The 60948-nt window shown below is 53.3% G+C and overlaps 4 protein-coding genes across 11 annotated transcripts; 3 read left to right on the top strand and 1 right to left on the bottom strand.

Annotated features, from left to right (window-relative positions):
• Positions 1-314: 314 nt before the first annotated feature.
• CLIP3 (CAP-Gly domain containing linker protein 3) lies at positions 315-18312 on the top strand. The gene is made up of 14 exons (XM_019015615.4): positions 315-503; positions 812-1035; positions 5937-6076; positions 6163-6256; positions 6461-6622; positions 6944-7062; positions 8473-8709; positions 13673-13808; positions 13953-14081; positions 14980-15123; positions 15193-15316; positions 15521-15585; positions 15992-16064; positions 16759-18312. The coding sequence occupies exons 2-14, from the start codon at positions 870-872 to the stop codon at positions 16811-16813; spliced, it is 1644 nt and encodes a 547-aa protein (XP_018871160.1). The 5' UTR covers positions 315-503; positions 812-869; the 3' UTR covers positions 16814-18312.
• Positions 18313-18716: 404 nt separating this feature from the next.
• On the top strand, positions 18717-24378 carry ALKBH6 (alkB homolog 6). 8 transcript variants are annotated; one of them, XM_004060558.5, is made up of 8 exons: positions 18733-18797; positions 19385-19459; positions 19551-19629; positions 19884-19952; positions 21506-21566; positions 21925-22076; positions 22287-22403; positions 23408-23843. In XM_004060558.5, exons 3-8 carry the CDS (start codon positions 19576-19578, stop codon positions 23669-23671), a joined length of 717 nt encoding a protein of 238 aa, XP_004060606.1. In that variant the 5' UTR covers positions 18733-18797; positions 19385-19459; positions 19551-19575; the 3' UTR covers positions 23672-23843. The 8 variants fall into 8 exon arrangements, with proteins under 8 accessions (XP_004060605.1, XP_004060606.1, XP_018872094.1 ...); XM_004060557.4 differs by lacking the exon at positions 19385-19459 and having other exon boundaries at positions 18717-18797; XM_019016549.3 differs by lacking the exons at positions 19385-19459; positions 23408-23843 and adding an exon at positions 24266-24378 and having other exon boundaries at positions 18739-18797; positions 22325-22403.
• SYNE4 (spectrin repeat containing nuclear envelope family member 4) lies at positions 23872-29616 on the top strand. The gene is made up of 9 exons (XM_004060560.5): positions 23872-23919; positions 24266-24403; positions 24590-24740; positions 25683-25826; positions 26007-26201; positions 26280-26528; positions 27514-27594; positions 29255-29313; positions 29406-29616. Exons 1-9 carry the CDS (start codon positions 23915-23917, stop codon positions 29584-29586), a joined length of 1203 nt encoding a protein of 400 aa, XP_004060608.4. The 5' UTR covers positions 23872-23914; the 3' UTR covers positions 29587-29616.
• Positions 29617-36636: 7020 nt separating this feature from the next.
• On the bottom strand, positions 36637-37805 carry SDHAF1 (succinate dehydrogenase complex assembly factor 1). The gene has a single exon (XM_004060559.5). The coding sequence runs from the start codon at positions 37676-37678 to the stop codon at positions 37331-37333; it is 348 nt and encodes a 115-aa protein (XP_004060607.1). The 5' UTR covers positions 37679-37805; the 3' UTR covers positions 36637-37330.
• Between the last annotated feature and the right edge of the window lie 23143 nt (positions 37806-60948).

The raw sequence follows: 60948 nt of genomic DNA, 5'->3' as shown, positions 1-60948 counted from the left end.
TATGAATGGTGAGCTTGGAGAAGGGGTCCGGTCTAGGGTCCTAGAGAGAGAGAACACCCATCGTCACCACGCCCCAAGACCACTGCCCTCGCCGGCCTGGTTTGCAGGCGTGGGGGAAGGGGATGGAGAAGATCTGTGCCCGCTCTCTCAGCCCTCTCTTTTGCCGTTGTATCTGTGCATCTCGCTCCTTTCCGTAGCCATCTCTTCCTCTCCCTGTGCTCGGAGGCTCTCCCCTTTCAGTCGCCGCCTCTGGCCCCTCCATCAATGCGAGCGCCTCCCGGTCCCTCCTCCTGGTCCCTCCTCCCCCGCCGCCGGTAGGGGGGCAGCAGGCGCATGCGCAGTCGCGCCCCTCCCTCTCCGCCCCCACCCCCTGTCGGCGTCTGGGCCTCGTCCCCTTCTCTCTGTCTCCCTCGCCTCCCCCATCACGTCCCCTGACACCGACACCCCATTGCTCCCACAGTCTCCCCAGTCTCCACTTTGGTCCCCAGCGCCGTCTGCCCGAGGTAAGATGGGGAGGGGGCGGCCCGCGGAGAAGGGGAGGGGCGAAGCATCCTGAATCCCGAGATAAACAAACCCGGGGAGGGGGCAGCCGCGACTGAGGGGCCTGACGCGGGAGGAGAAGAATGGGGGGCTGGGCCTGGGGGAGGTGGCAGGCGCTGGGCGCACACACCGGGGCCCTCTATGGGTAACGGGGGTCCCTATGGTTGCCCAAGATCCAGTTGCGCGGAGGCCACCCGGGACCCTGGAAGCTCCTAGGGGCTTGGACCCTGGAGCCTGCCAGGCACCCTCTCCAGCTGACCTCTGCCTCCAGGATTTGCCTGAAGGCTGCCCCCAACTCTGCACCCGCCCCCCGAGGGCCACCGAGGACCATGACTAAGACAGATCCTGCCCCGATGGCCCCGCCACCCCGAGGAGAGGAGGAAGAAGAGGAGGAGGAGGATGAACCCGTCCCCGAGGCCCCCAGCCCCACCCAGGAGCGCCGGCAGAAGCCTGTTGTGCACCCCTCGGCACCTGCCCCCCTCCCTAAGGACTACGGTAACCACTGTCCCCACCCTGGAATCTGGCCTGGAGCGTTGGGTGGCCGGGGAGGGTGGGCTGTGCTCTGCTGGTGGTGATGGTGGGAGAATTCTGGGGAAATTGAAGGTGGTCCAGAGGAATCTTGGCTGCAGAGCACCCCTTGTTAATTCATTCATTCACCCATTGGAGAATGGAATTGTAATACTCCTAGTCTTTGATTCATGACACATCATTCCATCATTTAGTCATTCAACAATCATTTTTTGAAAGCGGCTGTGGACCTGGCTTTATGCTAGGGGCTGGGCCACAGCAGGGGGCAAGAGAGACCCAGTCTTTGCCCTGAGACAACTCACAGGCCTCAGTAAAAGCCACACAAATAGGTATTAAACCATAATGTAATTTAGCTCACATTTAGGTTTATATGCAAGAAAGAAAAATATAATGTAATATAAATATGTAATTACAAGACATTATGAAAATTGTATTTACCATAAACAAGCTGCTGCAAGAGTTTTTTAAGACATTGTTTCCCTGAGGAGGTTACAGTTGAGAAGACTGGAGGGTGAGTTGGGGTTAACTAAGAGAAGGGTCAGAGGAAAGGGCTCCCAGGAGAGGCAACTGCTGGGTAAATGATCTGAGGTAGGAGGGTATGGAGCTGAGAGGGCGGCCTCTTGGAGAAACTGAAAGTGTCTAATCATTGACCGAGCGATATTTATCGAGTGCTGCTACTCTGTGACAAGCCTTATGCTGGGTGCTGGAGATTCAATCCTAAGTGATCCAGGCATGATCCTCCCTTGCAGGAGAGAAGGAGAGACTAAACAAGTGAACAGATAAATAAATCAGAAATCAGATAAATTCAGATTGGAGTGAGTGCTATGAAAGAAAGAAAAGGTGGGCCGGGCATGGTGTCTCATGCCTGTTATCCCAGCACTTTGGGAGGCTGAGGCCAGCGGATCACCTGAGGTCAGGAGTTTGAGACCAGCCATGGCCAACATGGTGAAACCCCATCTCTACTAAAAATACAAAAATTGGCTGGGTATAGTGGCATATGTCTGTAATCCCAGCCACTTGGGAGGCTGAGGCAGTAGAATCGCTTGAACCTGGGAGGCAGAGGTTGCCCAAGATCAAGCCACTACACTCCAGCCTGGGTGACAGTGTAAGACTGTCTCAAAAAAAAAAAAAAAAAAAAAAAGAAAAGAAAAGAAAAAAAGAAAAAGAAATTAAAGGTGGAGATACGATAATGACTAGAGGGCAGCTACCTGCAGGGGTAGTCAGGGCTGGTCTTTCTGAGTAGGTGACATTTAGTTTGGGACCCAGAGCATGGGGAGGAATCAGCCATAAGAGAGCTGGAAAAAGAGTGTTCCAGGCAGACAGCAGCAAGTGCAAAGGCCCTGAGGCAGAATTGAACTTGGAACAGAAAGATCCTGGAGCTGCATTCAGGGAATGATCAAGGTTGAGGTGAGAGGTTGGCATAGGCCAGATCTGGAAGGGCCTTCAAGGCTACAGTGAGGACTTTGGTTATATTCTAAGTGGGACAGGGGAGAAGAGTGGCAAGGGGAGGGTGTTTAAAAGCAGAGAAGTGGCAGGTCTGATTTGTAGTTTGAAAGCTCCCTCTGGGTACTGGGTAGAAGGGGATGGAGTGCAGCCAGAGTTGGATGTAGGAGGGGAATTTGGAAGACATGCAGGCTGGGAATCCCCGGCAGCTGTGAGGTTCAGAAACCAGGTTCAGAGAGTCAGCGTTGCCAGGATAGAGCAAGACAGATGGCATCCATGGACATGTCACCCACTAGAGGTGGATCAGGGAGACTACAAGTTGACTTCAGTCTAATAGAAAATAAGAAAGTTGGCTAGGCACAGTGGTTCTGGCTTATAATCCTAGCACTCTAGGAGGCCGAGGCGGGAGGATTGCTTGAGGCCAGGAGTTCGAGATCAGCCTGGGCAATGGAGCAAGACCCCATCTGTACAGAAAATTTAGAAATGAGCCAGGCATGGTGGGTACCTGTAGTCCCAGCTACTCCAGAGGCTGAGGTGGGAGGATCACTTGAGCCTGAGAATTCGATGCTGCAGTAAGCTAGGATTGCACCACTGCACTCCAGCTTGGGTGACACAGTGAGACCCTGTCTCAAAAAAAGAAAAAAGAAAAAGGAAGTTATCTGGGGCCTGAGGTGTGGGGGGGCTGTACCTCAGAAAACTGGAAAATCTCCTTTGGAAATGCAGCTGGAGGTGGCTGGGGCCTGTGACTCAGTGGGAGGTCGGAGGGTATAGGCTGAGCCCTCCAAGCAGTCTTGCTTGTAGAGCGGGAGAGGTTTTGTCCCAGAATGTGAAGAAATCTGGAAATGTGGTTGAGGACAGGGAGAAGGCTAAGGTGGACTCCAAGAGGAAATCATGTATCTGTTAAATTTGTACATTAATTCAACAGAGATTGACTGAGCACCTACTGTGTGCCATGTGCTGTGCCTGGCCTTGGGGATAAAGGAGTGAATGAGGCAGAATGGAATCATAGCATTTAGATCCTAGTGAGGGAAGAAGAGAGGAAATGAAGGAGGGAGAAAGAGGAGTAAACATGTCAAGTAGTGATATGAGCTATGATAAAAATAAATAAATAAATAAATAAAGGGCTGGGCATGGTGGCTCACACCTGTAATTTCAGTGCTTTGGGAAGCCAAAGTGGGAGGATCACTTGAGCCCAGGAGTTCGAGACCAGCCTGGGCAACATAGCAAAACCTTGTCACTACAAAAAAAAAAAAAAAAATTGCTGGGCATGGTGATGTATACTGTAGTCCTAGCTACCAGGGAGGCTGAGGCAGGAGGATCACTTGAACCCAGGAGTTCAAGGCTGTAGCGAACTATGATCATACTATTGCATTCCAACAGACCCTATTTTTTTTTTTTTTTTTTTTGAGACGGACTCCAGGCTGGAGTGCAATGGTGCAATCTTGGCCCACTGCAACCTCTGCCTTCCGAGTTCAAGCGATTCTCCTGCCTCAGCCTCCTGAGTAGCTGGGATTACGGGCACCCACCACCACGCCCAGTTAATTTTTGTATTTTTAGTAAAGATGGAGTTTCACCATGTTGGTCAGGCTGGTCTCGAACTGCTGACCTTGTGATCTGCCAGCCTTGGCCTCCCAAAGTGCTGGGATTCCAGGCGTGAGCTACCATGCCCAGCCAAGACCCTATCTCTAAAAAAAAAAAAAAAAAGAGTAGGAGATGGAGAAGGGCGGGTGCCGATTTAGACAGTGTGGTTTGGGAAGGCCTCTCTGAGGAGATGACATTTGAGCAAAGATTTATAAAGCTTTGTGAAGATGTGTGGGAAGTCTATCCTGAGTGAGAAAAACAGCAAGTGCCAAGACCCTGAGACAAGAATTTGCTTGGCACGTGGGAGGGACAGAGGGAGCCCAGTGTGGGAAATGAGGGAAGGGGAATAAGTGAGGGGAGAGGGCTGAGAACTGAGGGGCTGGATGTGCAGAGCCCTGAGGGCCGTGGGGAAGACTTTGGTCTGTACTCTGGATGGGATGGGAGCTGGAGGAGGGTTCTAAGCCAAGAAGGGCTATGATGTGACTGCAGTTCTAAAAGGAGCATGCCGGCTGATTCCTGGAGACACCTTCTATGTGGCACTTCCCTGGGCCGTGTATAATCTGATCATTCATGTAGTCGTTCATTCACCACGCACTGAGTTCCTGCCACGTGCCAGGGCCCTGTGCTGGGTGCTGACGTCACAGAGAGCAGTACTCCTTAGAGTTGAGTGGGAAGAGACAGAAGCGCCTCTAGGCACCACCCTGGCTGGGCACAGGTTGATTCCTGCTCATGGATACATTTTGTTTTATTTTCATTTTTATTTCTTTATTTACTTTTCTTGAGACGGAGTCTCACTCTCTGTCACCCAGGCTGGAGTGCAGCGGTGCCATCTCAGCTCACTGCAGCCTTTGCCTCCCGAGTTCAAGTGATTCTCCTGCCTCAGCCTCCTGAGTAGCTGGGATTACAGGCGCCCACCACCACGCCTGGCTAATTTTTGTATTTTTAGTAGAGTCAGGGTTTCACCACTTTGGACCAGGCTGGTCTCAAACTCCTGACCTGAGGTGATCTGCGCGCCCCGGCCTCCAAAAGTGCTGGGATTACAGGCGTGAGCCACCACGCACAGCCTCTATTTTTATTTTTTACATTTCCAGAGTCAGGGTCTTGCTCTGTTGCCCAGGCTGGCGTGTTGTGGCACAATCATGGCTCACTGCAGCCTTGAACTCCTGGGCTCAAGCAATCCTCCTGTCTCAATCTCCTTGAGTAGCTCCAATGCGCACCACCACACCTGGCTAATTTTAAAACTTTTTGTAAAGACAGGGGTCTTGCTATGTTGCCCAGGCTGGTCTTGAACTTATGGGCTCAAGCAATCCTCCTGCCTCAGCCTCCCAACGCATTGGGATTACAGATGTGAACCACTGTGCCCAGTCATGGATACATTTGATGTGGACTGCATGGTATTTGAAACAATTGAGAGAGTTTTATTAAAAACCAGGACTTCTGGCTTTATTTTTGCTCTGGAGATTCAGCCAAACTTCACTCATACTCTCACAGGGCAACAGTGGGTGAGGTCAGTAGCAGTCCCCCTGGACATGCAGACTCCAAGGTACTGCACTCTCTGTCAGGCTTTTGTTTCAGGGGGTGGAGTTTGCTGCTATATGGGAATTGCCTGATCTTCCAACTTTTCAAGACACACTGGGCATCGAGATTTTTATGTGAACCCACCTGAGTTTGAAACCTCATGCTGGCAACACAGAAAATGCCTGTGGGTTGACTGTGGCCCATGTGCCACCAGCTTGAGACCCTGCATTAGAGGCTCTAAAAGGCAAAGACCTACAGCTCCCCTACTGAGGCTGGAAGGAGGGGGTCAGTTGCGTGGGGTGACCTTGGACCTCTTGCCACCCCAGCTTTCACCTTCTTCGATCCCAATGACCCGGCGTGCCAGGAGATCCTGTTTGACCCTCAGACCACCATCCCTGAGCTGTTTGCCATTGTGCGCCAGTGGGTGCCCCAAGTCCAGCACAAGATAGACGTCATCGGCAATGAGGTGAGAACACTGGGGAAACCAGGGGGAGAGGGGATGTGGTTCCCCACATGTGTGGGTGACCCTCCCTGCTCCCCTGGTACTCACAGATTCTGCGCCGAGGCTGCCATGTGAACGATCGTGACGGGCTGACCGACATGACACTGCTCCACTATGCGTGCAAAGCTGGGGCCCACGGAGTCGGTGAGGGCCCCCCACCCCCAAGTCATAAGCCCCAAAGCCTAGGCCCCCAGACCCAACACGCTGAAAACCACCCAGAACTCAGGCCCCATCTGGAGCCCGAAGCTTCGGATCCCAAAGTATAGTCCCTGAAGCCCAGGGTCCTCCCCGTGCACTGGGCCCATGCTCCGGAATGGGGGTTCCAAGCTGACCCGGCCTATCGCGCAGGGGACCCCGCGGCAGCCGTGCGCCTCTCGCAGCAGCTGCTGGCGCTGGGCGCAGATGTGACGCTGCGCAGCCGCTGGACCAACATGAACGCGCTTCACTACGCGGCCTATTTTGATGTGCCCGACCTCGTGCGTGTGCTGCTGAAGGGCGCGAGGCCGCGAGGTGAGGAGGAGAGCCCTGGCTGGGAGGGGGCAAGGACCTGGGTGAGGGACGCGGAGACCCAGGTGAGGCCAGGCTGCGAGGGGAAGGAGGACGGTGATCTGAGGAGATAGCGGGAGGTTGGAGGCGTGGGAGAGGGGGCTCAGGGGACTACCACTCTAGGGAGGGTCGGGGCTGCCAAGGGAGAGGGGGGCTCCGAGGTGGGGGCGGGGCTCTGCGTCGGAGGCTCTGGGACCTGCAAGTTAAGAGATGAGCCCCGAGGTGGGAGGAGGGCTGGGGTCCCACTGGCGCTCACCCGGAACCCCTCCTCTTGCCCACTTCCAGTGGTGAACTCCACGTGCAGTGACTTCAACCACGGCTCAGCCCTGCACATCGCTGCTTCCAGCCTGTGCCTGGGCGCCGCCAAATGTTTGCTGGAGCATGGCGCCAACCCTGCGCTGAGGGTACTGCCACCCTTGCCCAGAACCCGTTACCCTCCTGCTCCCTTCCTCTCCCACTTCCCTCCAGCAGGTCTCTGCGTTTCCCGTGACTCCCCAAATACTACAAATGCCGTCTGTACATTCAGCAAATGCAATAACAGCTGAAATATGCCTAGTGTTCATTACATGTCAGGTGAAGTCTATTATAAGCCTTGTTTTACAATGGGGAAACTGAGGCAGAGATTAAGGGATCTGCCCAGGGTCATCCAGCCTACCCCGTGGCAGTGCATAACAGCATTTCAAGGTCATGAGGAAAGTTGGGCTAGGCCCTCTGTGAATGAGAGGGTTGGTCCTCTCCTAAGCCCTCAATATGATCTTTGACCTCTGACCTATGCATTACCAGGCTCCATCCACAATACTCTATACCACAGGAGCCCACTCTCACTCTCTCTAATTTTTTTTTTTTTTTTTTTTTTTTGAGACAGAGACTGGCTCTGTCATCCAGGCTGGAGTGCAGTGGTGCAATCTCGGCTCACTGCAACCTCTGCCTACCAGGTTCAAACGATTCTCCTGCCTCAGCCTCCCGAGTAGGTAGAATTATAGGCATGCGCCACCACACCCGGCTAATTTTTGTATTTTTAGTAGAGATGGAGTTTCACCATGTTGGCCAGGCTGGTCTCGAGCTCCTGACCTCAGGTGATCTGCCCACCTCGGCCTCGCAAATTGCTAGGATTATAGGCATAAGCCACTGCGACCAGCCCACAGGAGCCCATTCTCAATGTTCATCTCCCACATGTCCTCATTACAGGCTTGGGGTCTCCAGAGATTGCCTCCCTGAGGGCGTGATCTACAGCACTGAAGTGTGGCCCTCATCCCTACTGCCTACACCCCCAGGCCCACCCTCAATTACTTGACACACCCCCAGCCCTGGGTCTCAGGGGTGGGTTTCCCTGGGGATGTGGTCTGCACCTTTCTGCCCTGCCCCTTCTTTTTTTTTTTTTGAGACGGAGTCTCGCTCTGTCACCCAGGCTGGAGTGCAGTAGCATGATCTTGGCTCACTGCAACCTCTGCTTCCCGGATTCAAGCGATTCTCCTGCCTCAGCCTCCCGAGTAGCTGGGATTACAGGCACATGCCACCACACCCGGCTAATTTTTGTATTTTTAGTACAGACGAGGTTTCACCATGTTGGCCAGGCTGGTCTTGAACTCCTGACCTCAAGCATCTGCCTGCCTCGGCCTCACAACGTACTGGGATTACAGGCGTCAGCCACCTTACCCCACCTTGCCCTGACCCTTCTTATTCCCAGGTTGGCCCAGGATATGACCTAGTCCTACCCCTGCATCACCCAGACTGGTGGTCTCTAGGGGCAGGGGCTCCATGGGGGTGTGACCTGTGCCACTGAGTCCCCGCCTTCTCTTCCCATTGGCCCCCAGAATCGAAAAGGACAGGTGCCGGCGGAGGTGGTCCCAGATCCTATGGACATGTCCCTGGACAAGGCAGAGGCGGCACTGGTGGCCAAGGAGCTGCGGACGCTTCTGGAAGAGGCAGTGCCACTATCTTGCGCCCTCCCCAAGGTCACGCTACCCAACTATGACAACGTCCCAGGCAATCTCATGCTTAGCGCACTGGGCTTGCGCCTGGGAGACCGCGTGCTGCTGGATGGCCAGAAGGTCAGGGGCTGGGATGTGTGTTTGCATGGTGGGTGGGGGTGGGACTCAGCCCCTTAATCCCTTGGAGCTGCGTCCTCGGGCAGAGTGCAGTCCCTGCCCTTTGTCTACTTGCCGCCCTAACTATCCACCCAGTACTTGATTTTATCTCAGTTGTTCCGTGGGTGTCTCCTTTGAGCCTCACCCTGTGCTGAGCTCTCCATCCAGGGGGGGAACAACCCGTCATCTGACAGTGACGGCCGAGAGTGGTCATGGCTGCCATGGGGAGGGGTGAGCAGAGTGATCTGCACAGCTCTGTGCACCTGTGGCTCCCCCCGGGTCTTGTGGTCCTCGATCAGGCCCCTCTGCTCTCAGAGACAAGTCTGGCTAGGCAAGTCCAGGCCAGAGTGATTGGGGTGTGATGGGGAATGCACCCAAATTGCAGATGTGGAGGAGCAAGCCAGGGAAGGAAAGGGAGAAAGGAGTCTCAGCTTGGGGGAGCAGGTATCACAGCTGAGAGGGCAGAGAGAATCTTCATTTATCCAGGGACTCCAACTTCACTCATTTCCCGGTGTCCCTTGGGCTCTATACGGGACCCAGTCTGTCCTTAGGGAGGAAGGGCTGTGTCTGCCCCTGCCCTGCTGTCATGGGGCTCCACTTGTAATGAAGGGGAGACAGTCAAGAAAGTAAACCTATGGTTGAGATGATCTCTGAGCTGGGCATGGTAGTTCACACCTCTAATCCTGGCATTTTGGGAGGCCGAGGTGGGAGGATCACTTGAGGTCAGGAGTTGTTAGAGACCAGCCTGGGCAACATAGTGAGATCCTGCCTCTATTGAAAAAAAAAAAAAAGGTAATTTCTGGTAGCAACAACGGCTGTGAACACCATTACATGTTTGGATTTAGTAAATTGTCCCTGGCTGAATGCTGGAGTGGTTTTAGCTGGGGTGTTCTGAGAAGGCTTCTCTGAGGAGGTGATGTCCAAACTGAGATAGGAAAGAACTTCCTTTGCAAAGATAAGGAAGCAGAGGATGCAGTAGGTATGCAGACCCAGAGGCAGGAAGGGGCAGTGTTGACGAGGGGAGTTATGGGAAGGGTGGTGAGGTGGAGAGGTCAGCAAGGCTGGGTCACAGCAGACCTGTAGGCTACTGGAAGGAGTTTGAATTTTGTTTTTGTGTTTTTGAGACAGGGTCTTGCTGTCACCCAGGCCAGAGTGCAGTGGCACGATCTTGGCTCACAGCAACCTCCACCTCCCAGATTCAAGCTATTCTCATGTCTTCGCCTCCCGCGTAGCTGGGATTACAAGTGTGTGCCAACAAGCCTGGGTTTATTTTTATTATTATGATTATGATTATTATTATTATTTTGAGATGGAGTCTTGCTCTGTCGCCTAGGCTGGAGTGCGGTGGCGCGATCTCAGCTCACTGCAAGCTCCGCCTCCCGGGTTCATGCCATTCTCCTGCCTCAGCCTCCCGAGTAGCTGGGACTACAGGCGCCCGCCACCATGCCTGGCTAATTTTTTGTATTTTTAGTAGAGAGAGGGTTTCACCGTGTTAGCCAGGATGGTCTTGATCTCCTGACCTCGTGATCCGCCCGCCTCGGCCTCCCAAAGTGCTGGGATTACAGGCGTGAGCCACCGCGCCTGGCCTTTTATTTTTATTTTTAGTAGCAACGGGTTTCACCATATTGGCCAGGCTGGTCTCAAATTCCTGCCCTCAAGCGATTCGCCCGCCTTGGCTCCCAAAGTGCTGGGATTACAGGCATAAGCCACTGCGCTCGGCCCCATCCAGAAAGCATTCTGCTGTGCACGATCTAATCATATCCATTGCACAATTCTGAAGGAAGGTTGGGTTGACTCTTTCCATTTTACAAGCCAGTCTATAAGAGGCTCCAACAGGTGAAAACCTTTATCTGAAGACAGAATACTAATCACTGCCCCTTAGAGAAGCAGCATAGCACAGCGTCATGAGCTCAGGCTCAGGGACTTGCCCAGGTAAATCTCAGCTTTGCAACTTCCCACCTGTGGGACCTGGAGCCAGTGATTCTGCCTCTTTGGGTGTCAGTGTCTTCATCCGTAAATGGAGATAATAATAGTAACCACCTTAGGGGGCTGGTTGAGGTTTAAATTAATTAAAATTCGTAAGGCCATTAGAACAGAGTCCGGTGCATACTAAATGCTCTTTGTGTGTGCCAGGCACTGTTCTAGTCCCTCCACCAACACTCTTAAGATCAGCACTAATTGTCGGGGCGCGGTGGCTCACGCCTGTAATCCCAGCACTTTGGGAGGCAGAGGTGGGCGGATCACGAGGTCAGGAGATCGAGACCATCCTGGCTAACCCGGTGAAACCTCGTCTCTACAAAAAAATATATAAAAAATTAGCCGGGCATGGTGGCAGGTGCCTGTAGTCCCAGCTACTCAGGAGGCTGAGGCAGGAGAATGGCATGAACCCAGGAGGCGGAGCTTGCAGTGAGCCAAGATCGCGCCACTGCACTCCAGCCTGGGCCAAAGTGTGAGACTCTGTCTCCAAAAAAAAAATAAAAAATAAAAAATAAAAAAAGATCAGCACTAATTAATTAGCCTATTATATGGACCAGGAACTGAGGCATGGAGAGGTGAATGAGCCTCCCATAATGATAATAACCACACTCACTAAAGTCTCACTGCAGCTAAGCAAGTTTACATGTATTAAAAATGTTTCCGCCAAATGTGGTGGCTCATGCCTGTAATCCCAGCACTTTGGGAGGCTGAGGCAGAAGGATCACTTGAGCCCAGGAATTCGAGACCAGCCTGGGCAACATAGTGAGACCTCATCTCTACTAAAAATGAAAAAATTAACCAGGCATGGTGGCACACACCTATAGTCCTAGCTACTTGGGAGGCTGAAGTGAGAGGATCACTTGTGCCCAGGAGTTTGAGGCTGCACTGTGCCAGGGTCGTGCCACTGCACCCCTGGCCTGGGCAACAAAGTGAGACCCTGTCTAAAAAAAAAAAAAAAGTTTCCGCCAGATGATCACTCCATGAGGTGGCTATTTCTATTTTACAGATGAAACTGAGGCTCAATAAGTCCCCTGACCAAAGTTACAGCATGATAATAGCTAACAGGCTGAGCACAGTGGCTTCACACCTGTAATCGCAGCACTTTGGGAGGCCAAAATGGGGAGGATCGCTTGAGGCCAGGAGTTTGAAACTAACCTGGGCAACATAGGGATACTCCATTTCTATTTTTAAAAAAAGTTTGTTGTTGTTGTTGTTGTTTTAATTAGCCAGGCTTTGGTGGCGTTCACCTGTAGTCCCAGCTACTCAGGAGACTGAGGAGGGAAGATTGCTTGAACCCAGAGTTCAAGGTTACACTGAGCTATGATTGCACCACTGCACTCCAGCCTGGGCCACAGAGTGAGGCCCTGTCTCTAAAATAGAAAAAAAAAAAAATTCAATAACGAATACTTGCTGATCCTTTACTTAATACCAAGCCCTGTTCTGAGGGCTTTAATTTCTCTATGACAGCCCTGTCCAACAGAGCTTTCTGTAATGGTGGAAATATTCTGTCTGTGCTGTCCAGTAAAGTAGCTACAAGCCACATGTGACAACTGAGCACTTGAAATATGGCTAGTGTGACTGGGGAAGTGCATTTTTAATTTAGTTTAAATGTACTGATTTGTATTTTTATTTATTTATATTTTTTCTTGAGACAGAGTCTTGCTCTGTTGCTCAGGCTGGAGTGCAGTGGTGCTATCTGGGCTCACTGCAACCCTCCTGGGTTCAAGCAATTCTCCTGCCTCAGCCTCCCGAGTAGCTGGGATTACAGGTGTGCGCCATCATGTGTGGTTAATTTTTGTATTTTTAGTAGAGATGGGGGTTTCACCATGTTGGCCAGGCTGGTCTTGAACTCCTGACCTCAGGTGATCCTCCCACCTCGGCCTCCCAGAGTGCTAGGATTATAGGTGTGAGCCACCGTGCCTGGACTAAATTTATTTATTTTTAAATTTAAAAATCATCTGAGTCTTCTTTCTAAGGTATATATTTATTTATTTTTGAGACAGGGTCTTGCTCTGTTGCCCAGGCTGGAGTGCAGTGGCACCATCATAGCTCACTGCACCCTTGAACTCCTGGGCTCAAGTGATCCTCCCACCTCAGCCTCCCAAGTAACTGGGACAACAGGCTTGAGCTACTGCACCTGGTTACCTTTTTTCTTTCTTTTATAGAGAATAGGGTCTTGCTGTCTTTGTTTTTTGGAACAGATTAAAATTAGAGGGTCTCGCCATTTTCACCCAGGCTGGTCTGAAACTCTTGGCCTCAAGTGATCCTCCAGCCTTGGCATCCCAAAGTGTTGGGATTATAGGCATAAGCCACCACACCCGGCCTTAGTTTAAATTTAAATTGTTGGCCAGGCATGGTGGCTCATGCCTGTAATCCCAGCACTTTGGGAGGCTGAGGTGGGTGGATCACCTGAGGTCAGGAATTCGAGACCAGCCTGGCCAACATGGTGAAACCCCGTCTCTACTAAAAATACAAAAATTAGCCAGGCGTGGTGGCGTGCACCTGTAGTCCCAGCTACTTGGGAGGCTGAGATGGGAGAATTGCTTGAACCCAGGAAGTGGAGTTCGCAGTGAGCCGAGATCGTGCCACTGCACTCCAGCCTGGCAACAGAGTGAGATGCTGTCTCAAAAAAAAAAAAATAATAATAATAATAATAAATAAATAAATAAATAAATTTACATTGTCCTATGTGGCTAGTCACTATTCACTATATGAGACAGGGCAACTCTTTAACAATCCTATAAGGTGAGTGTAATTTCTGTTCCCATTTCACAGCAAAGGAAGTTGAGGCACACAGAGGTTAAGTCATGTAGCCAGCAAATGGTGATGTGTGACCTGGGGTTTGGGCCCAGGGCGGCCTCATGCAACCCACCTTGCTGCCCGTGTGTGGGCACTCCACGTTGGCCTCCCAGCATTCCTTCCTTAGCCATCGCCTCCCTTCTCTCCCCAGACGGGCACACTGCGGTTCTGTGGGACCACGGAGTTTGCCAGCGGCCAGTGGGTGGGCGTGGAGCTGGACGAACCTGAGGGCAAGAACGATGGCAGCGTTGGGGGTGTTCGGTACTTCATCTGCCCCCCCAAGCAGGGTTAGTCCGACCTCGGGCCCAAGAGGGGTGCGGCTGGGTGTCCACTCAGCAGTTCTGATGCTGCCGACTGGGAAATAGGGGATGGAGGATGGGGGCCGAGGGCAGAGGCTTGGACAACACCAGGCTCGGATTCTGTACCCCTAGGTCTCTTTGCCTCCGTGTCCAAGATCTCCAAGGCAGTGGACGCACCCCCGTCCTCTGTCACCTCCACACCCCGGACCCCCCGGATGGACTTCTCCCGTGTCACCGGCAAAGGCCGCAGGGAACACAAAGGTCAGAGAGGGGATCCCTGTGGTGGGAAGAGCCAGTTTGGGGATGTTGTGTGGGTAGCTCAGCTTCTGTGACTCAGTTTCTCCTCAGGCCCAAACTCCAGTTTTGGAAGACAAGCTCTGAGTTCCTGACTTCTGTGACTCAGTTTCCCCTTTGGTTCAGTACTGGCCCCCCCTAGTTCTTAGAAGGACCTGTGGGTTCCCTGCCCTCTGTGACTTAGTTTCCTCTCAGGCCCAAAGGTCTCCCCCAGTTTTAGGGAAGAATCCTTGGAGATCCTGTCTTTTGTCATTTGATTTACTTTTTTTTTTTTGAGTCAAGAGTCTCGCCTTGTTGCCCAGGCTGGAGCGTGGTGGCACGATCTTGGCTCACCGCAACCTTCGCCTCCCGGGTTCAAGCGATTCTCGTGCCTCAGCCTCCCGAGTAGCTGGGATTACAGGTGCCCACCACCACATCTGGCTAATGTTTGTATTTTTTTTTGTAGAGACAGGGTTTTGCCATGTTGGCCAGGCTGGTCTCAAACTCCTGACCTCAAGTGATCTGCCCGCCTCGGCCTCTCAAAATGTTGGGATTACAGGCCTGCGCCACTGCACATGGCCTGATTTACTCTCGGACCCAATTCTCCCTTCATTTTAAAAGGACAGTTTCTGGGTTCCTGACTTCTGACTCAGCTTTTCCTTATCCAACATATCCTCAGCTTTGAGAAAGGATTTTGGGGTTCTTCAGGTTCTCTGACTCAGTTTCCCTTCAGGCCTAAAGCCCCTTCCTAATTCTCTGGCATCTGGGATTCAGTTTCACTTCAAACGAAGAACAGGGTTTTCTACCTTGGGGTTTTCCAGGTGGCACGAGGTTCCCAAAGCTGGCCTCACCCCCCCTACCCACCTCCTACACCTTCTACCCTTAGGCAAGAAGAAGACCCCATCATCCCCATCTCTGGGCAGCTTGCAGCAGCGTGACGGGGCCAAGGCTGAGGTTGGAGACCAGGTCCTTGTCGCGGGCCAGAAGCAGGGGATCGTGCGCTTCTACGGGAAGACAGACTTTGCCCCAGGTGAGGATGGGGACTCTGGGCCGGGAGGCAGGCAGGGCCTTGAGAAATCCTGACACCCTCGTGCTGCAGGTTACTGGTATGGCATTGAGCTGGACCAGCCCACAGGCAAGCATGATGGCTCTGTCTTCGGTGTCCGGTACTTCACTTGCCCCCCGAGGCATGGGGTCTTCGCACCAGCATCCCGTATTCAGAGGTGAGCCCAAACTTCCAGCCCAAACCCAGGGCACCACCTGGAGCCGTGATCCCCCCTCAGATGGCCTCCTCCTCCCAGACCAGCAGGACAGTGTGGACACCCCCGAGCCCCCAGCCCTTTCCTCATAGATCCCTGGGGCCCAGCTCTCAGTCAGACCCTGGCCTCTTGTGGCTCTGACCTCTCCCCCTCCCTGTGTCTCCTCAGGATTGGCGGATCCACTGATTCCCCCGGGGACAGCGTTGGAGCCAAAAAAGTGCATCAAGTGACAAGTGAGTTGGGGGATGATATGTTGGGAGGAGTGTACGTTTGGGGATGGGAGGAAGGGTCATGGGTTCTCAGGTATATACTGGTGACAGTCTCTGGTATTTAACTGGGGACACAGGGTCCAGGAAAATGATGAGACAAGGTCCATAAAAAGATAGGTGCTACAGGATATGAGGAAATTAGCAACAAGGCTCTTCGGGGACATGAGGTTGAGCAGATACTGGGGACAGGGATAGTCACTGGGGGACATGGTGGGAATTATGGACAAGGGGCCCAGATGGGTATTGGGAATGTAGGATCCAGGTGGGGACTGGAGACATGGGGAGGTATTAATGAGAAGGGGTCTGGATGGGTATTGAGGACACAGGTGGTCTGTCATCCCCTCACTTGACATCCTGCCCTCCTCTTCAGTGACGCAGCCCAAACGCACCTTCACCACAGTCCGGACCCCAAAGGACATTGCATCAGAGAACTCCATTTCCAGGTGTGTGGCCAACCCCTGTCCCCTCTCCTATGTGACATTCAGGGAGAGGGATCCACAAGGCAGTTGGACCCAGAGGTCTGGAGCTCTGGTCAGGGCTGGAAAGAGAGGTTAGGAAAACTTGTGACTTGTAAGCATACCCAGAAACAGTCTTTAGGGTGTAGGGCCCCGCACTGAATTCTAGTGACTTCCACTTTCAGGTGGGCCGGTAAAGGAAGCAGAACACCCTTCACTCCATACGAGCCTCAGAACAACAGCTAGAGACTGGGCAGGGTGGCTCATGCCTGTAATCCCAGCACTTTGGGAGGCCAAGGCAGGCGGATCACCTGAGGTCAGGAGTTCAAGACCAGCCTGGCCAACATGGTGAAACCCCGTCTCTACCAAAAACACAAAAGTTAGCCGGACACGATGGCATACACCTGTAGTCCCAGCTACTCGGGAGGCTGAGACAGGAGAATTGCTTGAACCTGGGAGGCAGAGGTTGCAGTGAGCCGAGATCGTGCCATGGCACTCCAGCCTGGGTGACAGAGTGAGACTCCATCTCAGAAAACAAACAAACAAACAAACCACAGCCAGAGAGGTAGAGGCAGAATCCAGAAAGGCCTGATAGCAAACACTGTGGGAAAGGCTGGGGGTGATGGGTGCAGATGTCCCCGCTGCCTGCCTAAGGGTGTGACCCTGTCATCCTCCTTTCCAGGTTGCTCTTCTGCTGCTGGTTCCCCTGGATGCTGAGGGCGGAGATGCAGTCTTAGAGGCCCTGGACACCTGACAAAGAGACAGAGTCCCCACTAGCATCTCCTGACACCCGAGGAGCCCTGAGTCACCCTGAGATAGAGATTCCCAGTAACATATCCAGAGTAGAGACCCCTGTTAGCCAGCCCTCGATCATTGAGGCCCCATTATTAACAGATACTCCCATAATAACCCCCAAATACAGACCCCATGTCACCCAGAAAGAGATTCCCTGAGTAGCACCTTCAGGCTAGTCCCTATCCCCAACCCCTCAGAGCAGATTCCCAGATTAACAGATTTCCATATCACCCCAAATGATGGTGACCCTCTCCACATGATGCATTACAACAGAACATTCTTGAATCACCCAACCCTGGATCAGAAACCTCCCCATTAACAAACACTGCCCCTGAAGTCCTCTTGAAATAAACATAGGTCACACCCCCAAAGCAAAAGAGTAACAGACATTCATGTCATTGTTCCCCATTTAACATCAGTCCCCTCAAGATGTCGTGACCCCATGGTCACCCTGAAGCCCTTAGATTCCAACCCCTCAATCAGAGACTTCCTTCATTAACAAAGACCCTTGTTCTTATCCCTCAAGAAGAAACCCACCATAACCAGCCCACTGTCACCCCTAATTTACAGACACCAAAACAGTCCTGGAAGTGCTAATTACAGGACCCCCCAAGTCTTCCTACCCTCTGCACCCTCAAGAAACCCCCAGTGCCTTGTATGAAGCCCACCCCACATGGCCCACAGCTCCTGTGCTGGCCAGGCTCCCAGAAAATTCTCTATTTTTTAAGTAACGACTTCCCCCTTTGGGGGACCCCAAAATTTGGAGGCCCCATTCTAGGACTCTGGGGATCCCAAACCCTAGAGTACACACGTCCCAAACTCCCCTGTGCCCTCAAGTCCTACAGCCCCTAGAAGACCCCAATGCCGTAACTCCTAGGACCCCCAAATCATGGAATCCCAAATCCCCAGGGAATCCCAAATTTGAAAAATCCAATCCCAAGCCCCCAGGAAACCCAATCATGAGGTCCTTGTGCCTGGTATGGAGGAGACTGCAGTCAGGATATGCATTCCAGGCTCCCAGACATCTCAAGCCCTATTCACAGGCACCAGGAAACCCCACACAGGAATTCCCATCCCTGGAAACTGGAGAATTTCAATGCCCCGAGTCCATGGATTTCAAGACACCAAATTCCAAGAGCCCCAGCCCTAAGGGAACCCCAAATCCTAAAGCCTCCATCTCTAATAAATGGAAGGCCCCAAGGCCCTGAGGGGATCCCAAATCCTGGAATCCCGATTTCAATCTACGTTCTAGTCACTGGCCTCAAAGGACCCCACAGCACCTGGGCCAGACCAACAGCTCGAGGGAGAACCTGAAGGCCCAGGGGGTCCAGGGCGGACCTGGGGCCCCGACCACCAAGGACAGCTCACGACTGCCCCTTCACTGCATGTCCCCAAACTCAGCATGACTCCTGTCCTCTTCAATAAAGACGTTTCTATGGCCTCTCTGTGTCGGGTCATTGGGGGTTTCCCTTGCTGGGAGAAGACGGGAAAGTAAGTGCTTCCTTCAGTCTCACCTCCCTGCGGCGTGGGCATGTGATGGCGCTGGCCGCGGGAAGTCCTTCTAGCAGCTTCTCGTGTCTTCCCGCGGCTGTCACGGCTGCCGCCCCCGTCCCACCCATCGGGGTCCACTCCGCCAATGGCCAGGTTCAGTTCCTAAGTTCTGAGTGGCCAGTGCGAGACGACGATGCCCCGCCCACCCCCTCCTGCCAATGGCTCAGAGGCCAGGAGGCGCGGCCTATCCTTAGGCGAGCATGAAGGGGGCGGGCGAATACTGAGTGAGAGCGCCGATTGGGTGGAAGGCGGGCCCTTGAAGCCTCTGGGAGCTCCCATTGGCCTGCGGACTCTGCGTCTGTAATGTGGGGCGGAAATGGCTGGGAGGGGGATGGGGATGTTGAATTTGGAAATTGGAGGGGACGCTGGTGGACGGTCAGTTTTGGGGGAGTGCTGGGGGTAGAGATGGATGTCAAGAGGGCTGAAAGTGGGGATCCGGGGGAGCCCAGAGTAGGAGTCCGAGGAGGCTCAGAGCTTGGAGTCCTAAAAGGCTCGGAGTCGGGGATCTGAATGGTTCAGGGAGGGAAGAAGATTTGGGAGTCAGCCTCAGAGCTAAAGATCCCAGGGTGCTGGAGTGAAGGGGCGCTCAGGAGGGGAAATCCGAGGGGCGTCCAAATGGGGGGATCCGGGGAGGCTGAGGGTGGACATGTCTGAGGAGGCTCAGATTGGGATCACAGGAGTGCACAGAATGGGATTCGGTGGGGGGCGGGGGTCGCTGAGTGTTGATAGCCGGGCTCACAGTTGCAGGTCTGAAGCGGGGTCTCAAGGTGTTTAAAGGGGCTCTGGAGTGCAGCCCTGGGGGCTATGTGTAGAGCTTTTGAGAAAGGCTCCCTGTGTGTGGGGCCAGAGAATGTTCTCTGTGGGAGGATTGAGAAGGCATATGTGTAGTTGGATGGGCCCTTAGTGGACAGAGTAATGGGGGATTATTCTTGGGGCTCATTGTGTCCGGGCATGGAACGTAGGGGCTCTCTGTGTGGCTTGTAAGATGCTGAAGACTCAGCTTTTAGAGACCAAGTGCGTTTCAGAAGAGGGCTGAGGTGAGGCCTGGCCTGTGATGGGGTGGAAGGCTGCATCATGGTGTTAGGGTGGGAGGCCTAGTGACTTCAGTATGTCCTCCCCTCCCTACAGGACTGGGTGCAAGGAGTTGGTGTTGATGGAGGAGCAGGACGCCAGAGTCCCAGCCCTGGAACCATTCAGAGTGGAGCAGGTTGTCAGAACTCAGGGTGCAGAGGGTGAAGGAGGCAGGCTGATTCCTGAGTTCTTGGGTTGGGACTGCCCCCTTCCACCAAATTCATTCTTACTGTCAGAGTCCATTCTGGAATGGCACTGGTCCCTTGACTTCAGACCCTGACCTGTCTGAGGACATCCTGAGCCTGTCTCCAGGCATAGGGGTTGCTCTGTGATGATATGTCCTCTGTGTGGGTTGAAGGGCCACACCTTCAGGGGGTCTTTCTATCCTAGGCACCACCTGTAATCTACTATGTCCCTGACTTCATCTCCAAAGAAGAGGAGGAGTATTTGCTTCGACAGGTGACCTCAGTGCCCTTCTGGTCTCTTTTCCCACTCTTCCCATATTCCTCCCCAATGCCCATCCTCTGTGTGAGAGCCCCCAAGGCTGCAGTGAAGACCCCGACAGAAGGAACGAGGAAGTTACAGAGCTCATACTCCCTCTACTGAGATAGCCCAATCCTGCTAGCTTAGAGAATAGGGGGTTATAAACAGGCTGAGATAGCCCAGTTCAGATCATTGAGACTGGGGAGTAAAGAATTTTGTATTCAGATTTCTGTGCTGAGATAGCCCAGTAAACTCTTTCCTGTGCTAAAATAGCTCAGCATAGGCCCAGAGCACAATAAGGTTACCAAATACAGACCATCTATGCTGAGATGGCCCAGTCTGCATTCTGTTCTTAAGGTTTGGGGAAAGAAGAATTTTCAAAGCTCAGAGTTCCTGCCCTTTGCAGCCCCAGTGCCTAAGTTACAGAGCAGAGATCTTCCCTGTGTTGGAGTAACCCACTGATCTTGAGTCCAGGAAAAAATTAGCTACAGAACACAGACTTTTTTGCTGAGATAGCCCATTCCAGACCTTTGCGTTCTTGGCATTGAAAAATCTACATATTATAGAATTCCTGGGCTGAAATAGCCCAGTACAGCTCCATAACCATGAAGGGAATGAGTAGATTATCAACTAGAGCATAGACTTGTTGGACTGAGATAGCCCATTCTAGATCATTAGGATCTTGGCAGTGGAAGATTTTCAAAGTACTTTCTTTGCTGTGCTGAGATAACCCAGCTTTGCATACTCCCTCCCCCAGGCAATAGGAACAAGTCGGTTGCAGAACTCAAACTGTCCTGAGAGCCCAGGAATCAGGAATTTTTGTTTGTTTGTTTTTTGAGACAATCTTGCTCTGTCGCCCAGGCTGGACTGCAGTGGCGTGATCTCAGTTCACTGTAGCCTCCGCCTCCTGGGTTCAACTGATTCTTGTGTCTCAGTCTCCTGAGTAGCTTGGATTGCAGGCGTGTGACACCACACCGCCTCCCAGGTTCAAGTGATTCTCCTGTCTCATCCTCCCAAGTAGCTGGGATTACAGGTGCATGCCACCATGCCCAGCTAAGTTTTGTATTTTTAGTAGAGACGGGGTTTCCCCATGTTGGCCAGGCTGGTCTCGAACTGCTGACCTCAAGTGATCTGCCCGCCTCGGCCTCCCAAAGTGCTGGGATTACAGGCATGAGCAACCAGGTTTGGCACGGAATCAGGAAATTAGAATGCAGACTATTTGCTGGGCTGAAAGAGCCCTGTCCAGCCCCAGAACTCTGAGTAGATTGTGAGACCCACAACTCTCAGACCACGGTTGTGCAGCCCTGATTCCTAAATCCTGGTAGATACAGGTGGGCTTTGGGGCCAAAGGTGTTCCCAGGAAAAAAGGCAAACCACAAAATCCTAGGAACCCACCGCCCCAGGGAATGGTCCCACAGACACAGATGACCCATTTCCATCCCGGAGGTAAAGGCCCCTATGTTGGCCTAGGTGGGAGGATCATAGAGGGGTGATCCTGAGAAAGGAGTGACCCCCTTCCCACCTCTTAGGTTTTTAATGCCCCAAAGCCAAAGTGGACCCAGCTCTCTGGGAGAAAGTTACAGAACTGGGGTAAGTATCCCTGGCTGGGGGCAGGAGTGATTCTGGGATGTAGGCTGGGGCAGGGGACTCAGGTCCAATAGACTTAAGACATCAGAGGGTCCCTGACAGCTCAAGGGGCCCCAAGAGCCAGGAGGATTCTGAAGGGGTCAGTGGAGGTCCTGAGGGATTCGGGATTTCCTGATGAGTTGGGGGTATCTGAAAGGGGCCCGTGGTCTGGAGAAGTGAGGAAACCTCTGAAGGACCCAGTGGCTATCTCCAAAGGGTCAGGGGTCCCTGAGGGGATCAGGGTGCTTCCAGCCACTGTGGAATCCCTAATGGGGGATCTATTGCTATAGGGGAGCCCTCAGGACCCCATTGCCTTCCCCAGGTGGGCTTCCTCATCCCCGAGGGATGGTTCCTGAGCGGCTGCCCCCATGGCTCCAGCGCTACGTGGACAAAGTGTCAAACCTCAGCCTCTTTGGAGGCCTCCCAGCTAACCATGTCCTCGTGAACCAGTATCTGCCTGGGGAGGGCATCATGGTAACCACACACCCTCGGCCCGTGTCCCCCTACTCAGACTTCTGAGCTGTGCTGGGGCAGGGGACCCTGTACCCACCCTCACTCATTAGGCAGCCACATCTCCCAAACAGGCATTCACCTCCCTGTCCCTGGCTTGGGAAGCGCCCCTTTGACCCAGAGGGTGGGGGTTGTGGACTCCTGCCCTGCCCAGCCCTGGTGCCCACTCCCCAGCCCCACGAGGACGGACCACTGTACTACCCGACTGTCAGCACCATCAGCCTGGGCTCCCACACCGTGCTGGACTTCTATGAGCCGCGGCGGCCAGAGGACGATGACCCTACAGAACAGGTGGGCCCCCAGACACTGCCCCAACTGCTTGTAGGCACTTCAACCTCGCACATCCTCCAGGATGACCTGGTCCCACGTGCCTTCGGGGTACTCCTGGCACTCTCCCAGATACCTTCCCTTGTCCCCTCATGGGGTGTACCCACTTCCTCCCAGACACCCAACCCATCTGCTTACAGGGTGCCCCACATGCCATGATTTTCACAGGCTCCCCGATGCCCCAACCTGCTGAATGGATGCCCCTAACTCCCCAGCAGACACTGATATCCTTAGATACCTCACCGCCATTAACTCAGGGGGGCCTCACCTCCTCCCAGATGCTCTATCTGCCCCTGCTCAGGGTGCCCCAGACGTCCTGCTACTCCAGGAATGTGATTTGGGGTGCAGGACACACCCAGATTCTCCTTGACCCCTTGACACGATCTCTCTGAGTGATGCATTTCTAGCACCCCAGTGTTCACAGAAATGCCCCTGAACACGCCGACCCACTCCCTGAGGCTTGCCCTCGAGCCCTGCATGCTCCTGGATGCTCTGACACTCCCTCAGCTGTGCGGTTGTCCTCTAATGTCCTGATGTCCTTGGGAACCCTTACTGCCTCTAACCTCTGCCTCACTCTCTCCTCACCTGGTCCTGGCTTCAGCCATGCTCTCTGAGCCCAGCTCTGCCTGTATTTCCTGGGGACTGCCTATTCCTGGGTCCCAGCCCCAGCCTCAGCCCCTTGGAGATCCCAGCTGCAGCTCCCACCGGCCGCTGACCCTTTGACGCCCCCATCTGCCACCTAGATCCTGCCCCCTCCCGAGGGACTGCAGAGCCCTCGCCCTCCCTTTCCAGCAGCCCCAGCCCAGGCCCCAGCAATTTTCACGCCTGAACCACCAAAGCCTCCATCATTGTGAGCACACTTGCTCTTCAGCTTTTGCCCCTGGGGACTAGCTGATCCCCGGAGCCTACCGACCTCTCGCCCACCCCCCGACTTCTTGAGCCCTGCTGATCCTCAACCCGCCCTGCAGCCTCGGCCTCCGCCCCGGCCCACCACCTCGCTACTGCTGGAACCGCGCAGCCTGCTGGTGCTCCGCGGCCCCGCCTACACGCGCCTCCTCCACGGCATCGCCGCCGCCCGCGCGGACGCGCTGGACGCCGCTTCCCCGCCGCCCAATGCGGCAGCCTGCCCGTCGGCGCGGCCGGGAGCCTGCCTGGTGCGCGGCACCCGGGTCTCGCTGACCATCCGCCGCGTGCCCCGCGTGCTGCGTGCCGGCCTCCTGCTGGGCAAGTGACCGCCAGGGCCGGGACCCCTCGGATTCCCAGGTTCCTGCCCCCTTGGGGCTGCTGTGACTGCGACCTAGGAACCGTGGGCAGAGGGGCTCCCCTGGGTTATTTATTTTCCCAGTAATTTTGTGTGAGCTACAGAAAACCCCATACCAAATAAACAAAAAATCTTTCCTTGGTTTTATATTTTTATTTTTTAGGGGCCAGATGCTTGGTTTCCTGAGGGGAGCGGCATCTAGGGTCTTAAATGAATGGGGTAGGCCCTGGAGGTCCGATTTCTGGGTTCCCAGTGGGGCAGAATCCAGGGCTCTTGAGGAGGTGGCGCAGGGGTTCTATCTGGAACCCTCTTGGATGGCGTGGAGTGATGCTGGGAGATTTAGCTACTGGCCTGCTAGGGAGGAAGGAGTTAAGTGGCTCTTCTGTCACCTGAGCTGGGCATCAAATGGCCGGGTCCAGGTTCCTCTTGGAAGGGGCGGAGCCAGACCTGTCCTGGGCCTCTCCTGCAGCCTCAGGCCCGGGTGACTCCAGCGGAGGAGCTCTGGGACACCCTTGTCTAGGGAAGAGGTCTTACTGGCTGCCCTCACCTGACTTTGTGTCCCCAGGCCCCCAGCCATGGCCCTGTCCCTGCCTCTGGGCCCTAGACTTGGCTCAGAGCCCCTCAACCACCCACCGGGAGCACCTAGGGAGCCGGACATTGTTGGATGCACCGTCTGCCCCGCGTCCGGAGAGGAGAGCACGAGGTGGGGGCCGGGGCTTTGGAAGCTTGTTCCCAAAAGGGTAGGCGTGGTGGCAGGGGCCATGTGAGGGTAGGAGGTGCCATGGCTGTGATCGCCTGGGGACATAGGAGAGGCCGCCAGGGTTGGGGTGAGGGTAGGCTGAAAAGTGAGGTGTCGAGACTCACCCAGTCACCGCCCCCTGCCTCCTAGCCCAGAGCAGGCCCAGACCCTGGGACAGGACTCCTTGGGCCCTCCTGAGCACTTCCAGGGTGGGCCAAGGGGCAATGAGCCTGCCGCTCACCCCCCAAGATGGTCAACACCCTCTTCCTACGAGGACCCAGCTGGGGGCAAGCACTGTGAGGTGAGCTGAGGTGACCCAGACCCCTTGTGCCAGCCCCACCTCCTCTCTGTCCCCTGGAGTCTGGCCTCCATACTGAGGACCGGGTGATGATTCTGGAAAGGTGTTGGGTGTCTGTAGGGGGAGGGACCTTCTGGAAAAGTGTTTCAATATCTGACCAACTGGGGAGACGTATTTCTTTCTTTCTTTTTTTTTTTGAGATGGAGTCTGTCGCCTAGGCTGGAATGCAGTGGTGAGATCTCTGCTCACTGCAACCTCTGCCTCCCAGGTCCCAGTGATTCTCCTGCCTCAGCCACCCGAGTAGCTGGGATTACAGGCACATGCCACCATACCTGGCTAATTTTTTGTATTTTTAGTAGAGATGGGTTTTCGACTTGTTGGCCAGGCTAGTCTTGAACTCCCGACCTCAGGTGATCCACCCACCTCAGCCTCCCGGAGTGCTGGGATTACAGGCATGCGTCACCGTGTCCAGCCATATTTCTTTTTTATTAAAAAAAAAAAGTAGAGATGATGTCTCACCATGTTGCCCAGGCTGGTCTTGAACTCCTGGGCTCAAGTGATCCTCGGGCCTCGGCCTCCCAAAGTGCTGGGATTACAGATGTGAACCACTGCGCCCGGCTGAGAAGCATTTCATCATTGCTCCTGGTGTAGCCCCATTCTTCTTGGGGGGTACCCAGCCCCGCTCCCTGTACAGACCCCCCGGGCCTCACACATCCAAGTTTCCAGGAGCTTTGAAAACCTGGAGACCTTGAACTAGATATCTGTCCTCAGGCCTGGCTCCACTGGGAAGGCCCCCCAGTGGGAGCGACCCTGGTGCAGACAGACCCGGAGATGGACTGTGCCGCAGAGAAGTTTCCAGAAGCTTACAGAAGAGGGGTGGGGATGGGAGCAGGGGTGATATCTTGATTGGCCCACTGGCCCTGACCTGGCTCCTGTGTTCCCCAGCACCCCATCTCTGGCCTGGAGGTACTAGAGGCTGAGCAGAACAGCCTGCACCTGTGCCTGCTGGGGCTGGGCCGCCGGCTGCAGGACCTGGAGCAAGGCCCGGGGCACTGGGCATTGGCCCAGAGTGGGATGGTGCAGCTGCAGGTAGGCAGGAGAGGCCAGGATGTGGGGGTGGGCAGGGCCCCAGCAGTGGGTGCCAGCTTTCCGGGATGGGAAATGGGTTGAGTGCATGTTCCAGGCTTTTGGATAGGAAATGGGGGAGGGGGGTAACTCCAGGTTTTGGGTCCCTGGTGTGTGCGTGGGGTGATGTCCATATGTCCCCAGGCCCTCCAGGCGGACCTACGAGGGGCAGCTGAGCGTGTGGAGGCACTGCTAGCGTTTGGTGAGGGGCTGGCACAGCGGAGTGAGCCCAGGGCCTGGGCAGCCCTGGAGCAGATCCTGCGGGCCCTGGGAGCTTACCGAGACTCCATCTTCCGGCGGCTCTGGCAGCTGCAGGCCCAGCTGGTCAGCTACAGCCTGGTAGGGCCCATCTTGATACCCCCCACCCAACCCAGGCCCCAACCTCATAGCCTCCATGACCTCTGTCCTTTGACCCAGGTGTTCGAGGAGGCCAACACGCTGGACCAGGACTTGGAGGTCGAGGGAGACTCGGACTGGCCAGGACCTGGTGGGGTCTGGGGGACCTGGGCACCCAGTAGCCTCCCCACTTCCACAGAGTTGGAGTGGGATCCGGCGGGGGACATTGGGGGCCTTGGGCCCTTGGGACAAAAGACAGCCCGGACACTAGGAGTGCCCTGTGAGCTGTGTGGCCACAGGGGGCCCCAGGGCAGGGGACAAGGCCTTGAGGTGAGAGCAGACCCCCTCGAGGGACCTTCTCCAGGCACCCTGGGGACATCTCTGCACACCTTCTAGCAAGATCCTGCCCTTCCAAGGAGGTGTCAGTGGCTCTGTCTCCCCCTCTATCTCTGTCTCTCGGTGTCTCCTTCTATCTCACTGTTTCTCTCTCTCGTCTGTCTCTGTCTACATCCTCAAGCCCCATCTCAAATTCACTCCTATCCTGAGGCCCCCAGATGATGCCCCACTCACCTCCTGACTGTCCCAGTCTCTCCTGAAGTGCCACCTCTTCAGGGAGGCCTGTCGTGACCTCCAAACATGAGCACTCCTATCTTCTTACTTTATTTCCTAACAGCACTCACCACAGCTTGACTTTGTACATTTACTTATTTTTAAAAATTTTTATTTATTTTTTGAGATGGAGTCTCACTCTGTCGCCCAGGCTGGAGTGTAGTGGTGCAATCTTGGCTCACTGCAAACTCTGCCTCCCAGGTTCAAGAGATTCTCCTACCTCGGCCTCCTGAGTAGCTGGGATTACAGGTGTGCACCACCATTCCTGGCTAATTTTTGTATTTTTAGTAGAGATGGGGTTTCATCATGTTGGCCAGGCTAGTCTCGAACTCCTGACCTCAGGTGATCCACCTGCCTCGGCCTCCCAAAGTGCTGGGATTACAGGCATGAGCCACTGTACCAGGCCTCATTGACTTATTAATTTATGGTCTCTCTCCTGTCAAATATAAGCTCCACGGAGGCCAGGAATTTGCCTATTTCCATCCCCACTGTGTCCTCAGCTCCTAGAACAGTTCCTGGCTTGTAACAGAAACTCATTACACATTTATTGAATGAATGAATAAATAATGTCTCTCCTCTCTTGGTTTCTTTGGCTCTGCCCTTGTCTGTCCTGTGAGATCTCTCTGTTCCCCCAGAATCTCATCTCTATGACATCCCTATCCTGGCCCTCCCCCAACCACGTTTCTCTTTGTTGCTGGTTCTCCAGGAAGCAAACATGGAGTCTGGCCTCGGCCACCAGAAACGCTTAGCAGGTCACCAAAGACGCTCCCTGCTCCGGAAGCCTCAGGTGAGCCAGTTCTCAACCAGGTGTAGCACTCAGGAATCTTGATGGCAAGTGACAGAAACTCAAGAAATCAAAAGGCACAAGAAAGGGAATGCTATTAAAAAAAAAAAAAAAGTAACGGAAAGGTCCAGGCACTGTTGAATTAAGAACCTGAAATAACACCAGGGCCAGGCCAGGCGCGGTGGCTCACGCCTGTAATCCCAGCACTTTGGGAGGCTGAGGTGGGTGGATCACCTGAGGTCAGGAGTATGAGACCAGCCTGGCCAACATGGTGAAACCCCGTCTCTACTAAAACTACAAAAATTAGCCAGGTGTGGTGGCGCATGCCTGTAATCCCAGCTACTCAGGAGGAGAATCGCTTGAGCCCGGGAGGCGGAGGTTGCGGTGAGCCGAGATCCCACCACTGCACTCCAGTCTGAGCAACATAGTGAGACCCCATCACAAAAAAAAAAAAAAAAAAAAAAAAAAGAAAGAAAGAAATAACATCAGGGCTCAGTCCCTCCCTTTCTTGGGCTCTAAGTCCCCAAGGTGGCTTCCTTCTTAGCAAAATGGGTGCTCCAGTGGCTACACTGTCACTCCCACTGGTTTACCCACCCCAGGGGAGGGAGCGTGCCTCTGACCCTACTGACAGCTGCCAAAGTCCCAGGGCTGACTCCCACTTACCGGATGGGGTCATGGGCTGCACCTTGAATAAACCAGAGTGCTCAGATTGGCCAGGTCTGGGTCACACCAATCATGGAAGTTGGGGAGGTGGGTGTCAGCTTCACTTGAACCTGAAGGTCTGGGAGTGGAAGGCATGACAGCCGCCCACCTCCAATTAAGGCACTGTTATCAGAAAAAGGGGGATTGTATTGGATAAAGGACAGACACAACCAGACATCCACTACACTTGGAGATATTCCAAGTCTGTCTGGGGTCCTGAGGATAAGGAGGTGCCAGGAAAGGAGAAGAAATAAGACCAGCTTTGTAGGTCTACAGTAGTAGGGTAAAGGTGACACAAAGTGTCACTTGTGGCTGGGCACCATGGTTCACGCCTGTGATCTCAACACTTTGGGAGGTCAAGGCAGGAGGATTGCTTAAGGCCAGGAGTTCAAGACCAGCCTGAGCAACATAGTGAGACCTGCCCCCTCCCCCCATCTCTACAAATCATTAAACAAAAGTAAATGGTTGCAGTGGCATGTGCCTGTGGTCCCAGCTATTAGGGAGGCTGAGGTAAGAGGATCACCTGAGCCCAGGAGGCTGGGGCTGCCATGAGTCGTGATTGTGAAACTGCACTCCAGCCTGGGTGACTGAGACCCTGTCTCAAAACATAATGTGTCGGCCAGGCGTGGTGGCTCATGCCTGTAATCCCAGCAGTTTGGGAGGCTGAGGTGGGCGGATCACTTGAGGTCAGGAGTTTGGGACCAGCCTGGCCAACATGGTGAAACTCCATCTCTACTAAAAATACAAAAATGAGCTGGGCATGGTGGCACCTGTAGTCCCAGCTACTCGGGAGGCTGAGGCAGGAGAATTGCTTGAACCCGGGAGGCTGAGGTTGCAGTGAGCTGAGATTGAGCCATTGCAGTCCAGCGTGGGTGACAAGAGTGAGACTCCGTCTCAAAATAAACAAACAAATAAAGCATCATTTCTTTCCATTCTGCTGCTGGCTGCTCTCCCTCCTTAGGACAAGAAGAGGCAAGCATCTCCTCATCTCCAGGATGTGAGGCTGGAGGGGAATCCAGGGTGAGGTGCCTGAGAGATGGGACTAGGGTGTGGGGGACAGAGCTCCTAGCAGCAGCCCACCTGTATGTTTAACACTGCATTTCCCTTCACAGGGCCTCCGATCTTGCATCCAGGCAGCCTCTGACCTTCCTCCTTATCCTCTTCCTCTTCCTCCTCCTGGTGGGTGCCATGTTTCTCCTGCCCCTGTCAGGAGGCCCCTGCTGCTCTAACGCCCGAATACCGAGGACACCCTACCTGGTGCTCAGCTATGTCAATGGTCTTCCCCCAGTGTGATGTGTGTAATAAATGGTCACTGTCAAAGGATGTGTGAAGATACTAGGTGCCTTCATACCCGGAATCTAGGATGTGGCCTGGATATGTCTGGATGGACCCTTTTGCCTTGAGAACAGAATACAGAACTGCATCAGCCCATCTTGGGTGGGGCTGCCCCAGACCCTGACACAAAGAGTCAAGCACCAGTTCTTTATTTAGGCGTGGCAGGGGAGCCAGGACGCGAGCTCAGGAAGGGAGAAAGCCAATACTGGGTGAGTTACTGGTTGCTGCACTGGGCACCTGGGGTGTCATCCCATTGCTGGTTGTACCCTAGGGACAAAGTTGTGGCTTTTTTTTTTTTGAGATAGAGTCTCACTCTTGCCTAGGCTGGAGTGCAATGGCACAATCTCAGCTCACTGCAAACTCTGCCTCCAGGACTCAAGCGATTCTCCTGCCTTAGACTCCCGAGTAGCTGGGATTATAGGCGTGTGCCACCATGCCAGGCTAGTTTTTTTTTTTTTTTTTTTGAGACAGGGTCTCGCTCTGTTGCCCAGGCTTGAGTGCAGTGGCGCGATCTCAGCTCACTGCAACCTCTGCCTCCTGGGTTCAAGTGATTCTCTGGCCTCAGCCTCCCAAGTAGCTAGTACTACAGGCATGTGCCACCACACCTGGCTAATGTTTGTATTTTTACAAATCTTTTGAACCTGGGAGGTGGAGGGTACAGTGAGCCGAGATCGTGTCACTGCACTCCAGCCTGGGGGAGAGCAAGACTCCGTCTCAAAAAAAAAAAAAAAAGCAAGCAACTTCATTTGGAGAGACAGCAAACCAAGAAGATGGCAGACTAGTGTCCTAAAGAACCATCTCGGCCGGGCGCGGTGACTCACTCCTGTAATCCCAGCACTTTAGGAGGCCGAGGTGGGCGGATCATGAGGTCAGGAGATTGAGACCATCCTGGCTAACACGGTGAAACCCCGTCTCTATGAAAAATACAAAAAATTAGCCAGCGTGGTGGCGGGCAGCTGTAGTCCCAGCTACTTGGGAGGCTGAGGCAGGAGAATGGCATGAGCCCGGGAGGCGGAGCTTGCAGTGAGCCGAGATTGCGCCACTGCACTCCAGCCTGGGTGACAGAGTGAGACTCTGTCTCAAAAAAAAAAAAAAGAACCATCTCAACTTAGTATAAATTTTAGGTTTCTTTTTATGCTAAGGGAAGGCGGTTGAGGTTAGGTGACCAATGACTGCAGACATCTGGTCGCCAGCAAGAGTCCAGAAGAAAACTTCTTTGATGATGTAGGTCAGGTCACAATATTCTTGTAAATCTCTAGTATAACATTGTTACTTGTGTGTACAGTTAGTTTCCTGATCTCTTGGTGGGGTGGTTAGTTTTGGGAAAGGGACTGCTATTTTTTCTGAAATTGAGCTATAAACTAAATTCCTCCTGTAATTAGCTGATCTACACACAAAACTAAGCAGAAGCTTTTAACCTAAAGGATGTTACTGCAGGGTGTCAGGGGCAAAATGGAGTCAGTCATGCTAAGCCTCCCTCCACTGTGACACACACCCCACCAATTTAGCAGCCAATAGTAGAGTCACTGTTCCTTTGTAGTTCCAACCAAAGTCCCAAGGTTGGCTCCTCTGGCTTCCGTCACATGCTCCACCTTTGCTGGGGGCTGCGGTCAGCCCCACCTAAACCATGTGGACTGAAAATGGCAGAAGCGTGGGTCTCCAAAGAGTATCAAGTTGTTGCTACTAGAAGAGGGGAATAGACACTGATGGGGTGGGGGAAGCTGCAGATTCTGGGAGAGACTCCAGGTTCGGGGAAAAGTCAGGATGCAAACTGGATTTGTCCTGTTTCAAAGGCCAGGCTGAGACTCTGGCATCAACCAAAGAGGCATGGGCCCCCTGAGATCACCAGCAAATAGGGGGTGCAGTCTTGGCAATATTGACCCAACAGGCCCGGTAATGGAGCATATCTGTGTCATTCGTTCATTTAACAAATATTGACTGTCTGCTATGTGTCAGGTCCTGGTCAAGGAGCAGAGACAGGACAGTGAACAAGACGATGCCTCTGGAGCTGACATTCTACTTGGGGAAATTGACAATAACTAAAAGAAATAAGTGAAATATGTAGTGGGTCACAGGGTGGTAAGTGCTGAGGAGAAAAATAAAGTGAGCAAGAGGAAGGGGGCACAACTCAAACAATGTGGTTGAAGAAGGCATCAGGGAGTCAGTAGAATGGAGCCACTATGTTAAAATTTTGCCATGAGAGCAGATTGTAGTGAGGAAACAGGCCATGGGAACTCCTAGAATAGTGCTGTCCAGTGGAAATCGAATGTGAGGCTGGGGTGGTGGATCACGCCTGTAATCCCAGCACTTTGGGAGGCCAAGGCAGGCGGATCACTTGAGGACAGACAGGGGTTCAAGACCAGCCTGGTCAACATGATGAAACTCCGTCTCTACTAAAGATACAAAAATTAGCCGGGCATGGTGGCAGGTGCCTGTTAATCTCAGCTACTCGGGAGGCTAAGGCAGGAAGATCACTTGAACCCAGGAGGCAGAGGTTGCAGTGAGCCAAGATCACGCCACTGCACTCCAGCCTGGGTGACAGAATGAGACTGTCTCAAAAAAAAAAAAAAAGAAAAAAGAAAAAAAAGAATAGAATGTGAGCCACAGATGTAGTTACAAATTTTCTAGCAGTCACATTAAAACAGTAAAAATGGATTAATTTTAATAATTTAACTTATATTCTATTTAACCTGGCATGTCTAAAATACTATCACTTCAATATGTAGTCAATATAAAAATAATGAGATCTTTTACAATCTGTTTTTCTTACTAAGTCTTTGAAATCTAGTGTGTATTTCACACTTACAGCACATCTTAATTCAGATGCCAAATTTTTAACAGGTAAAATGCAATACAGTCCTACTAAAACAATGAAGTTGTGTAACAAAAAATATTTTACATTCAAAATACTTTCACATTACATTTACATTTAAAATACTTCAATTTTAAAATTTAGGCTGAGCATGGCAGCTCAAGCCCTATGTTGCCCAGGCTGGTCTCAAACTCCTGGGCTTAAGTGATCGGCCCACCTCAACCTCCCCAAGTGTTGGGAAACCTTTTAAAACTAGAACAAACTCCCATATGCCCTTACCCAGATTCAAAGTGGTTAACACTTTGCTCCTTGTGATTTACCATCCATACCCTTGCTAATATATTTATATCAGTGCATATGTTTTGGAACCATTTGAGAATAAGTTGCAGACACGAGGCCTTTTTACTCCTACCTTCTTCAGTGTGTATGTCTTAAGAACAAGGCCATTCTCTCACACAATTCTAGTAGTTATCAAAATCAGAAAATTTAACAACCCAGTTCTATTTTTAACTCACTCTGTAGTCTAAATTACTCTAATCCCTGTATGTTTTTTATAGCCATTTTCTTAGATCAGGGGATTTCTTGTTTAACAGATGGGTCAAGGGATTGAGAAACATTGACCCTGTGCCTTAGCAGAGTAAAAAACAGAACAGCAGCCCAGGCGCGGTGCTTCACACATATAATCCCAGCACTCTGGGAGGCCGGGGTGGGCAGATCACTTCAAGAGTTTGAGACCAGCCTGGCCAACATGGTGAAACCCCATGTCTACTAAAAATACAAAACAAAACAAAACAAAACAAAACAAAATAGCCGGGTATGGTGGCGGGTACCTATAATCCCAGCTACTCGTGGCGGGCGGGGTTGGGGGGAGCGGCTGAGGCAGGAGGAGTGCTTGAACCTGGGAGGCGGAGGTTGCAGTGAGCCAAGATTGTGCCACTGCACTCCAGCCTGGGCAACAGAGTGAGACTCTGTCTCAAAAAACAAACAAAAAACAGAGCAGCAGATGCACACAGAGGATCAGCAGAGAACTGGGCACTGTTCCATGCTTGACACATAAGCATCCTTGGAGCCAAGGACTTGGGTGATGATTTATCTGGGATGTGATCCCAGGAAGCGGGAGTGGGGAAGAGTGAGACAGGGCAGGGGAAAAGCCAAAAAAGGTGCTCACAGAGTGGACACCACTGTGGGCAACTGGGGCTCCATCCCATGGGTGCCCCTGAGGAACCCTGCAGAACACATGTTGTCCCACCAGATGAGAGGTGGGCCAGGGCGCGCATCCAGTGACTGCTGCCCCCTACAGGCTGAGGGTTGCCTCTGAGCACATTAACCCACCTTCCAGGACTCCCAGGAAGCCCTCAGGCAGAGCAACAGAGATGCAGGGGCTCAGGGGAGGAGGCTGCAGCCTCCTGAGAACCTGCTTCTACAGCTGCAAGTGAACCCAGGAGGGCAGGAGGGCCATGGGTGGGGGTCAGGCCTCATCATCTGCTGTCACAACAGGGTTTGTTTGTTTTTTTGAGATGGAGTCTCACTCTCGTTGCCCAGACTGGAGTACAATGGCACGATCTTGGCTCACCGCAACCTCTGCCTCCCGGGTTCAAGCAATTCTCCTGCCTCAGCCTCCTGAGTAGCTGGGCTTACAGGCATGTACCACTATGCCTGGCTAATTTTGTATTTTTTAGTAGAGACAGGGTTTCTCCATGCTGGTCAGGCTGGTCTCAAACTCCTGACCTCAGGTGATCTGCCCACCTCAGCCTCCCAAAGTGCTGGGATTACAGGCGTGAGCCACTGCGCCTGGCCTCACAACAGGTATTTAATTCACTGTACCATCATAATGGCCACATCAGGGAGGCTCTTATTAAGCCCATTTCACTGATAAGTGCATTCAGGCAAAAAGGTTAAATCAGGCTGGGCATGGTGGCTCATGACTGTGATCTCAGCACTTTGGGAGGCTGAGGTGGGAGGACCGCTTCAGCTCAAGAGTTTGAGACCAGCCTGGGCAACGTAGTGAGACCCTGTCTCTGAAAAATAAAGAATAGGCCAGGTGCGCTAGCTCACACCTGTAAATCCCAGCACTCTGGGAAGCCGAGGTGAACAGATCACCTGAGGTCAGGACTTCAAGAACAGCCTGGTCAACATGGTGAAACCCCATCTTAACTAAAAATACAAAAATTAGCCAGGCATAGTGGCATATGCCTGTAATCCCAGGTAATCGGGAGGCTGAGGCAGGAGAATGGCTTGAACCTGGGAAGCGGAGGTTGTGGTGAGCTGAGCGCGCCACTGCACTCCAGCCTGGGCAACAAGAGCAAAACTCTGTCTCAAAAATAAATAAATAAAATAAAATAAACAATAAAAATATTATCTGGGTGTGGTGGTGCACGCCTGTAGTCCCAGCTACTCAGAAGGCTGAAGTGGGAGGATCACTTGAGCCCGGGAAGTCGAGGCTGCAGTGAGCTGTGCCACTGTACTCCAGCCTGGGTGACAGAGACCCTGTCTCAAAAAAAAAAAAAAAAAAAAAAAAAGTTAAATCACTCGCCTGTGATCACATAATCAGTAAGTATGGGAGCTGGGATTCAAACCCTGCCTTCCCATTGCCGGGTCTGTGCTCTTAGCCACTATTCATCTGCACAGCTAGCTCCTCCCTCAAATCAGGCATTCCTCCATCCTCTCTACCGGGAAAATCTCACTCATCTGTTAACACCCAGGTTAATGTGACTTCTCTCCTGACCCAGGATGCCAGACCTCATTGGAAACTCGATCCCTGCCTGCAGCCCTGCCAGGAGCTCCAATCCTGGGGCTTGTCAGGGCTCAAGATCATGGAGCCAGGAGTGAGGGGGTGGCAGGAGATGCAGCTGAAGATGTAATGGGGGGACTGGATGGGTAGGATGGGGTCCTTGGTCTTTGGCTTTTGAGATGGAGCCAGGAAATGACTAACATGATCACCCTGATGGAAGAAATTGAGGCTGAGAGAGATGAATGAGGTGGCTGAAGTCCCACGGTGAGGACAAACCCGAGACAAAGCTGAAGTAGAAGCCACAATCAAGTAAACCCACAGCCTTGTGCCTGGGGCACTCCGGTCCCCAGCTGAGACCCTGCATTTCTTCCCTTTGCCCCCTCCAGGCCTTTCCCCACACTGGTCTTTTTTTTTTTTTTTTTTTGGAGACGTAGTCTCGCTTTGTCGCCCAGGCTGGAGTGCAGTGGCATGATCTTGGCTCATTGCAACCTCTGCCTCCAGGGTACAAGCGATTCTCCTGCCTTAGCCTCCTGAGTAGCTGGGATTACAGGTGCCCACCACCACGCCTGGCTAATTTTTGTATTTTTAGTAGAGACGGGGTTTCACCATATTGGCCAGGCTGGTCTGGAACTCCTGACCTCGTGATCCACCCATCTTGGCCTCCAAAAGTGCTGGGATTACAGGAGTGAGCCACTGCGCCCAGCCTTGGTCTTCTTGCCTAGAAGCCTATCCTGGCAATTAATTCTTCAAACAGCAATTCCACTTTATAACCATTTGGGCATGTGGCTCCCCCACCGGGATTAGGGCAGTGACTGTTTCTCTTCCGTCCGTCGTCCCTTTGGTCTGAGGTCTATGCTCCTTACCTGTGGTCCTCCTACCCACAGCTACATCCACAAGAACTCATTTCCACTTATTTAACTGACATGGGTGCAAATACAGCTCAGCGATGCAAAATGCATCCCTCCACAGAATGTCTAGGGCAGGCCCATATGGGGACACAGGAGGGAGTATATCTGTGATCTATGGGGTTCATCTCCCCTCTCCTGCCCCAGGGCCTTGTCGTTCATTGTAGCTGAGGCTGGACCCTTCAGCCAGGTTTGAGAAATTTCCAGGTCTGAGACCCTCACTACTGCCTCAGGGGCTCCGAGCCAGTTCTCAGCTCCACCATTTCCTCTTCCACACCAAGATGTTAAATCACTTGCCCTCCATTAGGGAGCCAACTGGGGTATCTTTGGGGGTTAAGCCAGGATGAGCCCCCTCCACAGATCTGCCCAGGGGAGAAAACTATGCCGCTTCAATCAATGTGCCAGTCTACAGGGCTCCGGAAGGAGTCAGATCCCCACACCTATCACCTCCCAGATGGTCCCTTCCAGGTGTCTGTGTGCGTGTGTGTGTGTGGTGGCAGGGGGGCTGGGGGTGTTTCAAAAATCCTGAAATATATAAAAGCTTTAAGACCACCAACAGGTAAGTAGACATATCCCCAATTTTATTCCCTTTGTCCAACATTCCGAGAGGGAAGGGGCAAATGAATCAATGTTGCCCCTCAAAACCATCAAGTAGGGGCCTTTAGGGGTCTTCAGTTGATCAACCAGGGTGATAGACCCCTACCCCTTCCTCATGGTCCTGGCTTGTCACAATTAATGGGGGAAAGTTTTCCAGAAGGGGATTCCGGGCTTCTCACTGCTCATCAGCGCACCTTCCCAAAACGTTCTTAGCAAAAAGTCTGCACTTCTCAGAGGTAAATACAGGAGAGGGGAGACTCCTTGAGGAGCCAGAAGTGGGTATGTTCTCAGGGGTCAAGAGAAGGGCGTCTCAGGCTCTCCCTGTCCACCGGGGGGCGTCCTGGCTCCCCGTACCTTCGGGCAAGTAGCTCTCGGCTTGACACTGTCCAGCCCGCCAGCGTCCCAGGCCGCCCCAAGCCCTCATGGGGGAGGAGCACCGACCTGTCTCCAAGCATCGGAAAAGGTGGGCCTCTCTTGCCGTCCATCACGGGGCTCTCTAGGCCCCCTGCGTCGCCAAGGGGGAGTCTCTGACATCCCCAATTCGTCAAGCTAGTCTCTTAAGACCTCTCACCTTAGGCGGGTTCCCCAGTCCCCCCATGCAGTCAGGCGAGCCTCCTGGCTCCACCACGCCATCGAGCGAGTTCGGCTCTTCGCCTGTCACCGTCCGTCGGGCCGGGTCTCCGGTGCCCCCGTGCTGTCGTGGGGGTTCCTTGGACTGTCGCCGTCGTCAGGCTGGGAACCCACGCAGCCAGGCTCCCCGGTCGGGGCCCGCGGGCGTACGAAGGCGCCCATGGCGGTGGCGTGGCCCGAGCGTAGCAGCTGCAGCTGGCGCCGCCCGCGGCGGTACAGGTACTCGATGCGCAGCACGTCGGACCGCGGCAGGCCCGCATGCTGCCGGAACTCTGCCCGCACTCGCGCCTCGGCGCCCGGCTTCCCACGCCCGGCGCGCAGCAGATCGCGGTACAGGCTCAGAACCTGCCTCTGCAGCCGGCTGTGCCGGCTCATGACCGCGGCTAAGCAGAGACGCTCAGCGAACGACCTGCGAACCGCGGAGCCGCCACACAGCCAGCAAAGGCCAAAGGGCAAAGCCACAGCCACTTCCGCCCAGCGCTTCCCTTGGCCTCCAACTCCCGCCTCCCGCCATCCGGCGCTGCCGCGTCTGACTGGCTGTCGTTGCAGTTACGTAACAGCCGGCTGGGAGAAGTGGGCGGAGTCGCTGGTCGCGGCCTCCCCCGTAAGGAACGTGTGTTCTTGAGGGGACAGCAGTTCTGGGGATCCTGGCACCTGCCAGGAGGGCGTTATGTGTTCGGACTCCTAGGTCTTGGGTTGGAGGGAACAGAGGGTCCTCACCTAACTCCTGCATTCTGGGAGAAGAGAAAGCTAGGGTTTTTTTTGTGTGTGTGTGACGGGGTCTCGCTGTCGCCCAGGCTGGAGTGCAGTGGCGCGATCTTGGCTCACTGCAGCCTCGAACTCCTGGGCCCAAGCGATCCTCCCACCTCAACTCCCCTAGTAGCTGGAACCACAGACGCGCGCAACCGCGCCCGCTATTTATTTATTTATTATTATTATTATTTGCAGAGATGGGTCTCCCTATGTTGCCCAGAATGGCTCGAACTCCTGGGCTCAAACGATTCTCAGCCTCCCAAAGTGTTGGGATTACAGGCGTGAGCCACCGCGCCCGGCTACGGGTTCGGACTTTGGGTCCCAAGGGCACGGGGCACTGGGAGAGACGCCGGGCACAAGCGTGCTTTTGCCGTCAGTTACTGATTCAAACCATCTTGGGAAGCTCCGTGCGTTCCCTCGTCCGGGGCAGGTCTGTGTCTGGGGTCCCAGCCCTGGGCACGTGCAGAGGGACGAGACCCCGTAGGGAAATGGCTCTCGGCCGGTTGGACAGGCTTCTCGGGCCAGGGGAAGACAAGCAGAGAGAGTGTGGGCGCCAAGCCCCCAGAGGCAGCGTGTGGCTCTAGGAGCTGGGTTGGTCGCGCCCTCTGCGGGTGGGAGTCGGGGCACTGGGCAGCGGTGTTTGGGTCCTTACCGACTGTTAAAGCCCGGAGTCCGGGACACCCTGAACAGTCGACTAGACTGGAACCCCGTTGTCCTCCCAGGAGCTTTAGGTGGTAGGCCGCAATGCCGTTGTTGTCCCCGCGGGCCGCCTGGAGGTGTCCTCGTAGCGCTAGGGAGGCCCGCAAGGACACAGCATCCTCGGGCCCCACCAGCACCGGAGCTTGGGGGACCGCTCGGTTACAACCCCGGACCCCTCCACCCAGCGCGCAACCGCGGCTCTGCACACTTGGGCCGGCAACCAGCTGGGGGGTCCATTCCCCTTCAGAGAGGAGAAGCTGGTCAGGGGCGGGGATTAGGCTTGGAGTCTCGGAGTCAGGGGAGAATCACAAACCACTGTGAATCCTGCCTGGCAGGTGTATGTATCTATCAAAAATACATGTCCTAGAACGGTGGCTCACACCTGTAATTCCAGCACTTTTGGAGGCCGAGGCGGGCGGACCACCTGAGGTCGGGAGTTCGACACCAGCCTGATCGACATGGTGAAACTTCTGCCTCTAGGTTCAAGTGATTCTCCCTACCTCAGCCTCCCCAGTAGCTGGAATTACAGGTATGTGCCGGCACACTGGGCTAATTTTTGTATTTTTAGTAGAGACGGGGTTTCACCATATTGGTGAAACTACAGCCTTGATCTCCTGGGATCAAGCAATCCTCTCGCCTCAACATGTCCAGTGGTTAGGATTACGTGAACATCCCACCACACCTGGCTAATTCTTCTTTTATTGTTTTTTGTAGAGACAGAGTCTCGCTATGTTGCCCAGGCTTCCCTCTGGAATTTTAAATATTTATTTTTTGTTTTGTTTTTAGAGACAGGGTCTTGCTATGTGGCCCAGATTGGTCTTGAACTCCGGCCTCATCCTCCCAAGTAGCTGGGATAATAGGGATGAGCCACCATGCTGGCTTGTACTCTGTTAAACATCTATCTTTTTCCTGTCAAGTGACCCTTAATCTCCAAGACAACTATGTCAATCAGCCTAGGGGGACTTTCTTTACTTTCCAGTGAACTCAAGGAGCTGCAAAACCTCAAAGGGAATACTATTGCCTCCTGCCCAGGGCCTGTCAATGGTTTTCTGGTTACAGTCTCTCAGTTTGTCTTTGGGGAACTGGCCCACTCTTATTCTAGGGGATTTCCTGGGTAATATCCCTGCCCTCTGGCTCTGGCTCCAGCTCTGTTACCCGCCCAGGCCTGGCTACTTAGAGACAAATCAGAATATCCCATCCCCTGACCCCTGTAATTGTTTAGGGATGGGCAAATGACCTCCACTGGGACAATGAGAATCAGACCCGGGACTTCTGTTGAAACTGTGAAGAAAGAAGTGCTGTCTCCCCACTGGGACTGCTAGACTGTACATCATCAACCTGGAGCAGTGGGAGATCACTCTGCCCGCAGGCAGAGGGGTAGTTTGAAAATGAGGCTGTGGCAGTCTCAGATACCCATTCTCCATTTCTTTCCTAGAATTAGCATTTTTTTTTGATATGGAATCTCGCTCTGTCACCCAGGCTGGAGTGCAGTGGCGCGATCTCCATTCACTGCAACCTCTGCCTCCCGGGTTCAAGCGATTCTCCTGCCTCGGCCTTCTGAGTAGCTGGGACTACAGGGATGCGCCACCACATCTGGCTAATTTTTGTATTTTTAGTAGAGACGGGGTTTCACCATGTTGGCCAGGCTGGTCTCGTACTCCTGACCTCAAGTGATCCGCCTGCTTCGGCCTCCCAAAGTGCTGGGATTACAGGTGTGAGCCACCATGCCTGGCCTTTTTTCTTTGTTTTTTCCTTTTTTTTTTTTTTTTTTTTGAGATAGGGTCTTGCTCTGTTGCCCAGGCTGGAGTGCAGGGGCATGCTTGTGACTCACTGAAGCCTCAAATTCCCAGGATCAAGTGATCTTCCCACCTCAGTGGCCTAGAACTATAGGCGCTCACCACCATGCCTGGCTAATTTTTGTATTTCTTATAAAAACAAGGTTTCACCATGTTGCCCAGGTTGTTCTCAAATTCCTAGGCTCAAGTGATCCTCCCACCTCGGCTTCCCAGAGTGCTGGAATTACAGGCATGAGCCACCGCACTTGGCCAAATTAGAATCTTTAGCTGCACACATTGCCACTTAGCTAAAGATACATCTTGCAGCCCCCTTTGCAGCCAGATGGGGCCCTTCCATAAAGTTTGGCCACTGGGAAGTGAATGGATGTGATGTGTGCGATTTCTGGGTTTTGTCCTTAAAGGGAGGAGGCCTGGCCTCTTTGTGCCTTCTTTTCTCCTTCCAACTTGCAGGAATGTAGCTGTGGTGAGGAAGAGATGAGCGCAATACCACAGGGGAGGCAGAGCCACATGACAGATGGAGCCTGTGTTGGAGGAAGCAAACTGGTTATACTTGGACTGCCTGTGAGAGATAATTAAGCTTCTATCAAGTTTAAGCCACTGTAGGTTGAGCGTATTGGCTCACGCCTGTAATCCTAGCACATTGGGAGGCTGAGGTGGGAGGATTGCTTGCACCCAGGAGTTCAGGACCAGCCGGGACAACACAACAAGACCTTGTCTCTACAAAAAAAAAAAAAAAAAAAAAAAAATTGGCCAGGCATGGTGGCACGTAACTGTAGTCCTAGCTACTTGGGAGGCTGAGGTGTCGGGATTGCTTGAGTCCAGGAGGTCAAGGCTGTAGTGAGCTATGATCATGCCACTGCATTCCAGCCTGGGTGACAGAGTGAGACCCTCTCTCTAAAAACAAACAAAAAGCTTAAGCCACTGTAATTTTGAGCTTTTGTTCTACCATATGGACCTGTAGCCTAATTACTATAGAAGCTAACGCAGAAAAAGGAAAAGGCAAGGATGAAAGATGGAAAGAAACTAAGTTCTTAGCAACATCATTTGAGTCCTTGAACCAGCCAGACCTGAAGGCCTCATCTTTACAGATAAGTAAAAGCAGACAAATTCTCATCTGTATTTAAGACAGCTGGCATCATTTTCTGTCATTTACAACTGAAAATGCTGACTGATATACTGGTGATTCAGGGAACATCTTATGATGAGGTTTGGGAGACTTGTCCTCACCTTCCAGGCCTGGAGATCCCTCTCACCAGAAGGTAGCATTCATTGTGGAAGCAGCCACAGTGGTCCTGGGACACACAGTCTGTGCCATCAATGGTGAAGCCACGTTCATAGCTCTCATAGCATCGGGAAGAACAGTGAGCAGGGTTGGCAGGCAGGACACACCCCAAATCATAGGTCTGTGCACAGATGCTGTAATGGCCTTGGGGTGGGCAGGTCTGTGCTGCAGGCAGTTGGCAAAGATAAATGCCTAGGGCTCAAATTTCTTTTCTTCTTCTTCCTTCTTCTTCCTCCTTCTTCCTCCTTCCTCTTTCCTTCTCCTTCTCCTTCTCCTCCTCCTCCTCCTCTGTCTTCTTCTTCTTCCTTCTTCTTCCTTCTTTTTCCTTCTTCCTTCTTCTTCCTTCTTTTTCCTTCTTCCTTCTTCTTCCTTCTTCCTTCTTCTTCCTTCTTCCTTTCTTCTTCTTCTTTTTTTTTTTTTTTCAGATGGAGTCTCCCTCTGTCTCCCAGGCTCGAGTGCAGTGGTGTGATCTCCATTCACTGCAACCTCCGCCTCCAGGTTCAAGCAATTCTCCACCCTCAGCCTCTCAAGTAGCTGGGACTACAGGTGTGTGCCACCACACCCGGCTAAGTTTTGTATTTTTAGTAGAGACACTCTTTCACTATGTTGGCCAGGCTGGTTTTGAACTCCTGACCTCAGGTGATCCACCCACCTCAGCCTCCCAAAGTGCTGGGATTACAGGCAGGAACCATCGTGCCCAGCCTCAAATTCCTCTTTCCAATCTCATCGCCTCTGCCCCTAGTCAGCCTGGCTTCCCATTGGTATTTCCCCACCTCCACGCCTTTGTAGCTGCAGTTCCCTTTCCCTTGGATCCTCTTCCCACACATTCTCCTCCACCAATTCCACCTATGCCAGGAATTCTTCCTGGACTCCCACCAGGGGAAGGGGCTCTTCCAGCCAACCCATAGTCTGCCCTGCCTGCATCCCAGACCAAGCCAGAGCACTTATGGCAATGCTTGGGGCCCCTCCAGGGCATCACAGGGTTCCCAGGCTCCTGGCTGCTGCAGTATGGGCTGTGGGAGCGTCACAGAGACCACGGTGCTGGCCGCTGGGATGACACGCATCCTGCAGGCATATCCTGAGGAAGGGCTCGTTGATGTGGGCCACACAGTGGTTAAAGGGGCCATCCGGCACATGCAGGAGGCCACACAGTTTGGGAGCCTTGAAGATCTGGGCAAGTCATGTGGGCAGCTGACATGAAAGCCATGGTTGGGCTGGGTCAGTGGGCAGTGGATAGTAATCAGGCCCTTGGACCAGGACACAGTATCCAGAGGCAGGTCAAGTAGGCCAACATTGCCTCCAAAGGACCCACGGAGCCCCGCCAGCTGGCCTTAGAATTCAGAAGGCACCATGAGCTTCCCCAGGTGTACATGAGATACAGCCCACAGGCCACGTGCACCATGGCATGGTGGCCCTCCAAGGCGGCCAACCCCAGCCCCCTGGCAGTGCCCAGGGCAGCCAGTGGTGCTCACCATCCACCTGCAGGGGAGGTAAGGGGTCAGGACTGGGGCTGAGGAGGCTGAACCTGCTCCCATTCCTCCCTGAAACCCGGATGTCCCTCCTCATTGTGCCACAAATGAGGGTGAGACTTGGACAAGGGACTTAGCCTTTCTGAACTTCAGTTTCTGTGTTTGTAACACGGAAGGACAAGAGTACCTACTTCAGGCCGGGTGCGGTGGCTCATGCCTGTAATCCCAGCACTTTGGGAGGTTGAGGTGGGCGGGTCACTTGAGGCCAGGAGTTCGAGACCATCTTGGCCAACATGGTGAAACCCCATCTCTATTAAAAACTCAAAAATTAGCCAGGTGTGGTGGTGCAGGCCTGTAGTCCCAGCTGCTCAGGAGGCTGAGGCAGAAGAATCGCTTGAACCTGGGAGGCGGAGGTTGCAGTGAGCCAAGATGGTGCCATTGCACTGCCTGGGCGACAGACTGAGACTCCATCTCAAAAAAAAAAAAAAAAAAAAAAGAGTACCTGTGCTAGGCATATGGTAAGTGCTTCATGACCCCCGCTAAGATCGGCCAATGCCAACCAACCCACAGACACATGAGTTAGGAAGCTGCCTGGGGTTAAGTCACTAAGATTTTGAGGTTGTTTGTTATGCAGCATTAGCTGACTGATACAGTTGCAATAAGCATTAGATGAGATGATTTGTGGAAATTGCTCAGAACAGTGCTGAGCACATGAAAAGCACTAAATAAAACACTGAATTGGCCGGGCATGGTGGCTCACATCTGTAATCCCAGCACTTTGGGAGGCTAAGGCAGGAGGATCCCTTGAGCCCAGAAGTTTGAGACCAGCCTGAGCAACATACTGAGACCCTGTCTCTACAAAAATTAGGATGGCATGGTGGGGCACGCCTGTAGTCACAGCTACTCCAGAAGCTGAAGCGGGGGGATCACTTGAGCCCAGGAATTTGGGGCTGCAGTGAGGTGTGATCACATGACTATGCTCCAGCCTGGGTGACAGAGTAAGATTCTGTCTCCAAAAACAAAACAAAACAAAAACCAACCAAACAAAAAACATCATAGCCAGTCACTAGCACATTGGTAATATGTGTCCAACATTCTAGGTGAGGAAAGGAATGACTTACTAAAGTATCAATTCCACCTTCTCTCTATTGCTTAAATGATCACTTATCTCTGCTTTGTAACCATCAAGAGTCTAGATTACCATCATTCATTTCCCGACCCTGCTAATAATCTGTTATCTTTTTTTTTTTTTTTTTTTTTGAGACAGAGTCTCACTCTGTCACCCAGGCTGAAGTGCAGTGGCGCAATCTTGGCTCACTGCAACCTCCGCCTCCTAGGTTCAAGCAGTTCTCTGCCTCAGCCTCCCAAGTAGCTGGGGTTACAGGCACGTGCCACCATGGCCAGCTAATTTTTGTATTTTTAGTAGAGACGGGGTTTCACCATCTTGGCCAGTCTGGTCTTGAACGCCTGACCTCGTGATCCACCTGCCTTGGCCTCCCAAAGTGCTGGGATTACAGGCGTGGGCCACCGCACCAGGACATAACCCTTTATCTTGTCTCTACTCAGTCATGCCTGTCCTTCCTATACTCCATCCCCACCATCTAGCTGACTCTGCTAAACACCCTTATCTTTTTTTGTCTTTTCTTTCTTTTTTCTTATTTTTTTTAGACAGACTCTTGCTCTGTTGCCCAGGCTGGAGTGCAGTGGCATGATCTCGGCTCACTGCAACCTCCACCTCCTGGGCTCAAGCAATTCTCGTGCCTCAGCCTCCTGAATAGCTGGTACTACAGGCATGCACCACCACTCCCGGCTAATTTTTGTGTTTTTAATAGAGACGAGGTTTCACCATGTTGGCCCAGGCTGTCCTCGAACTCCTGACCTCAAGTGATTTGCCCGCCTCGGCCTCCCAAAGTGTTGGGATCACTGGCGTGAGCCACCGTGACTGGCCTAAACACCCTTATCTTTTAAAGACATACACTTTTTAATTTTATTTAATTCTTTCAGAGACGAGGTCTGGCTCTGTTGCCTAGGCTGGAGTGCAGTGGCGCCACCATGGCTCACTACAGCCTCGACCTCCTGGGCTTAAGGATCTTCCTACCTCAGTCTCTTAAGCAGCTGGGAACACAGGCGCGCACCACCACGCCCTCTAATTTTTAATTTATTTTTTTGAGCCCGGGAATGGTGCTGGCTAGCAAGCCCAGGGAGAGCACAGGAGCGGAGCGCGGGGGCGGGGGCCGCAGGGGCAGGGTACCAGACGGTGCCCAGCGGTGGGTGTCCGCCTGCAAGGAAGCAGCCTCATTCGGCTGCGGGCACTCAGAGGCGCGGCTCAGCGGGAAGCCCTGGCCGCATACTCAGCGCTCCCGGCAGGGCTGTCACCCGCGCATGTGGCCAGGTAGCGCGCAGCTCAGCGCGAACGCAGCGGGCACCGCAAAGCTGGGGCGGGCCGCGGGGGTGGGAGGGTCAGGGACAGAGACAGAGAGAGGCGGGGGAGACATAGCCAGGGTCGGATGGGGGAGGCGGAGATGGAGGATGCCCGCAGAGAGCAGCACGGGTGTGCCCGGGGAAGAAACAACGAGGAACCGAGAGAAGGGGAACGGGAACGGGGAAGGGGCGGCGCAGAGGGAGGTCCAGAAAGAGAGACATGCAGAGAGCCAGCGGCACGGAGGAGACATAGAGACACTGAAAAAAGAGGCACAAAAGACAGAAAGACCTTGTTCATCAGGCCGGGCTCTGTGGCTCACGCCTGTAATCCCAGCACTTTAAGAGGCTGAGGAGGGAGAGCCGCTTGCGCCCAAGGGTTCGAGACAAGCTTGGGCAACATAGTGAGACCCCTGTCTCTATAAAAACTGTTAAAAATTTTAAAAAGACCTTGTTAATCAAACCGGACCAATCAAATCAAGTCATACCCCTGCCTGTCTTGCCGCATCTAATCTGGTCCTAACTGTTCTCCAGTACCCACCCTTCCTCGCCTGGCCCCACTGCCCAGTCCTGAACTTCTGTTGGTCCTGACGCAACCGTCCCCTGGTGGCCCAAGTCAGGGCTCTTCAGAGCTTGCCCCTCTCTCGAAAGCACACTCGTGACAGAAGGCAGACGCCCAGAGCCCTGCAAGCCACAGTGTAGGCAGCCAGGGCCCAGTATATGGTTCAGTGGGTGCTGTATTGATGGCACACAGTGGGCCAGGCACTTGCTGAGGAATGGGCCTGGTCACAGTGCTGCATAGCTGGGCTCCAAGGGATCCACCGCCACTGCCAGCCACACTCACTGCCCATTCCTGGTGAATAGGGCATGCACGGCCATCTGGCAAAATCCAGGGCAGAGGGGCCCACAGACCTGGCTACAACCTGGCAACTTAGCAACCTTCCGGGCATTGGGCAAGGATGTAATAGGGTCACTGGGGCCAGAGTCTACACAGGTAGGGTCCATATGGCCATGGCAGCATCACAAGTGCCAGGCTGTCCCAGTCATAGCAAGAGGCCAAAGTCTGTGTCCACGTACAGCTGGCAGCCCCAAAGTTGGGTGTGGAGGTGGTGGCCATAAGAGAAGGGCAGCGATTCCCAAATTCCGTCTACCTACACAGAGGGCATGCAGGCAGGTTGAACAGCAGCAGGAGATGGTCACTGAGTAGTGGGGGAGTCAGCAGAAAGGATCAGAGAGGGGTCAAAGAGAACCTTAGTGGCTGGTTAATGGGGGGAGTCATTAGGGATCATAGGAGGATTTGGTGGGAGGTAAGCTTGGGGCTCAATGGGGGGTCAGTATAGGGTTCAAAGGGGGATCCATGGCAGAGTGGTTGGATGGCCAGAGTTGATGAGAGGTCAGTGGAAGTTCAATGAGGGGCAATAAGAGAATGGATAAGAGTCAGTGAAGAGGGGCCAGCAGCGGGGGGCAAGGGGAGGATCTAGAAAAGGGCAGTGGAGGAAGGGATGGACAACTCCGTGGAGCACTGAGGACCGAGGCTTAGTGGCTTTGGGCGACAATGGGGGCTCCCCTGGAGAGTAAATGGGGGTGGAGTCAGAAGGGTAGTCAGTGACTGACAAACGCTGCTGGGTTTGTGGATGGCAGTTCAAGGTTAATGGGCAACATCCTACTGGGAAGGATGCCTCTATGATCAATGAGGGCCTAGTGAGACTTGGACAGTGCTCTAGGAGGAGTGCCAATGAATGAATGGGACACTATAGAAAACTCAACAGGGTGAGAACATGAGTCAAAGAGAGGCTCAATTAGAGGGATAATAGAAAAGCAGGGGAATGCAGTGCAGGAGTTAGTCATATCCAGTATAGGAAGCTCAGTAGAGAATCAGTAGATGGCAGGGGTGGGGGCTTGATGGGCAGGTCCACAGGGGGTAAATGAGGACATTAATAGGCCAGTCAATGGATCACTGGGAAGGTCAACAAACTGCTCAGAAAGCATCAGTGTGGGAGGTCGGGACGGTGGCGGGTGGGGTCAATAGGACAGTAAATGGGATTAATGGGCAAGTCAATATAACAGCAGTAGGATTGGTCAGGTATGGTGGCTCATGCCTCTAATCCCAGCACTTTGGGAGGCCAAGGCAGGAAGATCATTTGAGCCCAGGAGTTCAAGACCAGCCCGGGCAACATAGCGAGACCCCCTGTCTACAAAAAATTTTAAAAATTAGCCAGGTGTGGTGGCGTGTGCTTATAGTCCCAACTACTCAGGAGGCTGAGGTGAGAGGATTGCTTGAGCTCAGAAGGTTGAGGCTGCAGTGAGCCAGGATCATGCCACTGGACTCCAGCCTGGACAACAGAGAGACTCTGTCTCAACAAACAAACAAACAAACAAACAAACAAACAAACATAGTAGGATCAGCTGGGGGAGGGCAATGGATGACTCAATGAAATAATTAATGGGATGTCCAATGACAGGGAGGGTCAATGCAGAGATGAGGGCTGAGACTGTGGGTTGAGGGGATTCAATTAGGGAGTTAATAGGATGACTATTGAGGATTCAATGGAGAGTCAACGGGAGGGTAAGTGGAATCTCAATGGCGGTTAATAATGACAAGTGGATGCCAGGCATGGTGGCCCCCTGTAATTCCATCACTTTGGGAGGCCGAGGCAGGTGGATAACTTGACATCAGGAGTTAGAGACCAACCTGGGCTATATGGTGAAACCCCGTCTCTACCAAAAATACAAAACTTAGCCAGGCGTGGTGGCACGTGCCTGTAGTCCCAGCTACTTGGGAGGCTGAGGCAGGAGAATCACTTGAACCTGGGCGGTGGAGGTTGCAGTGAGCTGAGATCACACCATCGCACTCCAGCCTGGGCAGCAGCATGAGACTCTGTCTCAATAATAATAATAATGACAAGTGGAGAGTCGTGGGGAGGGGTCAACAAGCAAGTCAAGGGGAAGGTGGTGAGTAGCCACTGGTGCCACTAGGGCCACTAGGAAATTGGAGTAGACATCTTTAAGGGCCAGGGGCAGAACTATTAGAGGGGGCATCAGTAGGAAAAGAGTAGTCATCATGGGTGACCGGGGAGTAGATGGGACAGTGAGGAAGAGTGGGTCAGTGTGGGGCCTTTGGAGCCTCACCTCACTGTGGTTGAGGTCTTTTGGCCTCATGTCCTCGGGCCACAGGGTGAGAGGGTCAGGGCCTTGGGGAAGCTGTGTGGCCACAGAAGTGGGAGCAGATCCAGGCTAAAGGCTCAAGGTTGGCATGGGCTGCGCCACAGAGACGCACCAGGCAGTGGACACAAGAGATGAGGAATTCATAGTGAGCTCCTCCAAATGTGTGGAAACAGACAGCTCCCATGGCAGTGCAGACCTGTGATTCCTCCAGGACAATGGGGCTGGACAGGGACTGGGTTGACAGGCAGCTGTGCCAGCTACCTGTGGAGGCCTTGCAGTGATCTTGGCACTTGTCAGGCCAGCACTGGGGCACCCTGGTTACCAGGGCCCCAAGGGCTGGGCAGCGGCCCTCCTGCAGCAGGCAGCTAGTCAGGCTTTGAAAGTAGCGGTACAGGGTGGCTGCAGTGCACTGGGGCTGATGAGGTTGGCACATGTGGCTGGGCATGCAGAGCCATGTGGGACAAAGCAGGAGTATTCTGGGCACTGGGGACTGGGGCTGGGACACAATGGTGGGAAAACAAGTGGTGGGGTCACAAGACTCAGGGCAGGGGTCGAGGTGGGGGGCTGTCAGAGGAAGAGGGATCAGGGACCCATGAAGACAAGATCCCCAGTCCCTTCTTTCTCATGATCCAGAAGTCGTGCCCCGATATGTGTGTGTGTGTGTGTGTGTGCATGCGCATGAGTGTGTGTGTGTGTGTGAGAGAGAGAGAGAGACTCGCTCTTTCGCCCAGACTGGAGTGCAATGGCACGATCTCGGCTCACTGCAACCTCTGCCTCCTGAGTTCAAGTGATTCTCCGGTCTCAGCTTCCCGAATAGCTGGGATTGCAGGCACCCGTGACCACATCTGACCAATTTTTGCATTTTTAGTAGAGACAGGGTTTCACCATGTTGACCAGGCTGGTCTTGAACTCCTGACCTCAAGTGATCCACTTGCCTTGGCCTCCCAAAGTGCTGGTATTACAGGCATGAGCCACCATGCCTGGCCTCATGCCCCAATCTTTGACTCCACTTCTGTAACCACACAACTGCACCAAAGCCACAGCCATGGACACCTCAGAATTGACAGCCTAAGACTCCATCTGTGATGCCACATACCTGCCCTCTAGGGCAGCTGAAGGGGAACATGGGTCATAGCCTCTCCCAGCCAGCAGGTACAGGAGGAGGAAGGGACCTTGATGAGGATGGTCTGGCCAGGCTGGGGAGGAATGGGGGTTGGGGGTGGTGTGGGGATGGTGAGGTGGTCATGGAGGGAGGGTGCAGCTATGGGTTCTGAGATAAGACCCGTATAAGGATGAGTACGGGGAATCAGTGGGATGACCCAAGCAAGACTGTTAACAAAGACCGGAGAGAATGCTTGCAGGGAAGTACTGGCCATTGCAGAAGGAGGAACAGGGATGCAGTCACCCCCAGCCGGGAAGACTCCATCCTTACACTTGTGGCCCTCAGCATGGGGAGTGGGGAGCCCTACCACCTCTTGCACACCTGGGTTCACACACAGGCTGTGGTGGCTGTGCCAGGAACACAGCCTGGCTTTGGAGAGGTGGCTTGAGAGGCTCAGGCAAGCCAGGGACCCACCCTCTATTCAACCAGCACCCCCAGACGGCATCCTCCCAGGAACCCTCCCCCTTGGATTAATTATAGCAGCAATAACAACAACCGGCATTGACTGGGCAGTGTCTGCATACCATGCAGTGTGCTAGCTACTTTCATGTGCCCTGGATATGACAAACATGGCTTCCTTGCTCTTTTTTTGGAGGGGTCTTGCCTACTATTCCCAACCTCTGCTGACAGAGAGACATGTGGTCCCACCCAGCATCATGGGTGTGTGGGGAAACTGTCAGGGATCTCTAGTAATGAATGCCTTTTTTGCCTTCCCCACCCTTTTTTTTTTTTTTTTTTTTTTTTTGGAGACGGAGTCTTGCTCTGTCACCCAGGCTGGAGTGCAGTGGCTCGATCTCAGCTCACTGCAAACTCCTCCTCCTGGGTTCATGCGATTCTTCTGCCTCAGCCTCCCAAGTAACTGGGATTACAGGTGCACACAACCACGCCAGCTGTTTTGTTGTTGTTGTTTTTCACATTTTTACTAGAGATGGGGTTTCACCATGTTTGCCAGGCTGGTCTCGAACTCCTGGCCTTGGGTGATCCACCCGCCTCAGCCTCCCAAAGTGTTGGGATTACAGGAGTGAGCCACCACGCCTGTCCCTCACCATTCTAATAATAATACTTGCACCTCCTTTTCGGCAGCTGCCCGTACTTTCAGCATGTGCACTGAAGGGATTCCATATCCAGGATCCAGTGATGTGTACAGGACCCAGGGCTGCCTAATCAGCTTATTTCTCACGCCTCTGGGCCCCAATCATTGGCCAGGCAAAGCCTATCAGAGGCAACCCTGGGACCTTTGCAGGAACCGATGGCAAAGGGTGTTAAATTTTCTCCAGGGGCTGTGCATAGTGGCTCATACCTGTAATCCCAGCAATTTGGGAGGCTGAGGTAGGTGGATCGCTTGAGCCCAGGAGTTCAAGACCAGCTTGGGCAACATGGCAAAAGCCCATCACTACAAAAAGTACAAAAATTATCTGGACATGGTGGCAGCTACTTGGGAGGCAAGGATGGGAGGATCGCTTGAGCCCAGGAGGTTGAGGCTGCAGTGAGCTGAGATCACACCATTGCATTCCAGCCTGGGCAACAGAGAAAGACTCTGTCTCAAAAAAGAAAAGAAAAGAAAAGAATCCTTCCTGATGGAGTGACCACATTGTGTTCACATGACCCTACCTCTTGCCATAGATGGTTAGGTCAGAGCTGGACAAAAAGTGTGTGTGTTTCTGGGGGGCGAGAGGTCACCAATCTATAGCAAAAGGCAAGACAGATTCCCTCAACGAGCACTTCAACCTAGAGGCAAAAAGAGATGGGGGGAGTGAAGGATGGTGACCCAAAAAGGGTAAGTCAGGGTGGGGCCAGGAATCCTTGAGGCACATGGAGGAGACGTGGATATAGAGACTCCAAGTTGGGGAGAATCTGTTAAATCCATGAACAAATATTCAGATGCCAGCTATGCCATGTTTTAGGTGTGTGACATCGGGCACATTCCTTAACCATCCATGCCTTGGTTTCCTTCATCCATAAAATGTAAATGGGAGGATTGATTGAGGGAGAACAGGGCTTAGAACCGAGAGAGTACTCAGTAAAGGTCAGCTGTTCTTTTTTATTTTTTTGAGATGGAGTCTCACTCTGTCACCCAGACTGGAGTGCGGTGGTGCGATCTCGGCTCACTGCAAGCTCCGCCTCTGGGTTCATGCCATTCTTCTGCCTCAGCCTCCCAAGTAGCTGGAACTACAGGCACCCGCCACCACTCCTGGCTAATTTTTTGTATTTTTAGTAGAGACAGGGTTTCACCGTGGTCTCGATCTCCTGACCTCATGATCCACCCGCCTCTGCCTCCCAAAGTGCTGGGATTACAAGTGTGAGCCACTGTGCCCGGCCTCCGGCTAATTTTTGTCTTTCTAGTAGGGACAGGTTTTTGCCCCGTCTAGTAGGGATGGAGTTTTGTCCAGGCTGGTCTCAAACTCCTGGCCGCCTGTGATCCACCCGCCTTGGCCTCCCAAAGTGCTGGGATCACAGTGTGAGCCACTGTGCCTGGCCCTTTTTTCTTTTTGAGACAGGGTCTCACTTTGTCACCCAGGCTGGAGTGCAGTAGTGCCATAATAACTCACTGCAGCCTCCAAATCCTGGGCTCCAGTGATCCTCCCTACTCAGCCTCCAGAGCTGTGGTTGGGACCACAGGCACATGCCACCACACCTGGCTAATTGTTTAACTTTTTTTGCAGAGACAGGGTCTTGCCATGTTGCCCAGGCTGGTCTTGAACTCCTGGGTTCAAGCAATTCCCAAAGTGTTGGGATTACAGGTGTGAGCCACTGCACCTGGCCAGATTTTGCATTTTCAATAAGCTCTGGGTGTTGCTAATGCTGCTGGGGGGCTTTAAGAACTGCTGTCTTCAAATAGCCCCTGATGTAGGTTGTGTGCCCTGTAAGTGTTAGCTAAGAAAGAAAATCAAATCTGTCTTCCCCACAAGAATATGTGCAGTACTCGGCTGGGCGCGGTGGCTCACGCCTGTAATCCCAGCACTTTGGGAAGCTGAGGCAGGCAGATCACCTGAGGTCAGGAGTTTGAGACCAGCCTGGCCACCATGGTGAAACCCCATCTCTACTAAAAATACAAAAATTAACCAGACGTGGTGGTGAGTGCCTGTAGTCCCAGCTACTCGGGAGGCTGAGGCTGGAGAATCGCTTGAACCCAGGAGATGGAGGTTGCAGCGAGCCGAGATTGCGCCACTGCACTCCAGCCTGGGCGACAGAGCAAGAATGTCTCAAAAAAAAAAAAAAAAAAAAAAAAGAAGATATGTGCAGGACTCTATCCTGTTGGTGCTCTATCTCCAGCCTATGCCCAGCACTTAGTAGGTCCTCAATCCATACCTGTGGAGTCACTAAAGACCAGACCCAGGTCTCTTGCAGGCCCTGCCTCATGCTGGCTCTGTCCGCTCTTGGGTGGAGACTCACGGCAGAGGCCCAGGCCCTCCAGGACAGCACACTGGTACCAGCCATCAGCTCACAGGCAGGCATGGGGCACTTTGTGGTTCCAGGGATGCGGTCCACTTTGGCCACCCAGGCCTGGAAGAAGGGCTGTCTGGTGACAGGTGTGTGTGACAGGGTGCCAGTGGGTCCCTGGCTAGGCAAGAGGCTGCAGGCACTGGACCACATCGTGTCTGTGCCAGGGTCCTCGGTGGCCGCCGGACAGCCTGACCTTGGGCAAGGATGCGGCGGGGCGCAGGGCTCGGGCCTCGGCAGCTGCCAAGTCATCCACCTGCTGTCTTACCTTTGCAGTTGCCATGGAGGCCACGGGGAATCAGAGGTCGGAGGCAGTGTGCCAGGACTGGTGCGGGAAGAGTGGAGGGGGATCAGATGCATGTGAGAAGGAACATGGGGGTGAGGTAAGAAGAAACACGGGACTGTGGGGGAGGGGAGAGCCAAGGCGAGGGGGTTGTAGGCAACACTCAGGATGGGCATTGTGGAGTACGACCAGCACCACGGCAGGAAGTCAGGGGAGGGGCGTGGAGACCAAGGGAGGAGGAGAGAGAGTAGTAGGGTGGGCAGGGCGGTGTGGGGAGAAACAGGGATTAGCATTAGGGACAGGGGAGGGATCTAGAGCCAGGGAGGAGTCTGGAGAGACTAAGAGGACAAGGGGCTATTCTGAGAGGAAGGGTTGGTGGTGAGGGAGGGGCAGGCAGGGAAGGGGTTTGGGGAGGAGCCAATGGCAGCTGTTGGGGGGAGGGGTCACTTCCAGATCTAAGAGGAGGAGAAAGAACAGGGAGAAGAAGACTTGGGGCAGGAGAGAGTGGTGGGGCGTGCTGGAGTGGTGAAGTGAGGGAGGAGGGGTGTGGGGGAGACACAGCGAGACTGGGCTGCATGGAGCAGGAGGTGCGGCCAGCAGGGGACTGGCTTTAATCAGAGCAGGGCTGGCACTTTAGGATGGGTTAAGGTCCAATGTGGACCATGAAGGCCAGGCACGGCAGCTCATGCCTGTAATCCCAGCACTTTGGGAGGCCAGTGGATGAGCTGTGGTCAGGAGTTTGAGACCAACCTGGCCAATATGGTGAAACCCCATCTCTACTAAAAATATAAAACTTAGCTGGGTGTGCTGGTGCACACCTGTAATCCCAGCTACTCAGGAGGCTGAAGCAGGAGAATTGCTTGATCCCAGTAGGCGGAGGTTGCAGTGAGCCGAGATCGTGCCATTGCACTCCAGTCTGGGCAACAGAGTGAGACTCCATCAAGAAAAAAAAAAAAAGAAAGAAAGAAAGAAATAAGGAAAGGGAAAGGGAAGGAGAGAGATACAGAAGTGCAGACGGGAGAAGGGAGGAGAAGAGTGGAAATTAAGGTGTTGGCAAGGGGAAGGGAAGGAGGGCATCAGAGAGCCATACACAGAGATCCTGTCCACCAGAACAGAGCCGCGAAGGTGCTAAAATGAGGTAAATGACAGGACAAGGGCTCTCTTGACTGTCCCTGGTTACTAAGGTCCACACCAAAGTAGTGGCCATGCACACACAGCAGCAGCGCATGGCAGAGGCCGGACAGTCCCAGGTCTCTCTCCAGCACCACCTTGAAGGGCTGCACACCCCACAGGCAGCCCAAAACCGTGCAGACACCCAGGAGCCCAAATGTGGTGCTCCCAAAGGCGTGGTCATGGAGTTGCCTGAGGCTATGCAGAGGCCTGGGGCCTCCTAGGGGATGTGGCAGGGTTTGCAAGCCACCAACATTGGCAGGCAGCAGCACCAGATGGCGGGCAAGTGGCTGCTGAGGGCCCACCCTCCATGCAGGGGGCGCTAGGATCTGTCATCTGGTGCCCTGCAGGGGTGGGGGTGGAGAGCTCAGCTTAGACAGAACTGAAGCTGGAACCTCAGATCAGTAAAGCCCAGGTGGCTAACCATGGTTCAGAGGCAGTGATGGGTCTCTGGGATGGGTGACGGCTTGGGGGCTGGGCCATGATCAGGTTCCGAGTCCCTGAAGAGATAAGGGCTGAAGTGCTGGGCCATAATCAGGGCTGAGATTGGGGAAGCATATGAGGTAGGGCTGGCTTTAATCAGAGTAGGGCTGACACTTTAGGATGGGCAATGGTTGAGGTCAAGTCTGGACAATGAGTGGGGAGGGGGTGAGGCCGGCATCACGGGAAGTACAAGGTCTCAGGGATTAAATGGTGCAGTGAGGGTCTGCCATCCTGGGATAGGCAACAGCTGAGGAGCTGAACTCCAGTCGGGAGTGGAGCCGGGCTCCCCAGATGAGCAAACCCGGATGAGCATGCGGCAGGGTCCAGCACCCAGACACATCTCCACCACTCACTGTTGGAAATAGGGACCTGGTGCCAGCAACTCATGACACAGCTGGAGGGGCTCCAGGGCATCCAGGAGGATGCCATAGATGTGAACAAAGTGGGCCAGGGTGCTAGTGGTTGGCAGGGTGGCACAGGATGGTGGTCATGATGGCATCTTGCCAGAAGCATTTGGATACCCGGACAGCCCACCAAGCAGCCACAGGCCCAAGCCAATATGTCCTCAGGCAGCTTGGTGCTTGCCTCAACTCTGGGCATCCAGGGACCCCCCAGTGTAGTCAGCACCTAACCCCGCCCCTATTGCTGCTGGTAGCATCAGTGTTGCATGGATCCCGGGGTGTAGGTCCCACACAGGCCAAAGGGGCAGCTGGCCATGGTGTCCCAGCCCTGGCAGAAGATGAGTGCACTGTTGCCTGGAGCCTGTAAGTGCAGATTCTTGCAGTCACCATTCACCTGTGGGGAGAGGGCAGGTCAAGCTAGAGCTTGGGGGCCCAGTGTCAGTACCAAGGATGCCTGGATCCCTGCTTTTAGCAGGGGTTCTGGGTGGGGGGCAGTTGAGGGGCTGGGAGTCTGTCCACAAACCTAGAAATGCTCGGACTGCTGTTCATGATCCTGACCACCCTTTTCAACAAATCTTGAGAGGTGAGAATTATGGATTCTGGAGGTTGGGGCTATAGTATTCCTCAATTAGAATTGATATAGTTTATGTGAAAAATAGGCTGGGTGCAGTAGGTGATGCTTTAATCTCAGCAATTTGGGAGGCCAAGGCGGGCCAATTGCTTGAATCCTGGAGTTCGAGGCCAGCCTGGACAACACAGTAAGACCCTGTCTTTCCAAAAAATGAACATACATATTGACTTGCACCTGTAGTCCCAGCTACTAGAGAGGCTACAGGGGCAAGAGGTGAGAGGATTGCTTAAGTCCAAGTGGTTGAGGCTACAGTGAGCCGCGGTCCCACCACTGCATTCTAGCCTGGGCAAGAGTGAGACTCTGTCTCAAATACATACACACACACACACACACACGTATAAAATAGAACAGTTCTCAGCTCATAGTTGGTGCTCAATAAATATTTGTCGAACTAATGCATGAATGAATAAATGAATGAGGTTCATAGGTCATGCTGGTCTATAAGCATTCCAAGGATGCTGGACTTTCTAAGTAATGGCAGGGGTTCCAGGGTGCTGTGATGACTGGTACTGGGCAGGGGGTGGGCCCACAGCAGCTACAAATGCCTGAACTGCTGTCCATGGTTCTGATCGTTGTTGTCCACAGCAGTTGTGTTTGGCATCTAGGATTTGGGGGGCTGTGAGGGTTTGTAAACATTGGGGATTGGGACTTTAGAACTCCTGGATCCTATATGGGGGTGCCCAGGACCTGGACTGAGAGTGTGTTCTGAAATTCAGTTAACATACTTAAAGAAGCACTTCAAATAGTGCCTGGAACACAGTAGATACTCAATATATGGTTGTTGAATGAGGAAATGGAATTATTGGCTCAGAACTGGGTTCCAAGATCCCAGAGTCTGACACTTCTGGTACACTGGGGCTTGCCCTCGAGATTCTAGGATTTCGTTTTTGACAGAGTCTTGCTCTGTCGCCCAGGCTGGAGTGCAGTGGCACAATCTTGGCTCACTCCAATCTCCATCTCCCGAGTTCAAGCGATTCTCCTGTCTCAGCCTCCCTAGATTCTGGGATTATAGGCACCTGCCACCACACCCAACTAATTTTTGTATTTTTAGTAGAGATGGGGTTTCATCATATTGGTCAGGCTGGTCTTGAACTCCTGACCTCAGATTATCCGCCTGCCTCGGCCTCCCAAAGTGCTGAGATTACAGGCATGAGCCACCACGCCTGGCAGGACCCTGTCTCTTAAAAAAGGAAGAAGCAGCCTGTGTCACAGGCACAAGTATGCCCGCAGGGCAGTGGTAACCCCCAGTGGGCCTGCCTGTGGGGGGTCTCTGGACAGGATAAGCCACATGGCTCATAGTGATTGTTTTCGTGGCACTCAATAGCTGCAGGGGCAGGAGTGGGGATGGAGAAAGACAGGAAGGAGAAGGTATTCACATCAGGACTCCCAGGTCTGGTTTCCGAGACCCAAGCATTTGGCCACCCCTATAGTGCAAGTGTCCCTGCTCTTAGCTTCCAGGAATCCCTACCAATATCCTGTGGTCCTCACCCCCTAGAATGGAGCCCTCCAGGCAACAGACCCAGCAATCCCTGCCTCACAGAGTAAAGAAGTCTCTGTGCTAAGAAACCAGAAGTCCACTCCCCAGAACATAGAAGTCTGGCTCTGGGACAGGTGTAGTGGCTCACATCTGTAATCCCAGCATTTTGGGAGGCCAAGGTGGGAGGATCACTTGAGCTCAGGAATTAGAGACCAGCCTGGGCAACATAGGAAGACCTCATCTTTACAAAAAAATATTTAAAAATTATCTGGGCATAGTGGCACATGCCCGTGGTCCCAGATATTTGGGAAGCTGAGGAGGGAGGATGGCTTGAGCCTGGGAGGTTGAGGCTGCAGTGAGCTATGATAGGACCACTGCACTCCAGCCTTGGCAACAGAGTGATACCCTGTCTAAATAAACAACAGAGTGACACCCTGTCTAAATAAATAAATAAATCTGGCTCTGGGACTCAGAGCGCTCACCCCAGATACTGGAGTTGTCACCACCTAGGTGTTCTAGTCTCTAGAACTTGAGAACCCAGCAGTCCCAGCCCTATAGCCAAGTTGTTCCCATGCCCAGGACCCAGAAGCCCTGGCCCCAGACCCAAAGAGCCCTGTCTCTGGGCCCTAGAATTATTTTCCCCGCACCCCCCAACTCAGCAGTCTTGCCCCCAGGACCCAGAGGCTGTTCGACTCCAGGGACCCTACACCCTTGCCCCAGGAATCAGCCTCCAGAACTAAGGAGTGTCATTCCTAAGTCCCAGAATCCCCTTTACCCAGCAGCCTATAACCCTTTCCCTTGAAGGGTCACTCACGGCAGCCAGCCCAGAAGCTCGAGGGCTCAGTGTTGACACTGAGGCCTGACAGGGTGCACACAGACATGGAAGCACTCCCAAAGCGCAAGCAGGGAGCTGGGGAAGGGGCATATCCAGGCACGGCGCTGGCCTCAAAGGGTGTAGGTGTCACACTTGGTGGCAGTGGTTAAGGGGCCCCTTTGGGGCTACAAGGACAGCACAGGGCCCCCAGTCTCCTGTGGGGACTAAGGCTTGGCTCAGGGTATCAGGTGGCTACGGGGCCCAAATGCACGAAGACCAGTGGATCTGGACTGCCCATGTCATGGTCCTGCCTGAATGAAGTCACTGCACAGTCTGCCTTGTGTGAGTGGCAACCTTCAGCCACGTGCAATGACGTGTGTGCTGCCGGTTGTAAAAGAGATGCAGTGTGGACGGTTCTTGCTCCAGACCTGCCTCTGCCCATGGTTCTGAGGTGCGGAAGTGCAACCATAACCATCTGTCGCCCAGGATAACTGACAGCCCCAGCTGCTGTGGGTTCCCCTGCAGGAGTGACCAAGAGCTGGGGTCTTCAGAGGGGCTGAATTCCTGAGCATCGGGGAGGGGTGGAGGATAAGGAGGTTGAGGGGGTTGGATTCTGGGATATTGAGAGTGGGGTCTTTGCAGATCTAGGATGCCCCACCCTCGTCTACTAACCAAGAATCTTTCTTTTTCTTCTTCTTCTTCTTTTTTTTTTTTTTTTTCGAGACAGAGTCTCACTCTGCCGCCCAGGTTGGAGTGCAGTGACATGGTCTCGGCTCACTGCAAGCTCTGCCTCCTGGGTTCACGCCATTCTCCTGTCTCAGCCTCCCCAGTAGCTGGGACTACAGGCGCCCGCCACCACGCCCCGCTAATTTTTTTGTATTTTTAGTAGAGACAGGGTTTCACTGTGCTAGCCAGGATGGTCTCGACCTCCTGACCTTGTGATCCGCCCACCTCGGCCTCCCAAAGTGCTGTGATTACAGGCGTGAGCCACCGTGCCCAGCTAACCAAGAATCTGTGTGTGTGTGTGTGTGTGTGTGTGTGTGTGTGTGTGTGTGTGTGTGTGTGTTTAAGTAGAGACGAGGTTTCGCCATGTTGCCCAGGCTGGTCTGGAACTCCTGAGCTCAAGCAGTCTGCCCACCTTGGCCTCCTAAAGTGCTGGGATTGTAGATGTGAGCCACCATGCCCAGCCTCTATCTGGGAATCTTTTTTTTTTTTTTTTTTTTTTTTTGAGACAGTGTCTCACTCTGTCTCCCAGGCTGGAATGCAGTGGCGAGACCTTGGCTCACTGCAACCTCCACCTCCCAGGTTCAAGCAATTCTCCTGTCTCAGCCTCCTGAGTAGCTGGGATTACAGGCGTGCACTACCACGCCAAGCTAATTTTTGTATTTTTAGTAGAGACAGGGTTTCACCATGTTGGTCAGGCTGGTTTTGAACTCCTGACCTAGTGATCCACCCACCTCGGCCTCCCAAAGTGTTGCGATTACAGGCGTGAGCCACTGTGCCCGGCCTTTTTTTTTTTTTTTTTTAAACTGGGAGTCTTGATTCCAATATCCAGATTTGTCCTAACACAATACTTGCAAGTCCTCTTCTCAGGAATCTAGATGAGTAATCCTACCAAGGAGCCAGGTGTGCCCACCTCATCCAGTAAACAAGAGAGCCTTCAGACAGGACCCAAGGGCTTCCCCCATTACCAAGAGCCTCCACCTGTCCTTCCAGATCAAGGGGTACCTCCTTTCTCCCAGTCCATGATCTCCTTATTTTGCCTCACTTGGTGGTTCCCAGCCCACATTTCTCCTGCGTTCACTGCCCCCACCCTGGTCCAAGCCCCATCATCTCCTGCCGGGACTACTGCAGCAGCCTCCTCACTGTTGTTCCTCCAGGCCTCATTCCTTCAGAAGCCCTGTAATCTGTTCTCAACTGGCAGCCACAGGGATCTTGTTAGTGTCTGATATAGTTTGGCTATTTGTCCCTGCCCAAATCTTGGCTGGGCGCAGTGGCTCACGCCTGTAATCCCAGCACTTTGGGAGGCTGAGGCAGGTGGATCACCTGAGGTCAGGAGTTCGAGACCAGCCTGGCCAACATAGTGAAACCCTGTGTCTACTAAAAACACAAAAATTATCCGAGTGTGGTGGCATGTGCCTGTAGTCCCAGGCTACTTGGGAGGCTGAGGCAGGACAATTGCTTGAACCTGGGAGGCAGAG

This window comes from Gorilla gorilla, chromosome 20 (genome assembly GCF_029281585.2).
Source record: "Gorilla gorilla gorilla isolate KB3781 chromosome 20, NHGRI_mGorGor1-v2.1_pri, whole genome shotgun sequence".
Lineage (NCBI taxonomy): Eukaryota > Metazoa > Chordata > Mammalia > Primates > Hominidae > Gorilla > Gorilla gorilla.
This window is presented reverse-complemented; position numbering and strand designations above follow the sequence as displayed.

Bases quoted from the DNA above. Each gene is read 5' to 3' on its own strand.
- CLIP3 (XM_019015615.4), top strand. From the start codon at position 870: ATGACTAAGACAGATCCTGCCCCGATGGCCCCGCCACCCCGAGGAGAG. The intron at 6,257-6,460 runs GTGAGGGCCCCC...CCTATCGCGCAG, and splicing joins AGCTGGGGCCCACGGAGTCG to GGGACCCCGCGGCAGCCGTG. The intron at 15,124-15,192 runs GTGAGGATGGGG...CTCGTGCTGCAG, and splicing joins GAAGACAGACTTTGCCCCAG to GTTACTGGTATGGCATTGAG.
- ALKBH6 (XM_004060557.4), top strand. From the start codon at position 18,739: ATGGCTGGGAGGGGGATGGGGATGTTGAATTTGGAAATTGGAGGGGAC. The intron at 18,798-19,550 runs GTCAGTTTTGGG...CCCTCCCTACAG, and splicing joins GGAGGGGACGCTGGTGGACG to GACTGGGTGCAAGGAGTTGG. The intron at 22,404-23,407 runs GTGGGCCCCCAG...CCCGCCCTGCAG, and splicing joins ACGATGACCCTACAGAACAG to CCTCGGCCTCCGCCCCGGCC.
- SYNE4 (XM_004060560.5), top strand. The intron at 26,529-27,513 runs GTGAGAGCAGAC...CTGGTTCTCCAG, and splicing joins GCAGGGGACAAGGCCTTGAG to GAAGCAAACATGGAGTCTGG. The intron at 29,314-29,405 runs GTGAGGTGCCTG...TTCCCTTCACAG, and splicing joins AGGCTGGAGGGGAATCCAGG to GGCCTCCGATCTTGCATCCA.
- SDHAF1 (XM_004060559.5), bottom strand. From the start codon at position 37,678: ATGAGCCGGCACAGCCGGCTGCAGAGGCAGGTTCTGAGCCTGTACCGC.